The 60,948-nt window shown below is 55.5% G+C and overlaps 4 protein-coding genes across 15 annotated transcripts; 2 read left to right on the top strand and 2 right to left on the bottom strand.

Annotated features, from left to right (window-relative positions):
• Window positions 1-585: 585 nt before the first annotated feature.
• On the top strand, window positions 586-12,579 carry LOC122393279 (solute carrier organic anion transporter family member 4A1-like). Of its 2 annotated transcripts, none has more exons than XM_043389172.1 (14): window positions 586-736; window positions 2,446-2,501; window positions 2,955-3,063; window positions 3,428-3,632; window positions 4,307-4,556; window positions 4,667-4,779; window positions 5,478-5,700; window positions 6,091-6,256; window positions 6,746-6,941; window positions 8,949-9,117; window positions 9,831-9,994; window positions 10,484-10,666; window positions 11,488-11,609; window positions 11,963-12,579. In XM_043389172.1, the coding sequence occupies exons 1-14, from the start codon at window positions 700-702 to the stop codon at window positions 12,052-12,054; spliced, it is 2,085 nt and encodes a 694-aa protein (XP_043245107.1). In that variant the 5' UTR covers window positions 586-699; the 3' UTR covers window positions 12,055-12,579. The 2 variants fall into 2 exon arrangements, with proteins under 2 accessions (XP_043245107.1, XP_043245106.1); XM_043389171.1 differs by having other exon boundaries at window positions 593-736; window positions 11,488-11,627.
• A 2,968-nt stretch (window positions 12,580-15,547) lies between these two features.
• On the bottom strand, window positions 15,548-26,377 carry LOC122393269 (translation initiation factor IF-2-like). The gene is made up of 3 exons (XM_043389148.1): window positions 26,200-26,377; window positions 18,396-18,567; window positions 15,548-18,061 (listed from the first exon to the last, which is right to left on the bottom strand). The coding sequence occupies exons 2-3, from the start codon at window positions 18,510-18,512 to the stop codon at window positions 17,237-17,239; spliced, it is 942 nt and encodes a 313-aa protein (XP_043245083.1). The 5' UTR covers window positions 18,513-18,567; window positions 26,200-26,377; the 3' UTR covers window positions 15,548-17,236.
• Window positions 26,378-27,798: 1,421 nt separating this feature from the next.
• LOC122393277 (endoplasmic reticulum transmembrane helix translocase-like) lies at window positions 27,799-44,982 on the bottom strand. Of its 4 annotated transcripts, none has more exons than XM_043389158.1 (22): window positions 44,373-44,949; window positions 42,958-43,128; window positions 42,483-42,589; window positions 41,227-41,337; window positions 40,671-40,788; window positions 38,103-38,250; window positions 37,634-37,786; window positions 37,027-37,209; window positions 36,563-36,700; window positions 36,195-36,315; window positions 35,746-35,900; window positions 35,368-35,543; window positions 34,905-35,141; window positions 34,312-34,714; window positions 33,360-33,538; window positions 32,925-33,051; window positions 32,376-32,572; window positions 32,020-32,162; window positions 31,712-31,823; window positions 30,828-30,971; window positions 28,504-28,645; window positions 27,799-28,461 (listed from the first exon to the last, which is right to left on the bottom strand). In XM_043389158.1, exons 1-21 carry the CDS (start codon window positions 44,634-44,636, stop codon window positions 28,529-28,531), a joined length of 3,504 nt encoding a protein of 1,167 aa, XP_043245093.1. In that variant the 5' UTR covers window positions 44,637-44,949; the 3' UTR covers window positions 27,799-28,461; window positions 28,504-28,528. The 4 variants fall into 4 exon arrangements, with proteins under 4 accessions (XP_043245093.1, XP_043245094.1, XP_043245095.1 ...); XM_043389159.1 differs by having other exon boundaries at window positions 27,799-28,470; window positions 28,513-28,645; XM_043389160.1 differs by having other exon boundaries at window positions 27,799-28,645; window positions 44,373-44,982.
• Window positions 44,983-45,218: 236 nt separating this feature from the next.
• Window positions 45,219-56,734, top strand: LOC122393278 (activating signal cointegrator 1-like). 8 transcript variants are annotated; one of them, XM_043389163.1, is made up of 11 exons: window positions 45,219-45,353; window positions 46,912-47,013; window positions 48,213-48,331; window positions 51,296-51,423; window positions 52,080-52,237; window positions 52,576-52,733; window positions 53,316-53,485; window positions 53,892-54,010; window positions 54,337-54,427; window positions 55,168-55,271; window positions 56,561-56,734. In XM_043389163.1, exons 2-11 carry the CDS (start codon window positions 46,929-46,931, stop codon window positions 56,614-56,616), a joined length of 1,188 nt encoding a protein of 395 aa, XP_043245098.1. In that variant the 5' UTR covers window positions 45,219-45,353; window positions 46,912-46,928; the 3' UTR covers window positions 56,617-56,734. The 8 variants fall into 8 exon arrangements, with proteins under 8 accessions (XP_043245098.1, XP_043245101.1, XP_043245099.1 ...); XM_043389166.1 differs by having other exon boundaries at window positions 45,241-45,309; XM_043389164.1 differs by having other exon boundaries at window positions 45,245-45,443.
• Window positions 56,735-60,948: the final 4,214 nt, after the last annotated feature.

Genomic DNA, 60,948 nt, shown 5'->3' with positions numbered 1-60,948 from the left:
CCCCGCCTAAGCAGACTGCTCCCTACCTGCACAGACTGCTCCCCGACATGTGCAAACTTATCAATAACTTTTCCAGCTCACTGGTACTGACCGTTCCAGTCCAGCCCACCAGAACAGACCGTTCCAGCCCACCTGTACTGACCGCTCCAGCTCAACTGCTCAGACCGCTCCACCTCCACAGTTCAGACCGCTCCAGCCCACCTGTACTGACCCTTCCAGCTCACCTACAGACCGCTCCAGCTCAACTGCACAGACCGTTCCAGCTCACCTGCTCAGACCGCTCCAGCTCAGCTGTGAAGTGCCCCTCTCACGCTGAAGCTGCAGTTAGGTGCGCGGGTTGCCCACGTCGTCCAGCCGCGGCCTGGGGGCCGGCTCCGGCTCCGCTGACTCCGGGAGTCGCCGATTTCGCTACGCACGGCACGGCACGGCGCGGCGCGTGTTGCGAAACGGCGCGCCGTGTGTCGAACGGCAGAGGCGCGCCCGTTCCGCCAGCGCGCCGGGCCGCGGTCGGGGCCGGCGGGAAAGTCGCGCCGCGCCGGGCGGGGCGGGGGGGGGGGGGCGGACCGGTATACCGGTGACGCGGGCGGCGGGCGGCAGTCGCCGGCCCGCGGCGCGGCGGTCAGGTGCGGTGTGCTGTCCCGGTGACAGCGCACAGGTGCTCCACGGAACTGAGGCCAGAGCGAGACGGACGGAGACAACATGGCGGCCAACGGCGCACAGAACGGGAACGGCAGAGGTGAGCGGCGCTGCCATGGCCACCGGGAGCCAACCCTGTCACCGAGCCTCACTCCTACCTGTCATCGAGCCTCACTCCTGTCACTGAGCCTCACACCCAGTCCCACCTGTCACCGAGCTTCACTCCCACCTGTCACAGAGCCTCACTCCCATCTGTCACCGAGCTCGCCAGCCAATGAACTCCAACTGTTACCGATCCCTCCGGCCGGCACCGAGCCCCCACCACCCGAAAAGTCGCCGACCCCTTCACTCTGTCCATCATCCGTCCCCAGAACAAACCCATCCGCATCCCCCTGATGCTTTCTCTTCGGGCTGGCGGTTCCCCAGGTCTGACAACCGGTGGATGAGGTCGGGATCTGTAAAATGTAAATCCTCGCCGTGGTGACCGTTTGGGAGGCGGGCGGACTGTCAAAACGGGGCAATCCGGTCCCATCGGGACGGTCTCGCCTCCGCGGCTCACTGTCGGTGTCCCGCACAGCCCAATGTCTACGCCCTGTCCTAACATCCCATAGCTCTACAATGGTCTAAAAATATAGGCTTAAAAAATGTAGGCCTAAATGATAGGCCGAAAGGGCTTGCTCTCAACAAAACAAAAAGAAATTCACCCTGTCTGTGACACGATTCACAGCGCCCATCATATAGCGAAACCCTAAATCAGGGAGTCCGTCCCAGCCGACCACCGCGACCCGTGACAAACCGGGAACAGCCCCTGTGGTGGGGACTGGCGGTACTGGTACGGCATTTTCCGTGTCCGGATAAGGTGGGAAACACGGCACGGCGACCCCGCTGCTGACCTGGGCAGGACGTCGGCGGCTGACAGAAAATGTCCGGCGAATGGTGATAAACGGCCAGTGCTGTGGGTCGAGCATTTTTAATGTTAGGTATGCAGAAAAATCGATTCCGTTAAAACGTCTTTCCGGTGGTTTTTGCCTGGTTGGTTGCCCAGCCGTCGCAGCTTTTTGACCTCAGGTCAGTCAGTTGATTTAAGGTCGAATCTGGTGGGATGAATAATGGCAGATTCGTCCAGGGGTTTTAACTCCGTTTGACAAAAATGAAAGACTTGCCAGCACCGTGCCAGTAAGTTTCGACAACCTTTCGGAATCCGGTTGTCACCTCCCCGGCCTCGATTTCTTCCTCGCGGGCGTCTGATACCTATTCCATCTGGTCGCATCGGTCTGATCCAAGGCCGACACAACATTTTGGTGCATCACCGCAATGCACTGTACCTGCGGTTCAGAAAACCTGCGAACAAATAAAATAAACCGTCTCAGTACAATAGACGTACTTTGGCTTTTTAAACTTGTGTTGAATTATAAACATAACTATGAAATGGTTGGAAACTTAGTGATACGATAAGAGGTTGTATACCTAACAGACCGGGGTCATCTCGTTACGACTGATCGAACGTTGGCCGACCCATATTCCCATCCCCCGCCTTCCCAAAAAAAGACGATACCTTACTATTTATACCGCGACGATACCGCGACTATAGGACCAAGGTCAGGGAAACATCATCTACATCAGCTACCTCGAAGGCTTAGGCGTACCGTATACCTATACCGCTATCTTGGAGAAAAGGAGACGTGAACCACCAGTAGGTATCTGTTCTGGCTCGCATACCTTTCACTGAACATAAGGCGATCTGATTTAGACAAAGATGTTTATGCTCGCCAACGAAGGAATATGCCTAACATGTGTCCTTTCTTTCAGGAGTCAAGTCCATTCTGCCATCTACTGAAGTGCTTTCGCAGAAATTGGCGTACCAGGTGAGGCTCAGCACGGCTGCGGCTGGGTGTGAATTCATGGCTGTGAATTAAAGCCCGCTAATAAAGCCCTATTGGACACTCCTCTCGACTGTGTCATTAGTTAGCTATTCGTCACGTGCCACTGTGCACACAAGTCGCCTGTTTGAGGAGTTCGCGAGACCACCCGGAGCTGAGCGGGCCGGCCGAGCCCAGAGGGTTCTCGGGAGTCGCGCACTCGGCCGCCTCTGTCAACAATGACTCCGCTGACCCGACGACCGGACTGACTGCGGCCGGCCTGTCTCACCGCGCCGGCCCCACTGCCGCGCTGGCGGTGGCTAACACTGGAAATAAATGAGTAAACAGTAAACATGCGTAATTTTATTGGTTTGTGCCTATTATTTGCCTACCAAATGATGTGACAAGACTGTGCGGTGACTTTGGGGATCGTTCTGAGCGCAGCCGTCCCGTCCCCAGGTTCCGGAGGATTCATGCGGATGGCTATGCTTCCGACCCAGTTTTCTGATGAGTTTCCGCTCCCCAAAGATCTACCTGTTTTTCGTGTGCTGTGGCGTCACAATGCAAGGTGAGTTACAGGGATGTCTTGCGAACATCGCAGCGCACAGCGGTGTACCTATAGGTCACGCAACGGGAATGGGTTCATTGAGAGGCGTCGTGGGAACGATTCGGCATCTGCACCAGCTTACTGCTTGCCCGCCCTGAAATCACTTGCAGAATCTGCCCTCTGCTATGGCCAGAGAAAGCGTTAACTTGTAGTTTGTACAAATGTTTCGAAAAAATGTGTATATATTAAGAAGCCGACAGCGCCAATATCCCAAAATGCTGCCTCAGACCCCTATAACTAGAAGTCTGACTCGACTCTGCGGCCGCGAGCCTATGCGCTCGGGGCCCACCGTTGACCGGCGCCCCTAATCTCTGCGTCTGTGCAGGTTTCATCATCAACGGTCTGATCAACGTGAGCATCACGTCTCTGGAGCGGCGCTTCAGCTTGACGTCGGCGCAGGCGGGCCTGATCGCGGGCACGTACGACATCGCGGCCACCCTGTGCTCGGTACCGATCGCGTACGCCGGCGGGCGCGCGGCCGCCAGCAAACCGCGCTGGATCGGCATCGGACTCATCGTCATGGGCATCGGGTGGGTGCTGGCCACCGCCTCTGGGTGCTGAGTGGGTGCTGGCCACCGACTCTGAGTGCTGGGTGGGTGCTGGTCACCGCCTCTGGGTGCTGAGTGCTGACCACCACCTCTGGGTGCTGGGTGGGTGGGCAGGTGGGTGATAAGTGGATGGTGGCTGGGCGTTGGATTGTGTGCACAGGATATGAACATTCGCTACGCTATTGACGGAACCCATATATTACGTCAATTTTATGTGTCCTGCCTGGCCCTGACCGTGCGCGCTGACTCGAGAGTACCCGCCCGTGAACCCTCTCTGTGTACCCTGACCTGATTGGTGTAACTGTAATCCGCCCATGTACCTAGCGAGTGTACTCTGTATGTGTACCATGACCTGACCACTGTACTCCGCCCGTGTACCCAGACCATTCACCCCGCCCTGACTGGTACGCCCCCGGCCGGCAGCTCGCTGGTGTTCAGCCTGCCGCAGTTTACCCCGCCCTGACCGGTACGCCCCCGGCCGGCAGCTCGCTGGTGTTCAGCCTGCCGCACTTTACCCCGACCTGACCGGTTCGCCCCCGGCCGGCAGCCTGCCGCAGTTTACCCCGCCCTGACCGGTACGCCCCCGGCCGGCAGCTCGCTGGTGTTCAGCCTGCCGCAGTTTACCCCGCCCTGACCGGTGCTCCCCCGGCCGGCAGCTCGCTGGTGTTTAGCCTGCCGCACTTTTTCACGCCCGAGTACCTGGTGCTGACGCAGCCGTCCGAGTCGGCCTGCGGCGCCGGCGCCGACTCGTGTGACGCCGAGGCCGGGGCGGGAGGCGGCGGCGACGTGTCGCGCTTCCTGTACGTGTTCCTGCTGGCCCAGGTGCTGCACGGGCTGGGCGCCGCGCCGCTCTGGTCACTCGGGGTCGCCTACATCGACGCCAACGTCAAAAAGAAACTCGTCTCGGTGAGTGGAATCCTTTCGAAAACTAACTCGGGAAGCACATACCGCTGTCTTTTGCGGGCCATTTCGTTGTCAGCCTATGCTCACCTCTACCGCTGTGTGTTGCCCGCCAGGTGTTCCTGGGCGTGTACTACACCATGGCTCTGGTGGGCCCGGCCATCGGCTACCTGGGCGGATCGACGCTGCTCAACATCCACACAGACTTTGTCACCGTCGACGCCCGCAGGTCAGTCGGTCACACGGGTCTCGGGTCAGACGGGTCGGTTAGTCGGGTCAGACGGTGTCATGGGTCGGTTCAGTCGGTCAGACGGGTCGGTTAGTCGGTCAGACGGGTCGGTCAGTCGGTCAGACGGGTCGGTCAGTCGGGTCAGACGGTGTCGTGGGTCGGGTCAGTTGTTCAGACGGGTCGGGTCAGACGAGTCGGTGTCACGGGTCGGTCAGTCGGTCAGACGGGTCGGGTCGGTCAGTCAGTTGTCTTGTTAGCTGGTCTTGTTGGCCAGTTTTTTTTGTCAGTTGGGACTAGGTATACAACTCGCACGGTCTTTCGGGAGTTTTGTTTATTTTTGCCGTCTAGTTTTTGCGAGTAACAACGCGTCCTATCATGCGCACGCGTATTTGTGTACTGTACGTGTTTGTGGGGTCCGATAGGGTCCGTTTCAAAAGTGCCTGCTAGGACGCCCGACTGGAGCAGCCGACAAGGTGAAGGTGAATTACCGTTAGCCTAGTGCCGCTGATACGAGCCGGTGCCGGAAACAGACACGGCGCCTGCTGCTTATCACGCGCAGTGTAAATTGGTTCGAATATGTGTCGTCCCCGGGTGGCCTTGCAAGCAGGCTGCTCTACTCCCCTTCTATGTTTGACAGTGCGCTGCACTCCTGCCTCCCGCCCGGGTTTAACAGTGCGCCCTCTCCCGCTGTCCCTCAGTATGGGGCTGAGCCCCGGCAGCGAGGGCTGGGTGGGCGCCTGGTGGCTGGGCTTCTTCATCGCCTCGTTCGTCACGTGGCTGGCGGCGCTGCCGGTTCTGGCGTTCCCGCGCGTGCTGCCCCAGTCCCGGGACCTGGACTCGGGGGACACGGAGACGCACGGAGGCCGGGACGCCCAGCAGCTGGAGAAGCTGGAGAACAAGCTGGCAGAGGGCCGCGCCAAGGTCAGTCGACGGCGCCGGGCGGGCTGCCGGGCGGGCTAAGGTCAGTCGACGGCGCCGGGCGGTCACTGGGCGGGCCAAGGTCAGTCGACGGCGCCGGGCGGTCACTGGGCGGTCACTGGGCGGGCTATGGTCAGTCGACGGCGCCGGGCGGGCTGCCGGGCGGCCACTGGGCGCGCCAAGGTCAGTCGACGGCGCCGGGTGGGTCACTAGTCGGCTGCTATTCACCCGCTCCGTGCACGAGCAGACGGCGCTGGTTATGCCTGCCGTCGTACTCGGTTACCTCTACGTGCCGTGGTACCTATCGGTAGTGATTCGTATTCATGGGATATGCAAACTGACGGCTGTAGCGCCTCTGATGGCGGCGTGACGGTGTGCGGTGTGCCCGGGCAGGACCTGCCGGCGGCCATCTGGGGCTGCCTCACCAACCCCACCTTCCTGTGTATCTCGCTGGCGGGCGCCACCGACGGCGCCGTCATGGCCGGCATGTCCACCTTCATGCCCAAGTTCATCCAGAACCAGTTCGGCCTGCCCGCCAGCCAGTCGGGCCTCTACACAGGTGAGCGGGCACAGTGCAGCCTCCACCCATGGATGGCGCGGACAGGCAGTGCCGCGTCCGGCGTGCCGATGGTCAATTTACTGTATTATTAACACACTCCTGTCCGGTGTTCGCTTGAACCGTCTCGGCCCGCGGTCGTTTTTGCTCATTCCGTCGTAGGCCCGCCCTCCGTCAGGGACTCACGGCTGTCCGTGACTCCATGACCGGCTGATCAGCTGCTCCGCGTTGTGTCGTCCCCCTGACGGACTCACTGCCGCCCGTGTCTGTCCACGAGCAGCTGCCCCAGCTGCCCCTCCCTCACGGCCGCCCGTGTCTGTCCACGAGCGGCCGCCCCGCCGTGCGCCCTCCCTCACGGCCGTCCGTGTCCCCCCCCCCCCCCACGAGCAGCCGCCTCGCCGTGTGCCGTCCCCCTCCCGCACTGCCGCCCGCGTCCCCCCACGAGCAGCCGCCCCGCCGTGCGCCCTCCCTCACGGCCGTCCGTGTCCCCAGGCGCGGCGGCGCTGGTCGGCGGCGCCTCGGGAACCGTGGTCGGCGGCTACCTGGTGAAGCGACTCCAGCTCCGACTCACCGGCATCCTCAAGTTCATCGCCATCTTCTCGTTTCTGTCCTTTCTCTCGACGTTCGTGTTCTTGGCGAGCTGCCCGAACGTTCCGTTCGCGGGAGTCAACACGCCCTACCGGAACCGGTGAGTGGACGGCAGGAGCGGCTCTCCCTCCTCTGCTGCTGATCCTGTACCGAGCCCCTGACAAGGAAAAGGTGACGAGGGCGTTGATAGGTACCTTGTGATAATGTGACTGTACCTTATAATTGGCTGAGTAGACATGCATGAGTGATGTTGTACCATCCCAAGTTACCGCATATTAAGTATGCGGTAATTAGGTATTAGGTATACCTCATCATCCCGGGTTAAAGAGCGTCATTTTTTATTATACCATGCATTCCCGGTTTATACCGCACCATACCGTGTTTTACCGCGCTATTCTGTGTTATAACACACCATTCCGTGTCATAACACATCATCCCGGTTTGTAACCCGCCTTTACGAACTATACCGTGCTATACAGCAGCCGGCTCACACCGCGCCGTCCCGTGCTGTATCGTACTGGCGCGCTCACCTGTGCTGTACAGAGCGGCACGTCCTGTGTCGTGCGGCTCGGCCACCCCTTCCGTTTGTAGCCGCACTGCCTCTCCGTCAGCTGGCGTCCTATGAGCGGCAGGGAAGGCGGCACTTAACACTGTACCGGATGTATGTAGTTTCCAGCGCCTCCCCTTCCCCTGCCCAGCTCCCTATCACACCAGAGGTCGTTTCTATCCAACCAACCCCCCCCCCCTCGCTGCCTACCACACTAGAGTGGAGCGTGCACCCCCCCCCCCCCACCAGCCGGCCCCCACTCCAGCTGCCTACCTCACTCGAGTGGAGCGCCCCCCCCCCCCCCCCACCCTCAGACGGCCTGGCCAAGGTCGTCACTGACATCGAGTGCCCCGTCACGAATCGCCGCGGGGTTCACTGTAACTTTATACCGCCCGGGGTTCACTGTGACAACCTCCTATACGGCCTTGGTGACAACAGTCCCAGTTCACTGTAGCGTACCGTTCGGGTTTTACCGTGGCGTACTGTCCCGGGTTCACTGTGAAGTGTGTCGAACCGTTCAATGTGTCAAACTGCCCTGAGCTAACTGTGTTCGGGGTTCACTGTGAAGTGTGTAGAACTGTCTAGGGTTTACTGTGTCGTACTGTCTGTGGTTCACTGTGTCGTACTGTGTTTGACTCGCTGTGTCGTACCGCGCCGGGTTCACTATAGGACTGTGTGTGGCTCGCCGTGTCGTACCGTGTGTGGTTCACTGTGTCGTACTGTCCCCGGTTCATTGTGTCGTACCTCGCCGGAGGCTGCCCGGGATGACTGGCAGGTCGGCGCGTGCATGCACAGCCGGGATGGCGCGTCCCCACAGCTGGGCGCGGACGGTGGCGTGCTACCAGGCTCCAGCTGCCGCTCATTGCTGTATCTGTGCGCCGTGCTGAGCCGACCCGGGGCGGCAGAGGCCGCCTCTGACCCGTGAAATCAGCCAGCAATGTGCGGCGGCGCGCAGTCAGGCACCAACCGTTCCAGACCCACTCATTCAGCTCCGACTGCTAACAACTGCCTTCCGTCCGCCCGCCGGCTCTAATGGCGCTGTTGACGGAGTTCAAGGCCGGCTCCATTTCACCGCGCTGGAACTCGCGGCAGGGAAGAGTAAAAACCGGCAGAGCCAGGCACTATCATTTCGATTCGACCAAGTGCTTTGTTAAATTGGTGTTGGATGAATGGCACGTTTTAGCAGCGCCATAGTAGTCCAATGGTAGTCTGTCCAGTGTCTGCTGCTCTGGCTGACGCCCGGTGTCTGCTGTCCTGTGTGCTGTCCTGTGTGCTGTCCTGCTCGTTATCCATAATGCATTTAAACGTGTTCTGTATAAGTTATCACTGGGTGGTGTCATGCTACCATGATGACCCGCCGTGTATTTGTATTTGTATTTACATTAAAGAGCAATCCACATTCCAAATGTTTGGCGATCACTGCTCAGAATCCGAATCCGAGCCGCCCGCTGACCCGCACCCGTGCCGCCCGCTAACCCGCTGACCGCCCCGTGCCGCCCGCTGACCCGCTGACCGCCCCGTGCCGCCCGCTGACCCTCCGTTCGCTCCTCTGGCCGCCAGCTCCGCCGACAGCGAGTCGTGGCTGCTGGCCGACAGCGCGGCGCGCCTGCAGGACGCGTGTAATAGCGGCTGCGGCTGCGGCTCGGGCCGCTTCGAGCCCATCTGCGGCCCGGACGGCATCACCTACTTCTCGGCGTGTCACGCCGGCTGCTCGGCGCCAGGAGCCACGGTCAGTGACACGGACACGGGCACGACACTGACACAGCTGACACTAACACTGACACGGCTGTGACACTGATACTGACACGGTCAGTGACACGACACTGACAGTGATGACACGGCTGTGACACTGTCACTGACTTGGTCAGTGACACGTTGATCAGAATTATCCTGTCTGCGCTCGATGCCTGCTCTCCTGCCTACTGTCCCGTCTGCAGTTCTCCTAACTCTTCTGTCTGACGCCCGGTCGGTCCGCTGTCCTGTCGCCCTGTGTGTACCGTCCTGTCTGACGCCCGGTGTCCGCTGTCCTGTCTGACGCCCGGTGTCCGCTGTCCTGTCTAACGCCCGGTGTCCGCTGTCCCGTCTGACGCCCGGTCGGTCCGCTGCCCTGTCTGACGCCCGGTGTCCGGGCTGTCCTGTCTGACGCCCTGTGTCCGCTGTCCTGTCTGACGCCCGATGTCTGCTGTTCCGTCTGTCGACCGGTGTCCGGGCTGTTCTGTCTGACGCCCGGTGTCCGCTGTCCTGTCTGAGGCCCGGTGTGTCCGCTGTCCCGTCTGACGCCCTGTGTGTGCTGTCCTGTCTGACGCCCGGTCGGTCCGCTGTCCTGTCTGACGCCCGGTGTGTGTCCGCTGTCCTGTCTGACGCCCGGTGTGTGTCCGCTGTCCTGTCTGACGCCCGGTGTGTCCGCTGTCCTGTCTGACGCCCTGTGTGTGCCGTCGGCAGAGCGGCGTCGACTGCCGCTGTATGGACGACTCGGCCGAGGGCCTGTCGGCGCCGGACCGGTGCGCCGGCGCCTGTCCCTACCTGGCGCTGATCGTCATCACGCAGAGCGTGGCCGCCTTCTGTACATTCGTCGGTACGTCGCCCAGCTCCACGGCCATCTTCAGGTGGGTGTCACTGCCGGCGGCGGCCGGGCCGTGACTGGGATATCTGGCACCAGCTGCCGCTGAACCGTGGGGCGCAGCACCGGACCGTCCAGCGGCGCCGCCCGCCGTGGCGCGTCGCCCTGTGAACTGACCTCGGCCGGTATGTGGCGCAAGCAAACACCACCCTCGGTGTGGAGGAGCGGCGACTCCATAGTTCAGCCGAGCGCCGATGTGCGATATTAATGTGCATTGATTTGGCTCGCAACTCAAACAATATGAACCGCAGGTCAGCTCGAACTGTACCCAGAAGAGCCCCGAACTTGGAACCCAGAAACGCCGTAGTACTGAAATCATGCGAGTTAACGCAAGCCTGCCCCATCCCAGATATTAGCGGACGATGTGAATAGTCCAGACCGTTTAGATAACGGGATCATGCATGCCCACGCCTCTGATCTCACAAAGCGTCCCATCCGACCCGCCCTGCCCTGACCCGACCTGACGGTGCGGCAGGTCGGTGGCGCCCCGGCAGCGGCCGCTGGCCATGGGCATCTCCACCACAGTACTAAGAATCGTCGGCACCATCCCCGGTCCGATCATATTCGGCGCGCTCATCGACCGCTCGTGCCAGCTGTGGGGTAGCCCGTGCAGCGGGCCCAGCCACTGCCTGGTCTACGACAACTGGTGGATGAGCAGGTAATTACCCCAGCCACAGGTAATTACCCCAGCCACTGCCTGGTCTACGACAACTGGTGGATGAGCAGGTAATTACCCCAGCCACAGGTAATTACCCCATCCACTGCCTGGTCTACGACAACTGGTGGATGAGCAGGTAATTACCCCGGCAACAGGTTCCACTGCCTGGTCTACGACAACTGGTGGATGAGCAGGTAATTACCCCGGCAACAGGTAATTACCCCAGCCATTGCCTGGTCTACGACAACTGGTGGATGAGCAGGTAATTACCCCAATTACCCCATCCACTGCCTGGTCTACGACAACTGGTGGATGAGCAGGTAATTACCCCGGCAACAGGTAATTACCCCAGCCACAGGTAATTACCCCAGCCACTGCCTGGTCTACGACAACTGGTGGATGAGCAGGTAATTACCCCAATTACCCCAGCCACTGCCTGGTCTACGACAACTGGTGGATGAGCAGGTAATTACCCGGCCACTGCCTGGTCTACGACAACCGGTGGATGAGCAGGTAATTACCCCAATTACCCCAGTCACTGCCTGGTCTACGACAACTGGTGGATGAGCAGGTAATCGCCCCAGCCGCTGCCTTATCAAATAGGTCACTTTTCCTCAATAGGCTTCCATCGTTGTTGTTCTTTACTTCGACGTGCATGTACGTACGTGTACAATCACTTCTTTACTTTCATGTTCGTCTAATGCCTGGGACCATTTGGCGACGCAGGCGGAGGCCAGGCGATGTTTGGGTGGGAGATTGCAGGTACGGCAGTGACCCGGTGTTGGCGGGCCCGTTTCACCGCCCGGCGGCTTCTTCGCCAGGTACCTGATGGGCGCCACGCTGATGTGGAAGTTTTCCTCGTTCATCTTCTACAACCTGGCGTGGATCTTCTATAAGCCGCCAGAGGGCAGCGAGGAGTACCCGGTGGCCACCGTCGACCAAGGTTCGCCCGCTGGTATAGGTACTTACCATGCTAGATAAATGTCAAAACCTAATTTTATGCCAGGGCGCGCTCCCTGTCGCCATGAAAATGATAGTAAAGTAATGGATGAGCCATGGGCTCGGATTTCGGAGCAAGGGAAGAGTCATGGGCTCAGGGCTTGTAGCAAACTTCTGTGTTTTGGCAATGTCACCGAGCCTCTGCATGTCTGCTGTCCGTTCGGGCAGGTATGCCCTAATTACCCTGAGTTATATATTATCAAAGCCGCCGGTGCTCGCTCCACCTGGCTGACGTGCTGACTGCTGCCCCCCCCCCCATTGACACTGTGCTGACCCCCCATTTCCACCCCTCGCCAGCCGGCCGACCAGTGGGCTCCAGCGAGGCAGAGAAGGATTTCACCAGTCGGCCCGAGGGCGGACTGGAGAACCCCGCCTTCGTCGAGTCGTAGCTGCGCGGGGCAGAACCACAGACCGGCCGCTGACCAAACGAGCGGCCCCGTGTGCCACCTCAGTGACCTGCCACCTGGACAAACGGTACCGGGGGTCAGTCAGCTGAGCAGTCTTCCTGCGTGTGCTGCCATCTCTACAGTCGATCCGTCCAGTTCTTCCATATCACCGCCCGTCGTCGCCGCTCTATGCGCCGGTGACTGTATGTCTGTGTGTCTGTGTGCGTGCCGTGTTCGAGCCGCTCGCAGTGACGGCTCGGAGCACCCGAGTGTCCATCGGTGACAGGGTGGGTCGGCACCCGTTTTACCCGCTGATTGCGTTCACTGCACCGAGTGTCATGTTCAGCGCGTTTAATCAGTTGCACTTCTTTTCAGTAGGACTGGTCACAGGGTCCTTTTGCTCAGTTAATTCCCCTAGTGTGCGGTCCGTTTCTGTCGTCATTTCGAGCCTGTGAACGACTACGCTGGGTTTGTCAGTTGTCACCGATGGCTGCAGGACACTTCGACATAATTATTGTGATGCATGATGAATGTGGCAAGCAAGTTTATGTGTGTGATAATTGTGTCATGAAATCTTCTTTTACTCGCATATTATTGTGTAACTGAAATAATGCAATCCATAACGTCCGAAAATCTCACAAGACCCCTGAGGTCACGTCACTTTCTTCATCCGGCGTTCAGGGACGATAATTATAACAGCACTTACAGCATAAAATGTCAGGGACGATTCGAACGTGACTTTTGTCACTCCACAAATCAGGGTTTGATGCATTCCATTCCATCCATGTAATGCCTCTTTTTATGTTACGCTTTCTGAGTTCGCACTATTTTATTCCGATATATGTACACGTTGGTTTGTGTTCAGCCCCACTAAAGTAATACTGCTGGGGTGGAGTGGTGAAATATTGGCGGGATATAATTGTGATCATGTTTGTGATTGTGAATGTGGTAATACCGAGAGATCGGTGACCGTTGTACCGTGTGTTCCCAGGATACCTGTAGGTGTTAACGGCCAGTGAGCACATTCTGTGTCTTAACTAGCTTTTGCAGCCGATGGACGAGCACGCATCTCTGATGCACCTGTATTTTTGCGATCATTTCCAGTTTGGATGAACACTAACATTGTAATGTTATAAGCGAGAAGTACCTTAACATGCATTCGTATATTTTGGTGATGACAATGTTTTACATCCCATAAATAAACGTGTCGGAGACATTAGAGGTTGCGTGTTCTGGGTTGTCAAATGTGCCAGACTAATCTGACACACATTTTATACACTAATTCGCATGATAAAGTGGCAGCAAGTGAGCGAGGAGGCATTTGACATGAACCCAAAGTGTTTTCCTGAAATGGCACAGAACAGTAGCGTCTGTTTAGGTAAAGCGAGTTGTCAACCGTGCACAAGCACAAAACATCCTGTGGCGCGGATATGCTGAGGTGACGCCTGTAGAGACCTGTGCCGCAGCAGTCAGCACACATCAATTCCATTGTCCCTTGAAGGCACTGCCGCTGCAGACTAGCTGTTGATTCCTGTGAACATACTGTGCCGCATTACATAATGGCTCTAATCATTTTCCAGAGATGGCGCTAGCAGTAAACGCCCGGAAGCGTAAGATACTGTGCCGCATCACACATTCATTCCAATTGCCGTCCAGAGATGGCGCTAGTAGTTGACGCCTGTAAGCATAGAGATACTGTGCCGCATTACACACCAGCTCCTTTGATTGTCAAGAGATGGCGCTAGTAGTTCGCCCCTTTCAAAAGCATATGCTGTGCCGCATTACACATTCGTTTCAGTTACTGTCCAGAGATGGCGCTAGCGGTAAACGCCTGTGAAAGCTCAGATACTGTGCCGCGTTACACATTCACTCCGATTTCAGTCCAGAGATGTCGCTAGTAGTTAACGCCTGTGAGCGCACAGATACTGTGCCGCGTTACACATGCACTTCAATAGCTGTTCTGAGATGGCGCTAGTGGTCAGCACCTCAACATCCCATGATCATCCTAGTGGGCTGAGCTGATCCAGAGCCATCCTGCCGGCTCACCGGCGCTCACAGGGTTCCATCCACGGACGGCCGAAGATGGAACACCTACACCTGCGGTTCAGGTGGCAGGCCGGACCAAGGCTATATAGCCGGTCGGACACTGGCCATTCGTTGGACGGTGCCGCTGCACCACCCCTAGGCCTCATCTCCGACCGGCGACTGATACCGGTCGGTGTGTCTCTGCAGCTCTGTCCCCGTTTGGCCGGGCGGCGTGCCCAAGTGGTGCGGTTTCAGGGTCTCGGGACCTAGGGTGATGCACGGCCGGTGCTGCCAGCCGCTGGTCGCGGTGCCAGGCTCTAGTTGCGCCCTCTGCCGCCGGTGGCGCGGGGCTGGCACCGGCAGCCGCTCGCCGGCACCGGCAGCCGCCCCGTCCCGTGTGTGACGCGCCGCCGCCGCCGCCGGAGCCGCGCTCGGTGCTCCGACTCCGCGGGAGGCCGGTCTCGGTCGCCCGCCGAGCTGTCTGGGCTGTCTGGGCGCCGCCACCTGCCGAGCAGCCGCCACCTGGGCTGGGGCCCGCTCGACAGGCAGATATCGAACGAGATTCGACGATTCAGCTTTCAACAATACCGGTATATCTTCAAATAGTACCTGGCTGGTGCTATATAGGTACTCATTATTATCGTAAATGGAAGTGGTGATAACGTTAAAAAATCTTAAGTAGCAGAATGTCAAGACTGTCAAAAGATAGGTAATTGCCTGGTTTGTTCGAACATTTAGGAGCCAAACTGCTTTATCCGGCACTCAATGCCATACGTGAGGACATTGTTCGGTCGGTGACAATGGGTGGGTGTATCCGCGTCTGTCCGCACTGCTGCGCCACATTGCACCCATGGCTGGCGCGCCGCCGCACCGCCCCGCTGAGCTCCTTTCTGCGGGCCACTCACAGCCGGAGTCACGGTTGAGGGATCCGGCCGGCCGATTGCGCCGAACACGCGAGGCGGCGGCGGCTCTGGGCGGGTGCACCCCCGGCCCAGAATGGCAGGGTGCTGCTGGTCAGTGTAGTCAGTAGCGTCACATGCACTGTCACACTGGTCAGCGGCGGTCACCAGCGTCACATACATCAGTCACATGGTGAGTGGCAGTGACCAGCGTCACATGCACTGACACACTGGTCAGCGGCGGTCAGCAGTACAGAACTCACTGTCACACCGGCTTCGTCCCTCTCCATTGTTTTTTGCATGCTTATCATTATGCCGAGCACTGAGAAAAAATCACACATTTGATGCATGTTTACCTACATTATATGGATATATGGAGTGCGATATTCATGTATTCGGCTTATAGGTTGCTGTGCGATGTAAAAGGTATATCTGCTGCCCATAAATTGACAAGGAGAGCGGCGCCTTCCGAAGGAATTTAAAGTGCTGCCCCGAGTCTTCATATAGTCTGCAGAAAATAGATCACAGATGTTCGGCAAAACAGGTTGATGCGAACGCCACTGGAAAGGCGATTGCAAAGTGAAAATTATTGTATTGATCGTGTTGCTTTGCACGGTACAAAACGGAAGACCGGCTGCAGCAGCCTGGCGGTTCTGCCGCGGCCGCTGCGACGGGCAGCCATCTAAGGCACTGTATCGCCACTCGTGTCAGCAGTCTCAGGCTTCTCTCATCTGGTCTCTTTACCAATATCTCCTCAGCCATCATAGCGAGCTATACACCTACACTACTTGTCCGGCTAACTAAAGAACAGTGGCAACGTAACGGCAGTCGGCAGCGACACACGGCACCGCCGAACCGACGGCGACATGGCTTTGGTAACCTTTTTATAAAGCAGGATATCACTGGTCAGTAGTGCAGCTCAATGAGCACGGTCATTGTAGCATAATATCAGCCTACCCATTAAAGATCAATAATGTTAATAAAATCCAAGGCATCAGATTCACAAGGCACCTTTCACTAGAAATGCCGCTACTTCCATTTGTAACAAAATTTTGAAATCGATGAATCTTCTTCAATACGTGTCTGAAGAAACCACAGACGCGTAAGCGTTGAACGATGTGGCGGATCTGCCTCTAAAAATAGCAGGGCTGACACTGGGACAATCAATCTCCGAAAACGAGCACTGGACGACGTGCAGCCGAAAACTACCGTCCACTGATGTGCCGCTGCTCAGAGACGGCGGAACGCCGGCCACAGCAGACTGCACGGCAGCCGTTCCATCCCTGTAGTGCAGCTCTGTCGCTCCAGGCTCAGAGGCCAGAGCGGCACTGCCGTTCCGAGTGGAATCCCAGAGACGGCGGCACCAGTACGGGTAGAATCCCAGAGCCGACGGCACCTGTACGGGTAGAATCCCAGAGACGGCGGCACCAGTACGGGTAGAATCCCAGAGCCGACGGCACCTGTACGGGTAGAATCCCAGAGACGGCGGCACCAGTACGGGTAGAATCCCAGAGCCGACGGCACCTGTACGGGTAGAATCCCAGAGACGGCGGCACCTGAACGGGTAGAATCCCAGAGCCGACGGCACCTGTACGGGTAGAATCCCAGAGACGGCGGCACCTGAACGGGTAGAATCCCAGAGCCGGCGGCACCTAAACGGGTAGAATCCCAGAGACGGCGGCACCAGTACGGGTAGAATCCCACAGCCGGTGGCACCACTACGGGTAGAATCCCAGAGCGGGCGGCACCAGTGCGGTTCGCTGCCGCAGCTCGGAGAAAGTCGGAGCCAAACGGCCTGAGACGGTCGACTTCGGACCCTCGGCAGCGCACACTTCACCGCTCATGTCACAGTGGGTGCCCGCGAGAAAAATGGCTTATATGACACAGTTAGCGGGGTGCAACTCTAACTTGGCCGAAATACTGCTGAGGTTTTTAATAATTCTTTGGTAACACATCGCCACATTATCTTCACATCCAGCGTCGCTATACATATGCAGATGTAATCGGAAACACACTGGGAGATAAAAGACTGTTTACCACACAAACATAAGCTCTGAGTTAGCCTCGCAAGGCAGCACTGCATGTCTGCTGGATCAAACGGCTCCCCAAGGGAGTGCGGATACCTTCCTCTGTCCTATCACAACAGCGCATAGCACATCATAGCACACCAATCCATTGTGACTTAGACTTGCTGAGAGAGCTCCGTCAGAGAGTCCGGGTCTCCTGAGTGCTGGCCAGGCCGCACAGTGGTCCCGGCGACCTCACAGCAGGGCGCAGAGCCGTCGTCTGGGCGTCCCCTCCACCTCTCCCCCCGTCAGGCGCAGCACGGGCGACTGGCGACCGTCACCGGCAGACTGATCAGTCCGCGTCTGAGTCTGATCAGCCAACTGACCAGTCACACCAGTCCCATCAATCCCACCCTCCGCCGTCTGCTCAGTCCCATCAGTCCCGTCAGTCACATTCCCCGCCGGCGCCCCGTCCTGCACTGACTCCCCGTCACCCGCCGCCGGCGCCGCCGGGAGGCGCTCCGACTGTTCCTGCCTCGCCCCCGCCTCCCCGGCTCGGGAGCCATCGCCGTCCTCCGAGCCCTCGAGGCCACTCCGACTGGCTTCAGACAGCCGACTAGAGCGGTCCCAGGCCCCGGGGCCGCCCTCAGACAGCCGGCTGGAGCGGTCCGAGGCCCCAGGACCGCCCTGACTGGCCTCAGACAGCCGACTGGCGCGGTCCGAGGCCCCGGGACCGCTCCGACTGGCCTCAGACAGCCGACTGGCGCGGTCCGAGGCGGGCCCGGTCCGGCCGGCGCGCTCGGCGATGCTGGTGAGCGGGCGGTGGGCGCCGCGCGCCCCCAGGCTGCGGCCCACCACGTCGCTGAAGAAGAGCGCCGGGTCGATGGTGGGGTCGCGGCCCCAGGCGAAGCTGGTCGAGTCAGCCTCCACGGGCGGACAGGAGACGGTGCGCTGCTGGGCCGGCGACGGCCGGCGCCGAGGCGGCCCGCGGGCGCGCTGCTTGGTCAGGCCGGGCAGCTGTGGCGGCGCCACCGGCGGCAGCTCCAGCTCCGGTTCGGACGGAGTCTGGGCAGGAGTCGCCTGCAGACGCGGGACCACCGCGCCGTTAGATCAACTACACTCGACTACAGAGCTGCGTGCCAGTCACTAAAACTACACAGACAATAGGCGAGTAAAACATGCGCTTATCTAAATAACTAACAGTGACGACAGGTCTATAAGAACAGCCTCAAAATAATGAAGTATAGAACTTAGAAAAAAACCTCAGGAGGGTAGGAGGAGGAGAGAGAGAAAGAGAGAGAGAGGCGCAGAAAGAGAGAGAGAGAGAGAGAGAGAGAGAGAGAGAGAGAGAGAGAGAGAGAGAGAGAGAGAGGGAGAGAGAGAGCGCGATCTTCCTGTGATTTCCTGTACTCACATCTGCGGGTTTTTGTTTGCGTGGCTCGCCGGCAGCTGACGGGTCGGCGCTCTTCCTGCGCTTTCTGCCGACGGCGGCCTGGACGGAGGAGCGCAGCCGGCGCACCCACTCGTTCATGGCCACGCCGCGGCGCCGGTTGGCGCTGACGAGCCCTAACGAAGACCGATGGACGCTGCGGGGTACAGAGGCCACGTCACTGCACGGCGCAGACGGGGCACACTCGCCGCGGGAGCGACCAGCCGCGGGCGTACTGCTACTGCAGACAGCCCAGGCGGCGAGACGCGGCCGCTGACTGCGGCTGTGTCCGAGCGTGGGCTGAAAATGTGACTCGGGAATAACTATGTCTGAGTACTGATGCACCCGATTCTGTGAACGTCTACATATATCAGTGCCAGTGTCTGTGAAGTGTGACTGCGGCTACGGATGCACTCGTGACACCGTGTGTGTCCAGTGTCCGTACCTACATGAGGGGGCCGGGCCGTCTGCTGTCGGAGGGTACGGACCAGCTCGATTGGCGGCGGCCCCTCCCCTCCCTCCGCCCCATCGCCAGTGCTGAGTCACGGGCATTCCACGAGCAGGAGTCGGAGTCTGTGAGTCACACGGCTGACGACGGTGCAGCGACAGCCAAGTAGTCACATTTCCAGTGCCAGCCCCGTCCCCTCGCTGTCTTCCTCCCCTTCCCTTCCCCCTCTCTCCCCTTCTCTCTTCTCTCCTTCCAACTTTTCTCTCGATAGCTCTCTATCCCTCTTTACCTCCTTTGTTTCATTATTGCAATAGATGGTGATAACAGGGCCTTGGTGATAACTTTTACATATAGCTCACGACCATCGTACTGACATCGGAGGGTGGCAGGCAGCCAAACGCGAGCCAGCAGCGGCGCTTTGTTTGGCACCTGCCGCACTGAGACCCCACCGCGGCGGGGTCAGATTCAGCGGTACACACTGACTGCACCCCAGATCAGCCACGAGTCGGTGCCCACTACCGCACCGGATCGACTTTTTACGAACACCGGACAAATAACGAAACCAACACTGACGGACCAACAGCGAAATCAGCGCGGCAGGTGAACAGGCGCCAGAAGATATACGCACACGGTTATGGCTTAGGAATTGCTTATGCTGTGCCGGCTTATGTCTCGTCCAATGCACTTTGGCATATGTATATTTACGAGTACGAACCTCTTTATTTAGTATCCAGCTGGTGGTTTTGGACGTTCCCGCTATTCAGAACAGGTGGACCCGTGCATTTTTAGCATTGCGGTTCCGCACATACTCGTACGCTCAACTTTGTCATTTGTATACTTTTCATTGTCTCATTAACACAACGATTAATTGGCCATTTCATCCAGCCCTTTGTTCAAAGTGAGTCAGTCATCGACCATCGTTGACCGGGTAATGTGACCGGTCTCAGGTCGCGCACCAGCTGCCTCAGGGCATGGCGGAGACCCACCGGGCAGCAGTGCCGACTGAGGGTCCCGAACAGCAGTGCCGACCGTCAGAGAGACCGCCGGGGGTCGGCCGGGGAAGCGGGCCTCGTCCCGCCGCCGTCCCTGCAGACAGCGGCGGCGGCGGCGCGGATAGCCGTAGTCGGCCCTATCTGAGCAGGACGTCCGGCCGCCGGCAGCGGAATGCCCTCTGTGCGCACCGCTGAGTCAGTCAACTGCCCGACACGGCCGGAAGGTCGAGATTCACCTCAAACATGGAAATCTCACTCGGCATGTGGAAGGACAAACGTCATATTTCGGAAAAATAGACATTTCCCAAGTTCACATGTTGATGTTCGAGCTTCTACGGCAGAGTGACGAAACTTTTCCCCTGCTGTCACTGATTGCGCCTTGAAACAAGACTAACTGCGTGCATTTTGCATTTCCTCCCTCAAATATTGTGTTGCGTTATCCTTGAAAGGTGGCAACGTCAGGTTTGTTGCGCTTTGACAGCTTCGACTGTTGAATCATGAATGAGGAGAGTTCAATACGAAAGTTGTGGCCAGAGGACCTAGAAGGCAAAAAGTTGAGCAACAGACACCTGCAGCGCCTCTTGTCGGTAGAAAACTTAGGTGTTCAGGGCTCACAAAAGTAAACAAAAGATGCTTAGCACGTTAATGTAGGTACTCCATCTCCTGACTTATTAGTTTTCCGGATGGGAGAAGGCGGATACAAGCGCCCTCACCGTTTGTTTTGGCCTTATTGAGCTAGACCTCGCGGAAGAAAGGACGATTGTGTGTGCCATTAAACAACGCAGAGACTGATACCCGATTTCAAGGTTTCAGGTCAACCTTTCGGTCAGGTCAAGTGCCCCAGGGCATGGTTACGGTTTTTGGTAGATAACTTCCCCTAAATGGGTTCCAGGGCTTTGATTTTGGCATCAACGTGCTCTTCCTGCTCAGCCGCGTGGGATTATCCTACTTTTTGTTTGGGTGAGGTTAACGTAAAATGTTAACCGCGGGTCAAGGTCAGGTCAGAACCACTCAGGTCATGAAGCTAGTTGAGGGACGTCACAATGTACACCATTTGATTCGGCAGGCCTTCCCGAGTCCATTAGTGACTTCCCCGACTCGCTAGTTCAATTCTCTCGGGAGTTATTGACGCAAAACTCTATGACGACATGAAGGAATGACGTCACACAAGGCAAACGATGACCGAAATATTCATAAAAACACACACAAACACACAGTTGAAAAAATAACACTTTACCTATATTTAGTTTAAAGGCGGCTGTCATTGCTCGCTCTATTCGTCTCGCTAGTCTTGCAGCACCGATCATCTCTGTCAGCCGCGCCGATCCATACGTTGCCGCATGTTCTAATGTCAGCCCCCCCCCCCCCCGGGCCGATCGTCCTGCAGTGCTGACGGCTGCGCACCGCGAGGTCGGGGCGCCCGACCTCGGCGCGGCGGCCTCCGTGGGGGCCCGGCATTCCAGGTCAGTCCGGGGTATTTTCGGAAACGGTGCGCGGTCCGCGAGCACCAACTCTCAGCGCAACCGTGGCGGAACACCAAGCTAGAACCTGTCCTCTCTCGGCCCTCCCGCCATCCGCGGTTTCACATCCAATGTGGACCGGCTGCTTCGACACATCGCCAGGCGATATTTAAGACGAGATTGAGAACCATAACGTTCATCCCCCAGCAGAGCGGTAAGGGTTGTTTCCGTCCCAGCCGTCTTTCGCGATTGCTTGGCATACAGTGGCGATAGAGAGCTGAAAGTATAGGCATGCCAGATTTTGGATAAACTAGTCATCTTGTGACACCAAACGAACTTTGAAATCAAGCAGGTCACTGACCCATGACGTCACACTTATAGTTCTGTACGTCCGAAGAATATATGTAGCAGTTTCGCGACGCCTTCAGTCTCAGGGCCATGTTTCACGACAGGACTTTTCTGTTGCTACCAGGCATTGGCGCTCGGTTCCCATGGAAACGTAAGCATTAGCAGAATTGCAATTTTTACGTTTCCATACAAACCCAGCGCCAATGCCTGGTAGCGTCTTGCGCTGAACAGGGCCAAGGACATCTTCCAAGGAAGATGAAACTTACAAGAAGTAAGTTTCTAAACCCCCACAGCTTGTATTTCTCGTATAGCTATTTACATAAGCGTCACCTGAGGTCAGCTTGGCCACGTGACGTGATAAAAAAGTGGGGGGAAATCTCGACATTATTCATCGAGATAGTTTTTTAGCGAGATAGCCTTTTCAGCACCGTTTCTTGTTGGTCGGTAAGCGGCCCAAGAGTCGAGCAACAGAGGGGAATGCAAACGTTCGCCTTATGTTAAAAACGGAACGGACCGCCGCGCCGCCCTGGTGATTTAAGGTGTACCTACCCTTTCGATTGAATCGTTCCATAGCACAAAACATCACCTTTACGATGGTCAATTGGTCAGCATATGCAGAGCTGACATTGGATAGACCTGGTATCCGATGTCGCTGGGTGACCGGACCGGCCAAGCGGGCCCGGCGGCGGCGGAGGCTGAAAACCGACACCGCAGTCAGCTCGCCCGCTGCCGCTGCGCCAGCTCACCGCACCGCGCCCGGCAGACGGCGCTGCCGCCGGACCACGGCTGGAGGTGGATTGTCGGCAACCGCTGGAGCACTGTATAGGACACAGTGGTGGATAGCCTCAACCATCGTCCATCGCACCGCGGCGCAGTGGCCGCGACCGGCACATTACCGGCAGCGCCACGGTAAAGTGTGCCGACGGCGCACCGAGCCACCGACAGCGTGCCCGGCCGTCTCCTCGGCCACGCGCCGCCGGTGGAGCGAGCAGACACGGACAGGCGCCGGTACAGCACCGCTGAGCGGGCTGGCAGCCGTCTCTGGACGGGTGCCCAGTAAAACAGTACCTAGGTACCGCTTTTGGCGAGCGCCCAGTAACACATGGCAGTGCAGCGAGTACCGCGTTTGGTGAGCACGTTCCCCATGAGCCGACTCAGCCTGGCGCAGACTGCCGACGTCGGCGTGGGAGGGGAGCCGGCGGCACCGCTGGCTCCACGACCAGCAGCTGTGGCAGCTGTGGCAGAGGTGCAGTCAGCTGCGGCAGCTGTGGAGAGCTGCAGTCAGCTCCGGCAGCTGTGGGGAGCTGCAGTCAGCTCCGGCAGCTGTGGACCTGGGGGAGTTGCAGTCGGCTCCGGCAGCTGTGGACCTGGGGGAGTTGCAGTCGGCTCCGGCAGCTGTGGGGGAGCTGCAGTCAGGTCCGGCAGCTGTGGGAGAGCTGCAGTCAGCTCCGGCAGCTGTGGGAGAGCTGCAGTCAGCTCCGGCAGCTGTGGACCTGGGAGAGCTGCAGTCAGCTCCGGCAGCTGTGGACCTGGGGGAGTTGCAGTCGGCTCCGGCAGCTGTGGACCTGGGGGAGTTGCAGTCGGCTCCGGCAGCTGTGGGGGAGCTGCAGTCAGGTCCGGCAGTCGGCCAGGCGTGTCCTGCGGTGCTGCCGGGCGGCCCGGCCCGCCAGCCAGCCGTGAAACCCTGCCTGACTGAACGACTGCCACACACCAGTCGACTGGTGTGAACCGGCGGCCAGCCGGCCGAAACAAACGGCACAGAGCGGTGCGAGCGAGAGCGAGAGCGAGAGAGAGAGAGAGGAGGGGAGGAAGAGGCCAGGTCAGTGAGGATGGAGCAGGCCACCCTACACCACAGCAGATAGAAGTTGACACCTGAAGGGACTCAGTGGCTCGTGGGGAATGCACGGCACCATGCCACCGGTCAGACGCACGCACCGCCTCTGTCAGGCGGCGACATACAGCGAGATGTGGGCTGCCGGGGGTGGGCCGCCCTCAGCTTCCTCCGGACACCGACAACGGTGCATGGACACTGGCAGAGGACCGACGGCACCGAACACCCCATTAAAGACTGTCGGCAGAGATGGCCGATACTGTGACTGAGGCCTGACCCGATACGGGCAGAGTGCGGTGAATAGGGCCATGCGACATCATCCGCCTTCCGGAAACCCAAGGCCCTATATACCGTAAAGTGGGGCTATTTGAGACAGTGGGGCTATTTGAGACAGTAAGGTAATGGTATAGTAAAATCGCTGTAAAATGAAAACCGTTTGATGCTTTTTCGTCATTTTTGCTTAAGCTGATGTGGAATTGAACAATGAATGCTCTGAATAACCTTTTTGAAAATTTCGAAAAGTTCTGAAAGAAATTTGCAATAAAATACGAAATACAGAAAAACGCACAATTTAAGTTGCTCGAAAAGGACCCCTACCTGCAGCTTAAAAAAGTTGAAGTTTTAACAGCTTCGCCACTGTATCTATCGCTACTACCTTTTTGCTTATAGGTTAAGCACATTTTTCATGAAAATATTATATATTGTTAACGGTACTGCCGATTGCGTAACCCATTGTCTCAGAATCCCGATGATGCCCACCTGGTCAAACCTCAACGGATATGCCAAATAGCTGATGATAACGGTGATGCGATACACCCGAGAAGACTTACCGCCATCTACCTGAAGTGCATCGAACGTTCGACATAAGCAACACCGGTGAATCGGTCGTGGTCATAAACGTGCAGTGGGTTCATGGTAGGTACTTTTAGCAGCAAGCAATATTTACATGTTCGTAGTGTAACATATTAACCCTTTAGCTGGTGACCAAACTAGTAATTCTGATGAATATGTGCTTAAAATGTGCTTCATCAGTCACTGACTCATTCGACAATCAACATATGTCTACCTTGGTTGACCAAAAAACACCATCGAATGTTACTTAACACATGAACGTACTGTTAGGTGAGCCTATCCAAGTACTTGATGTGATAGGGTAACCGGCCAATTGATACGGCATGCAGCGATCGAGGAAAATCGGCATAAAATCAAAACCGTTTAACATTTTTCTGTTATTTCTTCGCATGGAGATGTACAATGGAACAAACAATCATGCAGACCATTCACTCAAATGTTTTGGGAAACCTTTTGCCTTGTTTGATTCATTACAGTGTGCTTCATAAGGTAGCGAGACTGTCTCAAATAGCCCCACCGACTTTCGGTATATCTGTTTTCACGTCACCGGGGCTATATACAAAAACTTACTTTCAAAATTTTACTGTCGATGACTTTAAAATAGTCCTTGATGATCATCCTGTCAGTTTGAAAGCTATGGGTCACATCATATTATGATAGCCTTAGCATATAGTGATGCAATTTTATACCCTACCGAAATGAAGTGTCCTACGAAAAAGGAAAAGATTGAATATAAAGGTCATATAACAGTCTTTGAAAAAAAAAACAATTTTTGCCAAAATAATCAAAGTTCAATTTCCAAATGCATGGCGTTTAAAAAATTATCTCTAGCGTGACCGATTTTCTTTAATTTCCTTGCAACTAAAACTGTCTCAAATAGCCCCACCCTATGGGGCTATTTGAGACAGGCTTTAACATAAAAAATAACCTCAGTCATTATTACTAGCTGAACCAAAATACACCTATATGAAAGAGCTCACAGAGAACTACATTTTTGCAATTTACATGCTATAAGAAATATGAGCCGTCTTAAAGGGAGAGGCCAAAAACTGTAAAATCCGTTTCAAATAGCCCCACTTTACGGTACCCCGGAAACCTATACGGACGTCAGGGTTATACTCTGTGCCGAGGAGCACTATTGCACTTTATCCAGTAGTGCATTTGTTCTCAAGTCGTGCCTGGGCGGACTGACGGTTGCTGTTCATGTGACCTGACTGTCAAAATGTTGCATACGTTCAATGTGCGTGGGCGATTTCTGCAGCTGATGAGCGGAAATGGTGCCACACCAGACGCGATCGGACGCGATGGCGTTCGTCCCCGAGTCCGGCTGAGTCGCATCCCCCGCTCAGGGCTGATGTTTGGCCAATGTGCAGTTTCACGGTCGGTGTGTATAGGAATTGAGACATAGACCCAGTCACCTCCTGCCCCCATCTACTCCGCTGCCACGCCCTTCCCACGGAGGGAATTGTACCTAATTGGTGCTGTCAGAGGGCCTTGGGTCCGGCGCGGAGGCCGGAGGGGAGGGGGCCACGAAAAGTTACTCCTTAGGTCAGTCACCGACGTCACAGGTCAGGTCATATCGGTACCCATCAATATTGAGCAGTTTTTTAATGCCGGAAAATATTCAGAATTACAGAAAACCGATTCGAGTTGATCGTCTACGAATGACATAATTTCGGCAAACCACAGGTTGTGTCCGAATATACCTATTACCTATTAGGATAACTCCTGGGGGAGAATTGAATGCAATACTTCAGCGTACTCGCTATTTCCGAAGAAAAAAAATGTGCTGATTACCTACTGGTTCTGTAAACGTTCAGCGGGCGCCGTGCCGATGCAGGCCAGCTGTAGTACTCACCAGTCGTGGGTTCCTCCGTCACTGAGTCAGCTCAGCCTCTCAGAACATCACCGCCACTCGCTCCAGCCACCACGGCACGGCTGCACCACCCCACCCCACGCCACGCCGCTCCCGAGTCGCCACTGGAGCCGCGCGCCCGTGCCGCCCCCGACTGCCGGCGCCGGCGCGCGCAGTGTGCACCCACGTGCCTGAACGAGGCGGGAAGTGGCAGAGCGGCGGCCGGCGAGCAGTCAGCAGCTGCACCGCCCGCCCCCGGCGCTCCGGGGGGAGGGGGGGGGGGGGGCTGACGGAGCCGACGTGACCTCAGCCGGCCCAGATGGGGCCACTCAGCGACTTTGATTCCAACGGCACCACCGGCCACCCTGTCGCTTCCGAGTCGGAACATATTGATATTACCGAATACCGTATTCAAGGAGTCGGAATAGATCCAGTATGTAACGCCATCGGATCCAAATATGACCGCTTATTTCTAAAGGGTGTAGTTATTTGAGGCGTAAAACACACCCTGATGTTAAAATACCTACCACGAAAATTATAAAATCGGCCGTTGCAAGGGGGTCTCAGCCAATTTCGCCATGGTAGGGAAGGGGGGGGGGGGTATTTGGCCAGGGCCTAACCCATTATCTCGAAAACCGAGTAGAGGAAGCGGAAAAAACAATACATAGCTCGCTAAAGATCTTCAAAATTCTGAAGGTCGTTTTTAGGTCGGGTCATCGCTGGGGTCACTGCAGGTCACCAAGGGTAAAATTATGACGAAATTTTCAGACTTATTCTTTTTCACAAATCGTAAACGTCACGTAAACGTCAGGATAAACGCTGGAAGTCATAACATGTCAATATGTAGGACACATACGTATTATTACGTGGGCACGAATAGCCCACAATGTTGACAACAAGCCATTGTCATCTGCACGAATGCGACGTACTATATTTTTTATTGGCTCGTGCCTTATCGAGCCTCGTCTGTCAAGGATACTTGCTTCGGGAAAATAAATCACAGCAGCATGTCACATTTCGCGCTTAGATCCCCTCCCTGACGTATTAGTTTTGCCTCTTATCAACTCATCACTGGGGAGTGTCTAAGCAGTATAGGTAGTGTACACTTATTGCACAGATAGTGAATTGGAAAAATGATGCCTTTATCCGCGCACACTGCACAGGGTAACTCGTAACTCGGCCAAATTCACCCTGGTGGGGGAGATAGGAAAGACGTCCCATTATGAGGCTGACCGCACTCACAGCCAACTTCGCCATGGTGGGGGTGGGGAATGGGAGGGGACAAGGACTCCGCCACGGTTTTTGGTTGGGGGGGGGGGGGCGGTCTGTCCTTCACGCATAGCTCTCTCAATTGGCCCCTAGGCCACAAAAAGGCGAACGGTGTATGAATTATGAAAGGTTGTCTCCCCCAGCGCTGACGAATATTTGCTATAGCTCCACGATAGCTCCATTGAGTCCACGGAATCCCTAGAGGAGCGGCAAAATCGAGAGAAGGCCGGCCTAAAAGCGCAACGTTGAAGTGTAAGCGTCGCACGGACGACCCCAAATAGCGTACTTCTATCCACCACTGTTCGCCTTTCCTTGCGTTGACTGCCAGTTTGACTTAGTGATGGTTATATTATTGACATCGACATACTCCCGTTGCAGTGCACAAATCTCTCAGCAGTGACAGCGGCAAGCGCCGCCCGCGACTGTCGCAACCCACAGAAGCGCGATCAACACCGCTCACCCACACCCCATCCAATTCCAATTCCATTCCACACACCTAAATAGCCCACACCAATAGCGGCAGCGGCCTGCCCGATGGCGGACCCGCGGCTCCCCGAGGGGACACGCCACGCCGTCCCCGAGGGCCGAGGGGACAGTCCCGGCCTTCTGGGTCCCCACGGGGGTAGTACCGCCCCCCTGGGTTCCCACGGGGGTAGTACCGGCCCCCTGGGTCGCCACGGGGGTAGTACCGGCCCCCTGGGTCCCCGAGGGGGCAGTACCCAGTCCCCCTGGGTCCCCGAGGGGGCAGTAACCAGTCCCCCGGGTCCCCGAGCGGACGGCCCCGCGGGCCCAGGGACATTGATCACCGGCTCGATCACGGTCTCCGCCGCCCGCGGCACTGCCCGAGCCGTTCGGGAGCAGCCAGCAGTCGGGCGGCCCGGCTCAGCTGACCACGAGCCCACTAGGGACGGTCCCTGACGGCTCGGCGGGCAGCGGGGACTGGCGCCGCGGGCGGGCGGGCGCGCCGACCGGTCGCCGCCGGGGGCCGGCTGTGACCTAGTGGGAGCGGAGACTGCCGCCGCCGGGGCCGGCTGTGACCCACTGGGACCTAGCTGGTCGGCAGTCAGGTGCGCAGCTCGCGTCGCAGGCGCGCCTGTCCGAACAGGAAGCGGACGACGCGGTCGGCGATGTAGGAGAGCACGATATCGGCCATCAGCACCTGCACCAGCACCGTCCGGAACTGCCGGAACGGGGGGGGGGGGGTCAGTCAGTGGGACAGGGTCAGTTAGTGGCCAATGGGACGGGAGAGGGGGCGTGTGAGACAGTGCAATGGGGTCAATCAGTGCCAGTGGGACAGGGCCCTGAACTGCGAATACCCAGGGGGACAGGGTCAGTCTGTGGCACGGCAGACACGATCATCAAGTGTTACAGACAGGCCGCGCCCTTCCCGTTCTCTCCCCCGTGACGGCGCGTTAGTCAGAGCTGCGTCCCCAGTGTGACGGCGCGTTGGTCAGAGCTGCGTCCCCAGTGCACAGTGGGGATTTTTCCGATCTAGCACGTATTTATTCGTAGAGGGCAAACCAAAATTAGAATTGTAGCCAGATTGTGCACAGATGGTGGCTGGTGTGTCCTGGTGAGAATTTTACCTGTAAATGTGCATAATCAACAGAGTATAGGGGGTTCATCTGGACCCCCCGCTCAGCCGTTTGGCCCCTGATCAAGCTAGAGCTTCGCGGAAAAGTCAAGCGTGCTGCCTATGACGAAATGAGGCCGAATATATCCAATTTCAAAGTCCAAGGTCATAAGCTGACTTTCCAAGTCAGTTTAATGACCCAACTAAAGTTGGGAAATCGAGACCTCTTGAAACTTCGCAAAGTTAGGGTGTTACGGGGTATTTTGGGGTGCTGATCACGAATTTCATGTTAGTTTTGATCACAGACGATGTCTTTATGCATTTAGGCCAGGTCGGGTCAGGTCAGGTTAGATCAACTAGTAGGCGTCCTGCCGGCCATACATAGAAGTGTCACCTACTACTGATAGCTTCGTAACATGGAACGAAGGCACCAGAACTACTTCGTAAATATTCAAATGGCTGCTAAAATCGAAATCAGCACCAAAAACTACCCTAGAAACAAGTGAAACTTGAAAAAAAGAAACAAGGTCATCAAAAGGTCAATGACCTTGACTTGACCTTCACGTGACCTTGACACCCACCATTATGCATGGCACCAACATCATTTCTCATATTTGAACGTTTAAAACCACAAAAAGACTGGAAACCGCGGATAATGTGAGCTGGCATACGCCGAATCGCGATTCCGGCCAAACATGGTCTCGAGAAATATGCCACAGGTCAAAGGTCAGTTGGGTCAGAGTCATGAAATTTTAAGGTTAGATGTAAAATTGATGATCTCGAGGGCACCGAAAGTTTCGGCGCGATTGGCCGCTTTTTGCGCGAGTAATTTGCGGAAAACCATGGGGTTTTATCCGACCCTTTCCCCCTCCCCCTCCCCACAAGTGCGATGGTTCATAAGGTTACGGTATGTATAATTTACGCTTGTCATCCTATTCCTAATGAATGTGTCTCAGAAAATATGCATCATGTAAATCACGAAGTAAAATTATTCGCCTATGTCCGGAACATACCTATATCGTGCTGTTTGCCCTAGCGCTCCTCAAGTGGGGTGTTAAGATACTCTAATGTGAATATTCCGTGTTCAGGCAAGTTTCGGCAGCCAAACTAGGCGTTGTCTTGTGCAGGAGAAAGTGGCGAATTCGATAGGATATATTTCGGAGTGGAAAAGTGTGGAGAACATTGTTGATTTCCTACATTTATTTAGAATACCATTCCTTCAATATGGTGTCTGTAAGGGTTTTTTGTAAAGGGCATTTTTGTGACCTTAGTAAGGTTGTGGCATACTTTCTGTTTGCCATTCCATTCCTAATAAAGGTGCCTTTCAGACGATATGCAACTTTAAGACCTCGCAAGATTAAAACCAACAGGACAGGACAATGAAATTGAGCTATACTTTCGGGCCTTGCTGAGCCCATTGAGTAATCACGCATGAGTGTGAACTTTGGGCGCATTTTTCCTAGTTTTGCTGTGGACATACAGATAAAACAATGCCATATATGAAAAATTCAGACATTTCTTAGCCCCACTGACACAAAAAATAAGCAAAAATCCAAAAAGATTTTTTGAATTAATAGGCGCTAGATCGGAAAAATCCCCACTGTGCAGTGTGTCGGCGCGTTGGTCAGAGCTGCGTCCCCAGTGTGACGGCGCGTTAGTCAGAGCTGCGTCCCCAGTGTGACGGCGCGTTAGTCACAGCTGCGTCCCCAGTGTGACGGCGCGTTAGTCGGAGCGTCTCCGGTGTGCCGGCGCGCTACTCATGTTTTCCCTGCGCCGGCGCGCTACTCACGTCGTCCGGGAACATGACGACCGAGAACTGCTCGTTGAGGTCGGGCATCACGCAGCTGGCCATGGCGAACACGACGGCCAGCGAGCCGACAATGCTGTACAGCAGCGGCCGGTTCTCCCACAGACTCTCCATGAACGGGTGGCCCTGCGGCGGGGCAGCGCAGACACAGATACACGGCGTCAGCACCTCAGCCGGCCGGGGGGGGGGGGGGGCGAGACACAGCGAGTCATACGCACACAGACACACGGCGTCAGCACCTCGGCCGGCCGCAGAGGGGGGGGGGGGAGACAGTACGCCAGCCACACGCAGACACACGGCGTCAGCACCTCAGCCGGCCCCGGAGGGGGGGGGGGAGAGACAGCCCGTCAGCCACACACAGACACAGACACACGGCGTCAGCACCTCAGCAGTCCGTCAGCCACACACAGACACAGTACGGCGTCAGCACCTCAGCCGGCCGCCGAGGGGCCCAGACACAGCGAGTCATACGCACAGCTACACGCGGTAAGCAACGGAAAGATATCGCAGTTCACGTGTGCGTCAGGAGTGAACTGCATAATTTTTCTCTCCAGAAAAGTTCCTTGAACGCATTTAAGAATGTTTATTTTTTCTGTTCATCGATAACTTCACAGCAATAGCAAAATTTTACATATTTATTTTAGAAAGTCGACTAACCACTTGATTCTTTAGATAATTGACTGCATGGCTGACGAACTGGCCGGCTGTTGAATGACCAGTCCCACTGTCTGACTGACTGGCTGACTGACTCATTGACTGACGTCCTGGCCAACACTGACTGACTGACTGACTGACTGACTGACTGACTGACTGACTGACTGACTGACTGACTGACTGACTGAGATTCCGTCCGCCTTCCCACTCACCCGGTAGTTGATGGCAAACGTGGCCACCTGCAGCGTGATCGAGATGATGTACACGGTCGAGTTGAGAATGTTGGGCTCAAACTCCTTCTCCAGGTCCGGAAAGCCGCTCTCCCTGGCGACAGAGCCCGAAAAACGCGTCACTTACAGTTCCAGACGCCGTCAACAGGCTGGCAGCACAGTCTCACCCCGCACGGTTCAGACAGACACAGGACGCAGTACGGCACGCCGCCCCCGGGCGCAGTGGCCGCCAGCCCGGGTGACCGGCGGTCTCCACACCACACTACAGCCGCTCCCGGCGGCCGACTCACCTGACAGGCATGCGCGCCTTGGCCTCGGAGACGAGGAACACCAGGCAGCCGAAGTGGACGCCGAACTGCAGCAGCACCGTCAGGATCGTGTACACGTTGAAAATGTTGGGCAGCGGCCGCTGAGAGGAGAGCACCTTCAGCGGCTGCCGGAGAGAACAGGTGCCGAGCGTTATAATGGTTGGACGGATAAATACGTTAGCCAATGCCGGACATTTTCCTACAGTAATTTGCGAACGTTAACTATCAAACTGACGAAAGGTTGACTTGAAACAAAAACTCACACATAACTAACACCGGGAAATGAACAGGGAACTGCCGGCTCACCGTGGACCGTCAGGTGGCAGCTGTCGGCTCACCTTGGAGCGGGAGATGAAGAGGAAGCTGCCGGCCAGCAGGATGCCCTGCAGCGTGGCCTGGCCGTCAGAAAACTTGACGCCGTCCAGGTAGAGCACCGACTGCGAGAAGGCCAGGATGAGCGCGTTCAGCGCCAGGATCTTGAACATCTGCAGCGTGGTGACCAGCGTGCAGCGGCCCTGCTTGATGATGTGGCACACTGGAACGGACGGCGGGACCGTGAGCACGCGGACACACACCACACAACCCACCAGCACAGAGGCATCAGCGTGCAGCGGCCCTGCTCGATGATGTGGCACACTGGAACGGACGGCAGGGCCGTGAGCGGAACCGACACGCACCACAAGGTGATACACTAACACAGGTCCGCCCAAACACAGTCGAGACACCCACCAAGTGATAATACACCAACACCGGTCCGTCCACATGACAGCAGACACGCACTGGGTGGGGGTCACGCACCAGGCCAAGAATCCCACGCAGAGTGGTCCTGTCCCCGCCCACCGAGCCGGCCAGCTGCAGACAGACAGATCGGGATCTGTGCGACTCACCGCTGTTGATGGAGGAGAGCTTGGAGGTGAAGGGCGCCGCGATGGAGGCGTCGCCGAGCTTCACCACCTGGGCACCCTCCTCCTCCTCCAACTCCTTCAGCATCGTCTGCAGCTGCTGCAGCCGCTCCTAAAGAACACGGACGGACAGTGACTGTCAGTGGCAGCACGACCGCTACCGAGGGACGCAGGGACAGGCCCGTGGAGGGCCACCAGTGTAGAGAGCTGACCAGGGTTAGCTGCCAGTGTTGAATATAAAGGATACATGATGCAATAAACCGTAAACACCAAGAAGAGTTGAATCGTACTCATTGCTAAAAATTCGGAGTCAAAAAGGTTCCCGCTGGTCCGAGCTGATCAACCTCTAGCCCCCATCTCAAGTGTTCCCGCTGGCCTGTCTGCCGGCGCTGATCAGCCGGCAGCAGTTGTAGCCCCCACCTGGCGGGCGTTGGTGGGCCGGTCGGGCCGCGCGCGCTCGTTTCGGCGGCCCAGTTTTCCGCGCGCCACCATCTGATCGAGCCGGTCGCGCGGCGAGCTGGCGTCCTCGCGCGCCGCCGCCGGCTCCCGGCGCCGCTTACTCGGCAGCCGCTCCGGCGCGTTGGCCAGGATGGCCACACCTGCAGCGGAGCGGGCGCGCGGTCAGTCTCAGGGGCCGGCGCGGCGGGTCCACAGTGAGTGCGCGCCGGTACAGGGCGACCGGCACACTCAGTATACAACATCCAGAGCTTATTCCATGCATGGAGGCTCTCTTCAGCCCCGATGGGTAGATCTCCGCCACCAGGGGACACAGTCCTATCCCTCTGCACACCACCCGTCCCCAGGGGGACAACCCCTACCTTAAACGACAGAACCCGTCCTTAGAACCTTAAGCCTGAAAGAGACTCTTTCCGCAGTCAGGAAATCGCATGCGAGAGCCTATTCAAATACATGGAACTTGCGCCGCGCCCGGGGTCGGGTCGCAGCGCCGGCGCCCCCGACCTCCCCCGTGTCTCGCCCCGTGCCGCCACTCCTAGCCTCTGAGAGCGTGTGTGTGTGAGCGGTGAAGCTGGCCCTGCGAGTGCCTACTCTCCCATTGCCGATTTACGTTCATTGGTTTTATCACGTGACGAAAGGCAGTAATAGCCGCAAGTATATTGCGGATGTCCTTAATACAGTATGAGATGAGATGAGATGAGAAACTTGGAAGCGCGCTCGCATCAATCGCACGCACCTCCCGCAAGCGATTGATGCGAGAAGAATTACAATGTATTTGAATAGGCTCTCGCATGCGATTTCCTGAACGCGGAAAGAGTCTGCTTCAGCCTTTAGAGGTGTTCCAAGTCTGCAGAGGGTAAGGCCTCCTACCCCGCAGGCGCGGCCCTAGTGCCGGCAGCTGGTCTCGCGCACGTACCGACATGCGCGTGTTTGAGCGCGCCCACGTCATTGGTGCCGTCGCCGCACATCAGCGTGACGAAGCCGAGCTGTTTGAGCGTGGTGATGACCAGCTCCTTCTGTTTGGGCGCCACGCGCGCAAACACGCGCACGTGCGGCAGCACGGTCTGCAGCAGGCGCTCGGAGCGCTGCTGCAGCAAGGTGACGCCCTCGCCGGTGACGCACAGGTCGTGCTGGGCCAGCAGCTCGGCCCACGAGGTCGGCTCCAGCGGCCGCCACACCGTCTCGTCGATGCTGCGCCAGCCCCAGTCGTCGCCGCCGCGCCTGCTGAGGATCAGCATGGTGCGTCCGCCCGACGAGAAGCGCAGCTCCTTGGCCACGTGGCACGCCGTCAGCGGGTTGTCGCCCGTGATCATCGCCACCTGTCCGGCACGAGCGCGCGTTTCAGACGGGGGATCGCTGTGGCAAGAACACAATTGCACAGCTATGGACGACTCGAAAGAAACACACTTTTAATGAAATGAGCTGACGCCAGGCTGGGCGATGGACAGTCCTATTGCAGACTCGAGGAGACAAGGAGGCCCCAGTGGCCGTCTGGGTGAGTTATCTCACCTGGTGCGAGGCAGCCAGGATCTCGCGGATCACGGCGCGCGAGTCGGCCTTCAGCGGACAGGAGATGATGACGAACCCGGCGAACTCGAGCTCGGCCTCGATGGTGTCCCGGGTCAGCTCCTTGACCTGCTGGTGGCTGAGACGGCCCAGATCCCGGCGACCCAGCGCCAGCACGCGCGCGCCCCGCCGCGACATCTTCAGGTAGGTGGCGTCGTAGTCGTCCGGGGCGTCCACAAACTGACGGTGGGGACACGGGGAGGTGGACGTCAGGTCGGGGCACACAGAGGACCCGGGCTGTGCAGCGGGACGGCGACACCGGCGGGTAACACGCCGCGGGCATCGAACGCTGCGAGCGACAGTGGCGGGCGGTGACCGAGCCCGTCTGCCCCGGGGGCCCGTCCGACTGTCACAGGGGCCTGTCCGACTGTCCCCGGACCCATCCCGGGGTCCCAGCTGCCCTCACCATCGGTTTGAGGGTCTCCGGCGCGCCCTTGACCGTGGCCAGGTAATGGGTCTCGGACGTGCCCGGCTCCGTGAACCCGGCCAGTACGGACATCCTCTTCAGCGCCGACGAAAAGTGGTACCGGTGGAAGATCTTCAGGCCCGGCATCTTACCCTTCTTGGGGATCACGGCGTCTCCTGTTGACGGCAGCGGGACGGTGTCGGCACAGCGCCGGCAGACACTGATTCCTGCTACAGCTGACCTCACAAAATTCAATCAAACCTATTAATGTCATATTAATGAGTTGGTTTTACACCTGACCCCTGATCACTGAGCAATGCCCGCCGCCCGTCACCCAGCCCGTCTACTGCCCAGCGCCCGGCCGGCGGCGGTGCGCACCCTTGGTCAGACTCCAGTCGACAGCCGTCAGCGTGGCCTTCTCCAGAGGGTCGCCGACCAGGCCGTCGTCGAGCTGCGCCAGCGAGTGGCACGAGGCCAGCACCTGGACCGTCTCCGGCGGCGCCTCGGCGATCTCACACATCTCCGGACGCTCCCTGGCGGCACGGAGCACTCAATGGTGAGCGTGCGACACTGACGTCATCCCTGACGGCAGGCAGCACTCAGAGGGGAGTGTGCGGCACTCACCTCCATGGCGGCAGGGAGCACTCACACTAATCAGTAATCACAGATGTCGGCGATACACGCCAGCTATTGGTGTCAGTGAGAGCGGGGCCCCGGCGCGGGACCGGCAGGAGGGCGATGGTCCCGGGTCCGGCCCAGAAGGGAGGACGGGCACACGGGGAGTTGACGCACCAGCCACAGTGTTCATACACGGATAGGCGACGCACCTGAGTCCGGCGACGCCCTCGACGATCAGGTTGTCGCTGGTCAGCGTGCCGGTCTTGTCGAAACAGCAGATCTCCACCTTGCCGGCGAACGGGATCCGGAACGGTTCCGTGCAGTACACGTCTGGCGGTAACGGGCGGGGCGGGTCAGGGCGGGAGGGAATACTGTCAGAGCGGAATCCGGAACGGCTCCGTGCAGTACACGTCTGACGGTAACGGGCGGGGGCGGGTTAGAGCGGGCGGCAGGAGCGGGTAACGGGCGGGAGGGAGGGACGAGTCAGAACGGAGAGGCAAGTGCGGCGCAGTCACAGAGCTGCAGTCTGTCCCAAGAGCGGTGATTTGATACGGTAGGGGGTGGGCGGCGGACTTACAGAGTTTGATGAGCGACACCAGCGAGCTGTTGACGGCCAGCGACAGCTCGATGGGCAGCTCGGGCGGCACCACCGACGTCAGGATCAGCGTGCACTCCAGAAACAGCTTGTACCGGCTGCGGCTCGGGTCCTTGGTGCCTGTCACAGCGGAGGCGGCGTCGAGTGGGTACTGAGCACACCACTTCTCTCCCGAGTGGGGTAAATCCGGCCTACAGACTCTCCACGTCCCTAGCTCCACCCCACTCCTCTCATAAGCGGCTGCACAAAGTATCAATTTCCCGTGCTCACAGTGTGGGCATTATGATCAATCCGAATAGTCCCGAGTAGGAGTTATAAAGCCAATACCGCAGTCTCAGTAGAGGAGTACCGCCCAACTTGGTCATATGTCGATCGATACAGTAGAATGACCGCAGTATTTGTCTAACGCCAGGACGGCGGGGTCGGCCCACTAGGCAGTAATTTACCTTCGATCCAGACGTAGCTGGCGGCGGCGACGGCGAACACCAGCAGGAAGAGGATGAAGCCGAACGTCTCCAGGTTGTTGGCCGTCACCCGCTTCACGCCGTACATGATGGTGCGCAGCAGACGGCCCTGAGACGTCGAGAAGCCCGTGCGCAGCACGTACGCCAGACAGCCGTTGTCCGACGCTGCCGGCGGGAACCCGCGTTAGAGACACAGTATGTACGCCAGACAGCCGTTGTCGGAGGCTGCCGACAGGGCGCCGCGTCAGACACAGCACGACGTATTCCAGACAGCCGTCCGCCCGTCAGAGACACAGCACAGAGACACAGCACGTGCGCCAGACAGCCGTTGTCGGACGATGCCGGCGGGGCGGCGCGTCAGTCACAGCCGGCGCCCACCACAGCCGGCGGACAGTGCTGGATGGGGGAAGGACACCTATCCCGCCTCGCCAGCTGGTCTGGGAAGGATCGGACGGCCAGGGTGACGTGCTGGCGTCGCCGGCTGCCCAGCTCTCCGACACCTACCTAACCAGCCGCCTACCTCTGACGTGGACAGGAGGTAACAGCTAGTGTGGAAGCGTCACCGGCCTCCTGCCTCTCCGCCACCTACCTCTGAGCGTGGACGTGGTCTTTGGCGGCGTGGTGTGCTGCACGACGCGCGTGCCGCCGAACAGCACGTGCAGCCTGGCCTCTGAGTCCATGTCGAGCAGCTGAGCCGGCTCGCCGTCCTCGATTGGCTCCTTCATCTGCGGCACCGACTCGCCTGGCGAAACCGGCCAGAGGGCGGAGCGGTCAGAGAGGCCGGACGGAGCGGCGAGACAGAGCGGTCAGACAGCGGCCATATCAAACAGACAGAGGACAGAGAGGTAAGAGCCGCCGGTCAGAGCGGTCAGACGGAGTGGTCAGATCGACTTCCGCGCCCGGCTGGGTCAAATGATTTTTATGCTCGAAATGGACAAAGGCAGCCAAAAGCTCACAGGGACATCCAGTCACAAACGAATGAGCAGACAAACATACATTCATATCTAAAACATACAGATATGGATAAATGTCCGCGGCCGGTCGCCACTGCCACTGACCGGTCAGCATGCTCTCGTCTACGATGCACGGTCCGCGGAGCAGCAGCAGGTCACAGGGCACCACGTGCTCCGAGCGCGTCACCGACACGATGTCACCGGGAATCAGCTGGTCCGAGGGCAGCGGACGCCAGCGGCGGCCCCGGTACACCTGCACGCAGACGGTCACCGTTATAAGTGCGTACCGTACAATATATGTGTCCAAAGACATATGGGTATTGAAAATGACACGACTTTAATCGTTACCCATACAAGCGTCTAATGATATATCAATATACGACCCGTAGAATCGAACTTGTGACACACCATGCGGTAGGAAGGGCATAGGCGTCGCAGAGCTCGACTTTTTCTTATTAATTTATTCATTTGGCGACTTTACAACGCTATCAATCGACGCCCACGGCAATATCTCTTGCAAACCACAGCAGTAGAAAGAGGTCAGCCTCGACGCAGCTAGCACATGGGTATTGAAACAAACGTTCATGATCGCTACCTACACAAGTGACTGATAGCTGCTGTTGGCGGGGTTGCCTTAAACCGCGCCCTGCTGGGGGTCCTGGATTTCCACGCCCTGCTGGGGGGGGGGGGGGTGTTTGAACACCCCCCCCCTTGTAACTCGGCTCCTGGGCCACGTAGCGATACGCGGAAGGCGGCGTTCGAAAGAGCGCAAAAAATAATGACGAAATCACTTCGGTCAATTTTTTGGTCAGGTCAAAGGTCAGGTCACCAGAGGTCATTGAAGGCAAAATTTCGCCGATTTCCAGGTCGAATGTCGAAAATTTCCAAGAAGCCAACGCATAACTCGGGAACCAATAGAGCTACAGCGCCGCGGAAAAGCGCATTCGATAGCCCTATTAACGCCCTTTCTGAGCAATTCTCTCAGATTTGACCTAACGTCAACGGTTTTGCCTGCAGGGGGCAAAAACTGCAAAAATAACCGATTTTTTCGAAAACAGTTTTTCTGCAATAACTTTTGACCCAAGCCTTGTACGAGCTTACTTTTACCGGCATCGTGTTCCTCTCGTCAAGACGCATCGAATGAACAATAACTTGACCTTGAAAGGTCAACTTGAAAATTTGACCTCAGGTCAAGGTCATGACCTGACCGGAAAGGGTCATGTTGCATATCAGTCGATCCGTATCGTCGAGCTGAACACATCTAAGGAGTTTTCATCGCGCTAGCATGCCTCTATCAAAAGTTATTTGCGAAAAACTGTTAGATACCATTCGTGACCTAAGATGACCTCAGGGCATAAACAAGGGTCACGGACACCATTTTCAAGTTCAGTGTGTCTAAACCACTTGTAATTCGGTGTTTGGGAGTGTTTATAATGTCTTTCATCCAAAAAAGGCGCATTTCAATTTTCTCCCATTGACTTATAATGGGGAGGTCGCAAAATTGACCTGACCTTGGGTCATCGATATCAAAATTCTGAGATATACATTTTGTACATGCTATTGCTCTTAGCAATCGCTGAAAGTTTCAAAGCGATCGGTCACTCGGTGTAGCTATGACAGACATTGAAAGTTTTTATGAGGTGAGGTCACTTCAAGTGACCTGGTGACCTGACCTTGAATGACCTTGGTCTGAAATTTTCACAACATGTGTAGAATTGATGTATGATAAGGTGTACCAAAAACGGCGGAGCTCCGCGCCACCGTTTTTGAGATATTCGCGAAAAACCACAAGGGGGGGTGTTCAAACACCCCCCCCCCCCAGCAGGGCGCGGGTTAATATCCTATGGAACTAGACGTGATCGATAACATGGAGCTTGGGACAAGATTATACCGTTGGAAACACTGTGTTATCGGTGAAAGGTACTTGAGACGAACATTGCTGAGCGTCGGCTCGCAGACCACGCACAGCTGGTAGTGTGTGCCGTGGCGCGACTCAAGCACGCGTCAGACTGCCCTATACTCCCCCTTCCCCCCCCCCCCACCCGGGAACAGTCAGAGGCCGGGCGCGACTCTAGTAGACTGCCCGCCACTCCCCACACCGGGGACAGTCAGAGGCCGGGGCGCGACTCCAGCACGCTCAGACTGCCCGCCACTCCCCACACCGGGAACAGTCAGAGGCCGGGCGCGACTCCAGCACACTCAGACTGCCCGCCACTCCCCACATCGGGAACAGTCAGAGGCCGCTCATGGCCCAGTCCCCGAGTCGCCGCTGTTATTGTCCGACGTACTGTGATTCAGTTAAGGTCTACCAGAAGCTAATTCTATGACATTACTTTTGTGCAGGGAAAGCCAAAACGAGTCGAACGCTTCTTGAATAGCTGTATCTACCCAATCCAATCTATCCATTTATCCATCTATCCAATCCAATCTTGGATCTAGTTAATGAATGCAAAGGTCGCTGGACCACAAAGACAAACGATTTAGAACAAGACGTGTGAGAAGTTTATGATTCTGGGACGAGTTAAAAACCTTAGTTTTTTTAAAAGCAAACCCCAAGTTAAAGTCTAGCCAGCATAACCGTAGGCCGGCCCGACCATCCCAGCCTGAGCCCCAGTATGGTGTACGCTGTATCGGGCTGGTCTGAGCAGCCGAGCCGGCTGTCGGCCGACCCACCTGAATGGTGTACGGCTTGTTGCCCATGTTTCTGATCTCGGACATGTTCCTGAGCTGCTGCTGCACCAGCGTGCACTCGAACATCACCAGCATCATCAAAGTGAATATCGAGTAGTACCTGAAAAACACACACCGGCCCCAGCGTGAAAACCGAGTAACGCCGGGAATACACGGGGATCCAAACGTCAATATCGAGTAGTAGTGAAAAACACGGACCAGGCGGCGGATGTCGGGTAGCACCGGGAAACAGTAATAGGTACTCGACAGCCACAGAAGTGATCGCATAGAACGAGTAGTAGTCGATTTGTGACGCTACCGACAGCAGCATTATCGCTGCTATCGATTATCGTATATCGATTATCGACAGCACTCATGCAGCAGCAACGGACAATGCAGTCGGTCCAATGACACGTGTTGCTTGATGGCGTCGTTTCTACTAAAAATAAACGTCAAAATACCCCCCCCCCCCGGCCCCCCCCCCACACACACACTAAGCACAGTAATGACAGCAGCAAGGATGGGTTTTCATGAATTAACTACTCTATCAAATACTGACCAGTATTCGTCCATACACCAGAGCGCGACGCAAAAGACCTGGAACACGAAGAACGGCGCGGCCGCCCTCTCCTTGAACAGTTCAGCGAACTCGGGCACGTCCAGGTCCAGCCTGTCGGGCACACCCAGCGTCAGTAGTCAGTATACAGCGTCAGTATATCGGGCACACCCAGCGTCAGTATATCGAGCACAAGTTCAGTGTATCGGCACATCCAGTGTCAGTATATCGTCAGTATACAGCGTCAGTATATCGGGCACGTCCAGGTCCAGCCTGTCGGGCACACCCAGCATCAGTATATCGGGCACACCCAGCGTCAGTATATCGGGCACAGTGTCAGTGTATCGGGCACGTCTAGATCCAGCCTGTCGGGCACACCCGGCGTCAGTATATCGGGCACACCCGGCGTCAGTATATCGGGCACACCCAGCGTCAGTATATCGGGCACACCCAGCGTCAGTATATCGGGCACCAACCAGCGTCAGTATATCGGGCACATCGGGGCCCGACGAGTGCACGATGTGTGACCCGCGATGTTATTTAGGCCAAGCGATAAAGAGCTGCCTAAGGCCCAGGAAGACACCGCCGCCGTCTACTTTCGTCGCGGTAAGCTACGGTTTATAACTGTATCGGCGAACTGGGCCCGGACAGAGAATCATCGGTCTGCGGCATCACTGATCACACTGCACACAACAACATCCGTCTAGCGGGAACCCGATCCTGGAGCCAGCTGGTCAACCACTACGACATAATTTGTATGACAAAAATACTTTGAAAGCAGCAGCTAACCTGAATGGTTTACCTAATATTTATCGTTCCCGTTTCGCGTAAGCCGTTATTATAAGGTTAACTGTCGCTGAACTGGACAGTGGCGACCAAAGCAAAGCACCTTATCAATGCGCGGATGACTGGTATCCGATACCAGCACCCTTGTCCGCTACTTCGCTACTGCACTACTCGGGGTCCTGTGTCGTTGCCGAACAGCCGTTAGCGGACTCACATTCCGTCAATTTCGTTTTTTTGCCAAAAGACGGACAGCAGCCCACCTGGGCAGCCACAACCAGCGCACCTGAAGCCAGCGGTAGCATGAGGGCCAGTGCCCCAGTCGGCCATCGCCGATCCGCGCCGCCACCGCAGTGCCGGACCGCCGACCTTATCAGCCGTGCGATGGTTCGATGAGCATCTTAATGAAGTGATGATAAGCCATAGTGGACGGCAAGGTATTTAGGTCCAATCGTGCATAAAAGAATGTGACTCACAGGTTTGTTCCGTACGTGAACTCGGCCTTCTTGAGCTCCTCTTCATCTTCATACCCTCGCCACGAGTTGTAGAAGCCCAAAGAATGGTTGACCGGAAACTCCAGGCCCTGTGGATGGCAGATAGGGCAGCTGATACATGTAAAGAGCCTGACAGGAGCTCCAGGAGTGAGACAGACTTGTGGACGTGGACCAAAACGCAATGCCAATGCAACCAACTTGATGCAGTCTCACTGATTTAACTTCATGAGTGGTGCCAACAGATGTACACCAGTGGTCCAGTCAATTGACAGGGCTGGAAAATGGTTCCCCATCAGCAAGTAGGTAGATAAGAACCTGAACCTTTTCTGGTGGCATTTGTTAGCTTAGTACCATTTCAAGTTATCCAATCTTACCATGTAAGCCTGACTAAAACAATCTTAATTTTCAAGCACCCTGCTTTGGCATCAATGGCTTCTTGGTAATATGTTCTACTAACCCTGAACTGCTTCTTGTCATCATCCCAGAAGTACTTGGCCTTCTGGAACCTGAACCAGATGACCTCTGCTCCACTGCTGTCCTTGCCATGGTGCAGTCGGATCAGCTCTGAGGAGCCATTATTTGGGGTCGGCACAACCTTGATATAAGAGGCCTGTGATGGCCGCTGAACCTGTGAGAACATACTGACTCTTAGGAAAAACTTGCAAATTTTACCTTATAGAGTGGCCACATCAGAAAGCTCATGCTGCACTTTGCATTTCAGAGAAGTAAATCCCATATCAATAGATATGTCAAAGATTAGGTTTCATCAGAAAATGCCTTGGAATTTTGCATCAGAAATTTACTGTTCAGTCTGTCCTGTCTTAACCCTATTAGTGGCAGGGGGGGGGTTGTTTTTATCCACCCCTCAGGTTTTTCGGGAATATCTCCGAAACCGCTGAAGCTACGATGCTGAAATTTTCTGACTTTTCCTAAAACTAAATTGGGCACATTCCCTGAAAATTTCAAGTTCATAACTTTACCAGGGGCGGCTCCAGAGCACTGGGAATTGGGGGTCCTATTCGTGAAGCGAGTCATTTGGGCGAAGATCACGATGCTGCACCAGTTTTACGAACAGTGAATGAAAGGTATCATGTGATAACATATACAAAGTTATTGTGCATCCTCTTTTGACACGTTTTTGCTATAATAGGCGGATCCAGGCGTCCAAAAAGGGGGGTTATTTTTTACCTCCCAACATAGGTGCCCTGACACCGCCTATGCATGACCAATACAATTTTAGTCGTTCTCTCATAAGAAAATTGTAACATAACAAGACCATTGCCACCCTTTTTAGAAACAGTACCAACAAAAACCTTATTTACTATACTTTTTGTGTACCCCCAATCTCAATGATCTGTATCCGCCTATGATTTTTGAAAATGCATATTTTTAGGATCCATGTGAATTCCTGGTTCATTCTCTATCGAACGGCAAAAGTTGCGTTAAGATTGGTTCAGAAACCTGGCCGTGATAAACAGTCTAAAATGTATCTGCAATTTGCCCGTTTTTACCCCCCTCTACCCCCCTATTGACATTTTTTAATTTTATTTTTTTTTAGAAATGTAGATCTCGTTGAGCCAAATCGAATGCCGTTTGAATTTTGAAAATCGGCCGGTTAGATCTTGAGATATCAAGGGGGGGTCGTAAACAGCCCCCCCTGCCACTAATATGGGGTAGCCAGGAGCCTGCCACTAATAGGGTTAAATCATAAATGCAAAAGGCAGCCAATCATCAGGAATCTAAAGCTAAAATCTCAGTCAAAATATTCAGAATGATAAACATAACTGGCTAAGTTGTTCATGGTACAGGCTGAGACATTTACACAACTTCCTTCAATGTAACTGGAAATTTGAAAGAATTAATTGAGCTTACCGCTGATGTAGTTAGAAGAACTCTGACAGACACTGACCACAAGCAAAATAAGCTTGTGAGAATCTGGATAAAGCCTATCACAGCTATGCCAACCAATCCCATCTCAAAATGTTCTTCATAGCCTTGAACAAATAGCCATATGTACAGCCACACCAAATAGAGTGTGATAAATGGCAGCATATAGCCATGAAATATCAATGGACGAACATTGTGATACGACAATGACTGTATGAGATCATCGAGGGCCTTAGTCTTGCAGCCCATTTTGCTATCTTGAACCAGTCTTTTCACAATCCAAGCCAATACATTATGTCTTTCTGCACTCACTAAAAACTCATCAAAACTTCTCTTAGAGTAGCTTGGAAACGGTTTAACTAGAAGATTGATGTCTGTAATGTGCAGCCTTCACGTAAGCTTGAGATCACGTTTCCGCTAGCTTCTGTGGGCTCGATCGACACCCGTGGCGTTACTCAGTTATGCCGTTGTGCTATTATATGTTTTTAACTGCTGTTTTGACTAATTTCAATGAGTGAAAATCGTCCACAGACACGGACTTCTTGGATCTAAAAGTGTCCACGCAGCCGGCATATTCCGCCGGTCATCATGACTCTGTTCATTAGCAGTTCATCAGGAAGACTAATGACTGACGTCATGGGACTTTTGATGACAAGTGACATCATCGGTCATACAATGATCTGCTATCATTGGACAACTTTAGTTTGATGACGTCATAACTTCTGCTTTCTGCGCATAGAAGCTACTAGTAGCAGCATATGCTTTAAAACTGAGCATTGCGAAGTCTACTCCGAGGATACGGCCGCTAAATAAAATTATGGATGACACAATCTTGGATAACACTCAGCGTGTGTGTATGCCAGTGTATGCGATTGCCGTCAGATGTGTGATGTGTTGCAATTTGTTGTTCTCGCTTTTTTACGTGAGTTGAACCAGTTGAACCGTCTCAACCAAATTCAATTCAAGGTTTGTTATTTTGTTGTTATCCAACGGTATAAGACATTTGTTGATCATAATGGCCCGAGCAGGTCAGGGTGCTACAAGGTGAAGGTCAAGGTGAGGTGGGGGAACTCGGATACTGATCAAAAAGAGAAAATGACCAAAACAAACCTACAACCTACAACCTTCAAACCTACCCTACAACCTACAAACCTGCAGCGCCTCTTCTTGGTTGGAAAACCTTCATGTGACGTATGCTCTACTAATGCCGAATGATTCAGGACAAGAAATGGAATATCCTTGCCTAGGGTGATTTTTTGGGCAGTAAAAGCCCCTGAATTGTGCTAATCTCAGCTAAAGGTACACTGGTCATTGCTATTTCAGTTCAAAACTGTATGTTGAAAGTGAAATATTTCCTTTAGTAAGATTGATATAGTCTACCAAGCAATGCTAAATAAATATTTAATCCCAAAGTAATATTCATTACAAAAATAATTTATCATACCTACCTGCCACCCAGCCATGCCTAGCCTGGTTCAGGTCACGAGTGGTAATTGTGGTGATGTTCCATGTGTGTGGTTTCTAAATAGGCCCTATAATTCTGGATTGTATACCACATAGGTATAGATAGTGGCACATTCTAGCCTGACCCTCTCAGCAGCTTCCAGATGGCTCATTATAGGACAATGTGTGCGTCTGACAGGTAAATGGACAACTGATCCAGAGCCAGTAAAACTGAACCAGTGATAACTGAACCACTAGACAACTGAACTGGTGACAACCAGTGGAGATTAGGTTAGATTAGGTTGATTATTGTTTTAGATTTACTGTGATGTGTCTGCAATTGAAAGGCCAGTGTGTGCAAGGGTTGACTTAATTACTGGTTCAGCTGTTCAATGGTTCAGTTGTCATTGGCTCAATTTTCACTGTTTCAGTTGTCCAGTGGCTCAATTTTCACTGGTTCAGTTGTCCACTGGCTCAATTTTCACTGGTTCATTTGTCTACTGGCTCAGTCATCACTGGTTCAGTTGTTCACTGATTCAGTTGTCCACTGGTTCAGTTGTCCACTGGTTCAGCTGTCCACTGGTTCAGTTGTCGACTGTTTCAGTTGTCTACTGGTTTATTTGTCACTGGTTCAGTTGTCACTGGCTCAGTCATCACTGGTTCAGTTGTCACTGGCTTAGTTGTCCACTGGTTCAGTTGTCTGCTTGTTCAGTTGTCTTCTGGTTCAGTTGTCCACTGGTTTAGTTTTCATGAAATTGTCTGAGCAATAAAACAGAGTGAATAGAACTCTGTAACTGTTTTTTTCGTATTGTGAAATGACCAATGCCAAATTGGGTCCCATTTCTGTCAGTTATTTTGCCAGCATGCTGCAGGTCTTCTATATATAGAAGTTCATTGCTGGGGTTATTTGGTCTCTCATTGGTAAACTGCACAGACCACCTGATATTACAAATGAGAAGCCAAGAAAACCAGCAGACCGCTAGCTTGCTGATAAAAAACAGTGACAGATCAGCACCCATGTCATCCATTTGGCCAGAGGACCCTCTGATTTAGCAATTTAATGTTTTCCTTTTGCTTCTAGGACTAAGCACAGCAACGATGCAAAAGAGCAGTGGAAGAAGGAAAAAGCAAGTAAATGTGTTTTCTCCAGAAGGTGCTGATATAGCATCCATGAAGCTTCCTGGTAAGATTCTGTGAAATTGATAACTACGCTATTTGATACTGTTAATTCCACTGGCTTTTTTAGCTCCTTTACTAGCGTTTTAACCCTCGCATGTGTAGGGGGTCGGATGCCCCCCATGGTTTTTCGCGAATAACTCGCGCAAAAAGCGGCCGATCGCGACGAAACTTTCAGTACCCTCGAGTTGATCAATTTTACACCTACTCTGAAAGTTTCATGACCCTGACCCAAGTGACCTTTGACCTGTGACCTATTTCACGAGGCCATGTTTGGCCGGAATCGCGATTCGGCGTATGTCGGCTCGCATTAGCCGCGCGTTTGCAAGCTTTTCGTGGTTTCAAACGTTCAAACATGTGATTCGATGTTGCTCCCATGCATTAGGGTGGATGTCAAGGTCACCTGAAGGTCAGGTCAGGTCATTGACTTTTGGTGACCTCGGTTCACTTTTCGAGTTTTACATGTTTCTAGGCTAGTTTTTGGAGATGAATTCGAATTTAGAAACCATTTGAACGTTTACGAAGTAGTTTTGGTGCTTTCGTAACATGTTACGAAGCTGTCAGAGGCGGTTGACACCTACTACGAATACCCTTCACGACCCCTACTGGTTGACCTGACTTGACCTGACCCGACCTAGTCTAAATGCTTAAAGACATCATCTGATCAAAACTAACATGATATTCGTGATCAGCACCCCGAAAAACCCTATAGCAGCCACACTCTACGACTTTCTAACAGGTCCCGATTTTCCCGACTTTTGGTTCATTGACGACCTGGAAGGTCAACCAATGACCTAGGACCTTAAAATTAGGTATCATCGGCTTCGTCTCGTGACGAGCAACACGTTCGTTTTTTCCGCGAAGCTCTAGCTCTATCAGGGGCCAAACGGCAAGGGGGGCCACGTTAGAAGCTGGCAAACGCCGCACACATGCGAGGGTTAAATCTGTCATATTGTGGTGCAGGGACTATTTTTGAAAATTTGAGTTTTCTCTCAACAAAAAAAAAAGACATTCCATACCGACTGAATAGTGTATTGGCGGCTCGCAAACCTCGTGCAGATATGCAGCTCGCTGACCTGTCACTGACGCTGCAGTACATGAACGATTGGATGGGTGTCTGTGTACGGTGTGCGCCATATGCTGCTGGTGTACGGGGACCGGGTGCTGTCCCCACTAACCGTCCTCGCGCGGGCGCTCCGTCCGCAGGCCGGCACAGGTGCGACTGCCAGGCGGCCAAGCACCCGCTGGTGACCAACTGCCTGAGCTGCGGCCGGATAGTGTGCGAACAGGAGGGCGCCGGGCCCTGTCTGTTTTGCGGCGCGATGGTGAGCAGCCGGCCGACGCCGCGGACCACCACCACGTCCGGTACCGCGGACCACATACCACAGCCGGTACCGCGGACCACATACCACGGCCGGTACCACGGACCACATACCACGGCCGGTACCGCGGACCACACTCCACAGTCCACAGCCGGTACCGCGGACCACATACCACAGCCGGTACCAGGGACCACATACCACGGCCGGTACCGCGGACCACATACCACAGCCGGTACCGCGGACCACACTCCACGGCCGGTACCGCGGACCACATACCACAGCCGGCACCGCGGACCAACATATCACAGCCGGTACCGCGGACCACATACCACGGCCGGCGCCACGGACCACATACCACGGCCGGTACCGCGGACCACACTCCACGGCCGGTACCGCGGACCACATACCACAGCCGGCACCGCGGACCAACATATCACAGCCGGTACCGCGGACCACATACCACGGCCGGCGCCACGGACCACATACCACGGCCGGTACCGCGGACCACATACCACGGCCGGCGCCACGGACCACACCCCACAGCCGGTACCGCGGACCACATACCACGGCAGACGTCCTCGATACACCCGAACGAAACGGAACGAAATACACAATAGTTTCATAATGTTACCATTTTTGCGACAGTGTAGTGTTATTGGATATGAAGGTGATGGTCAAAGTATGCATACTATGTATTTACCTAGCGAATAGCTGCGATAGATATCTTTGTTATGCATTTTACTAATGTTGCGACTACGAGGAACATGACTGCATATTTCCCTCAATGACAATGTTTTTATGTGCTGTCTATCTGCGGGTCCGTTTATCTGCCAGGCTGTCTCTACCGGTCCATCTAAAATGCGCATTGCGCCGCTGTTGGTGTCTCTGTGCCGGTCCATTTGAGTTGTGCCGCTGTGCTGTTGATGCCGGTCCATCTGAGGTGCGCCGCTGTGTTGTTCGTATCTCTGTGCCGGTCTACCTATTATCTGAGGTGCGCCGCTGTTCGTATCTCTGTGCCGGTCCATCTGAGGTGCGCCGCTGTTCGTATATCTGTGCCGGTCCATCTGAGGTGCGCCGCTGTGCTGTTGGTGTCTCTGTGCCGGTCTATCTAAGGTGCGCCGCTGTTGGTGTCTCTGTGCCGGTCCATCTGAGGTGCGCCGCTGTTCGTGTCTCTGTGCCGGTCCATCCGAGGTGCGCCGCTGTGCTGTTCGTATCTCTGTGCCGGTCCATCTGAGGTGCGCCGCTGTTCGTGTCTCTGTGCCGGTCCACCTGAGGTGCGCCGCTGTGCTGTTCGTGTCTCTGTGCCGGTCCATCTGAGGTGCGCCGCTGTTCGTATCTCTGTGCCGGTCCATCCGAGGTGCGCCGCTGTTCGTATCTCTGTGCCGGTCCATCTGAGGTGCGCCGCTGTTCGTGTCTCTGTGCCGGTCCACCTGAGGTGCGCCGCTGTGCTGTTCGTATCTCTGTGCCGGTCCATCTGAGGTGCGCCGCTGTTCGTATCTCTGTGCCGGTCCATCCGAGGTGCGCCGCTGTGCTGTTCGTATCTCTGTGCCGGTCCATCTGAGGTGCGCCGCTGTTCGTGTCTCTGTGCCGGTCCACCTGAGGTGCGCCGCTGTTCGTGTCTCTGTGCCGGTCCACCTGAGGTGCGCCGCTGTTCGTGTCTCTGTGCCGTTCCATCTGAGGTGCGCCGCTGTTGGTGTCTCTGTGCCGGTCTATCTAACTAAGGTGCGCCGCTGTTGGTGTCTCTGTGCCGGTCCATCTGAGGTGCGCCGCTGTTCGTGTCTCTGTGCCGGTCCATCCGAGGTGCGCCGCTGTGCTGTTCGTATCTCTGTGCCGGTCCATCTGAGGTGCGCCGCTGTTCGTGTCTCTGTGCCGGTCCACCTGAGGTGCGCCGCTGTGCTGTTCGTGTCTCTGTGCCGGTCCATCTGAGGTGCGCCGCTGTTCGTATCTCTGTGCCGGTCCATCCGAGGTGCGCCGCTGTTCGTATCTCTGTGCCGGTCTATCTGAGGTGCGCCGCTGTTCGTGTCTCTGTGCCGGTCCACCTGAGGTGCGCCGCTGTGCTGTTCGTATCTCTGTGCCGGTCCATCTGAGGTGCGCCGCTGTTCGTATCTCTGTGCCGGTCCATCCGAGGTGCGCCGCTGTGCTGTTCGTATCTCTGTGCCGGTCCATCTGAGGTGCGCCGCTGTTCGTGTCTCTGTGCCGGTCCACCTGAGGTGCGCCGCTGTTCGTATCTCTGTGCCAGTCCATCTGAGGTGCGCCGCTGTTCGTATCTCTGTGCCGGTCCATCTGAGGTGCGCCGCTGTTCGTGTCTCTGTGTCGGTCCATCTGAGGCACGCCGCTGTGCTGTTCGTATCTCTGTGCCGGTCCATCTGAGGTGCGCCGCTGTTCGTGTCTCTATGCCGGTCCATCCGAGGTGCGCATTGCGCCGCTGTTCGTATCTCTGTGCCGGTCCATCTGAGGTGCGCCGCTGTGCTGTTCGTGTCTCTGTGCCGGTCCACCTGAGGTGCGCCGCTGTTCGTGTCTCTGTGCCGGTCCACCTGAGGTGCGCCGCTGTTCGTGTCTCTGTGCCGGTCCACCTGAGGTGCGCCGCTGTTCGTGTCTCTGTGCCGTTCCATCTGAGGTGCGCCGCTGTTCGTGTCTCTGTGCCGGTCCACCTGAGGTGCGCCGCTGTTCGTATCTCTGTGCCAGTCCATCTGAGGTGCGCCGCTGTTCGTATCTCTGTGCCGGTCCATCTGAGGTGCGCCGCTGTTCGTGTCTCTGTGTCGGTCCATCTGAGGCACGCCGCTGTGCTGTTCGTATCTCTGTGCCGGTCCATCTGAGGTGCGCCGCTGTTCGTGTCTCTATGCCGGTCCATCCGAGGTGCGCATTGCGCCGCTGTTCGTAACTCTGTGCCGGTCCATCTGAGGTGCGCTACTGCAGCTGTTCGTGTCTCTGTGCCGGTCCATCTGAGGCGCCCCTCGCCGTTCCCAGGTGGGCTCCGAGTCTGGACCGCCGGGCCGGGCCGCGGCGGGCGGCGGGCGGACGCAGCCGGGGAGTGACGCCGCTCTGCGCCGGGCCACCGAACACAAAGACAAGCTGCTGGAGCGGGACAAAGACGGGTAAAGGCCGCCTATAGACGCCCGCACATAGAGCTGAACCCACGCATCACTCACTATTCACTGTGATTATGTGAGGCGTCCTTCCTGGAGTGTTGTGTTACCTACCTCCAGTTTCAGCCCGCCCTTCCTCTGTAGATGCTGTCGACATGAGCTGAAATCCCCAGGAGGTGAACACAGTCAGTCGGTGTCAGATTGTAGTACAATGCAGTACGTTTTGGAGCGGCTGCCACTGCCACAGGCTGCTGGCCGCTAAAGGTTGGCTAGTACCGTATCGGCAGGCACCGTTTGTGCCGGTCGGCGCGGCGACATTAATTGTGTTCTCTGTCGGCCATTACCTCTCAGTACCATGGGCGTTGATTTCCGCCGGGTTGGGATGCCCGAGCTCTCCAAAGTCCCCGCCGGCTCGGCCGGCTTGGCTTTGGAGCCCCAACAGACGGCGTGGGTCAAGGTCACCGCTAGGGCGGCGGTGGATTTGCTGCGCCGGGACACCCCAATTCGGCGAAAATCGACACCCATGCTCAGTACCGTTTTTGTCGGTCGGCGCGGTGACGATATGGTGCTCTCTGTGCCGTCCAGGACACAGCTCAGTGTCGTTTGTGTCGGTGATTTGTTGTGTCGGCGCGGTGACGATATCGTGCTCTCCGTCTGCCGTCCAGGACGCAGCGGGCGTCTATCATCGACGACGAGCGCGACTACTTCCAGACGGGCTCCAGCTGGCTGAGCGGCCGGCAGCGGCAAGCCGTCGAGCGCTACCGGCAGCAGCTGCGCCACCAGGCCGACCAGCGACGGCGCACGCTCACACTCGACTTCGCCGGTAGGCAGACGGCGCCCGGCACGGGTGGACGCGGCCGAGCAAAGCCGTGCCATTCAGAGCACATCAGTTTGACACAGCCAAACAAAGGACGTGTTCTAAATGATATGGTGAATTGGAGCAGCGCCCATCGTGTTGTTTATATACTGCATGCTGAACGAAGCTCCTGTTGTACGCTGTAGCTGTCGTGGACCAGCAGCTGGGAGGGAGGAAGCGTTGCTTCTATGAAAGTCTGCGATCGCTCCCCCAGTGACGCCCCTCTGCCCCCCCCCCCCCGGTAACAGGTCGCTGGGTGACGGCCCGGTGATTCCCCCAGTGACGCCCCTCTGCCCCGTTAACAGGTCGCCAGATGACGGCCCAGGAGGTGGAGGTGGCCGCCGACCCGGCGCACATCACGGAACTGATCCGCGAGCTGGCCACGGACGAGCTGCGCCGACCGGCCGCCGACCCGCCGGCCGACGGCGCCGGGCGGTCCGCCGAGCCGGCGTTCCGGCCGGAGGTGAGCCGCTGACCCGACTCCACCCCAGGTCTCACCAGACCCAGCCTCCACCCGTCCTGACCCGCCCGGACCCACCGTCCTGACCCCGCCCCGGCTCCCACCCGACCGGACCCCTCGCCTGCTCCCTCCCGTCCTGACCCGTCCTGGGAGGTCACGTTATGTAAGTTCAGGGAACTAAACTTTGTCACGGGTTCTGAATCTACTCTTTCTCCGATAAAAGACGAATAGAGTTACAGGAACAGTGTAATATGTAGGTTATCTCTACGATGTGTACGGCATCTGGGTTGTGACCGGCCGCTGTGCCCGCCCGCAACACCAGGGAGGCTGACGTGGACCGGCCAGTGTCTATCTGACTGGGCCGGTGCGCTGACCGGTCGCTGTGCCCGCTGGCCGTATCAGGTGGATCCGCGCTGGGAGGTGGGGCGGTGCTGACAGTCCTCTGTGTCCGCCGGCAGTACCAGGTGGACCCGCGCCGCGAGGCTGACGTCAGTGTCTGTCTGTGACCGATTGGTGTCTGGCTGTGTTTGTCTGTCTGTCTGCTGCTGGGACGGTGCGCTGACCGTCCTCTGTGCCCCCTCGCAGTACCAGGTGGACCCGCGCCGCGAGGCCGACGTGGACCGGCTGTTCCGCCAGCGGCCCGACTCCCAGCTGCGGCGCGTACAGGACGCCGACCTACAGCTGCTCTCCGACGACGGCATGTGCCTCAGCATGCACCAGCCCTGGGCGTCGCTTCTCGTCGCCGGCATCAAAATGTGAGCCCGCCTCGCCCGTGCCTGGGTCACCAGTCCCCTGTCCGGGGGGCGCGCTGTTGTTATTCTGAGAACCGTAGCCCCTAGAAGTGTGAAACTCACTGACATCTGTTGCTTTTGCGTATTTTTGGACCCTTATGACGGTCGTGGACCGTTTCCTGCGCTGGGTCGCCACTCTGTCCCCAGAGAGCCGCCAGCCTCCAATGTGAGCTTGGAACTGGCACGCGACAAACGTGTTCTGTTAAACCCGTGGGAAGTGGTTGGCCAGGTCAGATCGTACCAATGAATCTCACACTCGTACAGCTGACCTGACGGTGCACTGATTCGACTGAGGGACCTGCGCCCTCCCGTCCTGCCGCGACTGACTGCGATGTTCAGTGTCCCTGACCTGACCGGGCGGTGTCGGCAGCCACGAGGGTCGCACGTGGTACACGCCCTACCGCGGCCGGCTGTGGATCGCCGCTGCCGCCAAGGTGCCCACGCCGCAGGAGATCAAACAGGTGGAGGACACCTATCGGGTCATGGCAGGTGAGCGGCCGACGGGCGGCCGACGCGGGGACGGCCGGTGGGGGCCGCGAAACAGACGGCGGGGGGGGGGTGAGGGCTGCTGCGGGACACTGCCAGACAGGGCTGAGGCAGGGCCGCAGGACAGACGGAAGGCCGCTGGGACAGACAGGCAGGAGACCAGATACATTGAACAAACGGCGTCTTACTGTGTTATAAAGTCGGCAGTACCTACTACGTACCAGCCAAGACTGGAATTATAACTTTCTTAACCAGAAGTATTACATACAATGCCATTTAGCACCGATGTCGCCCTGCCGTTTCCTGACATATTGTGCTGCGTTTGTCAGGAAGGGAGCTGTCGTTTCCCGAGTTTTACCCGTCCGGCTGCCTGCTGGGCAGGGTGAACGTCCTCAACTGCCTGCCACAGGAGGTGTACAGGTGAGCAGGGGCGGATGGCTGTACACCTTCTGCCGCAGGAGGTGTACAGGTGAGGAGGCGCGGGTGGTCGGCACGTGACACCACGCTCCGGGACGCAGTGCGTGCGACGGCAGTCTGACCGTGCTATCTGTACACGGCGGCTACTGAATGGTGGCGTGGCGGTCAGCTGTCGGTTTTGGGCCGGCATCAAGTAACATTACATTTTTCCGGCGCCCCCGAAGAGACGGGCGGCCTTGCGCTGACCCTGCCGACAGCCCCTCGCCTTGCGCTCACCCGCACTAGTGCCGGCTGGCGCTGCCCCTCGCCCGGTCGACGTTTGACGACAGCCCCTCGCCCTGCTGACAGCTGCCCTGACCCGGCTCCCGCCCCTACCGACAGCTGGCCTCACTCGGCTCCCGCCCCTGCTGACAGCTGTCCTCACCCGGCTCCCGCCCTGCCGACAGCTGCTCTCTCCCATCGTCCGCCCCTACTGACAGCTGCCCTGACCCGACTCCCACCCCTGCTGACAGCTGCCCTCTGACAGCTGCCCTCACCCAGCGTCCGCCCCTACTGACAGCTGCCCTGACCCGGCTCCCGCCCCTACTGACAGCTGCCCTCACCCGGCTCCCGCCCTACTGACATCTGCCCCTGACCCGGCTCCCGCCCCATCTGACAGCTGCCCTCACCCGGCTCCCGCCCCATCTGACAGCTGGCCTCACCCGGCTCACGCCCTGCTGACGGCAGCCTCTCTGGCCCCTCAGGGAACAGTTTCCGGAGGGCGAGAGCGACAGCCCGTACGTGCTCATCTGCAGCGAGCCCGAGCAGCTGGTCGTCAAGTTTCCCATGAAAGGACAGCACAAAATCTGTGAGTGCTGGCAGAATCGCCGCCGTCGACCAGCGGCACGAACCTGTTCATTCATCGAACTACTGGGACAAAATGCTACGATGGTGACTTAACGATTTAGCCAGGGAAAGCGAGCATGAACAGTACCCGGGGTTCCCCAAAAAGCAGACGTATTCAAAATTCATATATTGTGAAAACAATAAACCCGATAAATATAAAAGTCACACCAAACGATAGTGTATTCACTGTTATTTTGTGGTATGGTACTAATGACCGATTTGCATGCTCGGTGCCGTCCGTGCAGCACATTTTCCATAAGACTACCAAAGCGTCCCAGTCACAAAGACGGACGCTGCGTCACTTGTGCCACCTCCTCGCGGCAGAGCTCCGGTCGCATGTCCCGAACTTAGCTCACTTAGCTGATTTGCCCAGCTGATTGCTGGTTTTCTTACTCGGTGCACTTATATCTTCAGAATCCCCCAAATAATTAATATAAGGGTGTTGAGTTCCGGATAATGCCCGGGCCATGGGCTCACCTCCAGCCGGGAGGACAGCCGCTGCCCGAAGCGCGTCGCAGCCAGTCACGGGCTGCGACGGCCGTTTGAACGGTGGCTCGGTCCTGCTGAATCCACTGGCTCTCTATCAGCCGGACATCACCTCCCAGGTTCTCCTTTAGCGCCGTCCAAAACCTGATCTGTAACAGCACTGCTATCTACCGCTGGGCCTTCATCGTATCACTCCCGTCCTTCTTATTCTCAAACCAAAATGATCCGAATCTCGTAGCCTCCCAGGACGTGTCCCCTGGGTTCACCGTAGACCACTAATTCTCGCCTCTTTATAGGCTTGTGACGCTTTCTCTTATTGAAAATGGCCATATGAGCCCAAACTACAATTATTAGTGGTGCTTTTTACGAGTTTGAAACCTCTCCAAATTTCTTGTCGGCCACCACAACATATTTCCGTCTTGAAGTACAAATGTAGTAGCTTGACTGTATGCCTTTTTTACATGGCTACATAGTCCGAAGTAAGTTTAACTAGCATTAAACAAAATAGCATCGCAATGGCTTTCCGTTGATCAAATAATTGTATTGATGTTATAACTTGAAGACATTTTAGAGAATTAAAAAAAGAGCGTTCGTCTGTTCGGTAACTCCCGGTACCTACTTCACTGCAGTAGTTGTGTAACGTGAACTGCGCCTTTCCTCGCCTCCAGCTCCGACTCTGAGACCGACCGTAGTCGGCAGCTGTAGTAACTCGAGACCGACAGGCCTAGTCTGGTGCTTGTTATAACACGGCTCCTTTTTTTTCAGATAAAATGGACGCCAACATTCACAAGGCGGCGAAGAAGATGCTAACAGCGGCGTGAGCGGGCCAAGCAGAGACAGTGCTTGTATTTATATGTGATATGCTCCAGGGCAGCGATCGTGCTTCGTCGTTGAGTTCCTTGGTGACTGTGCTTGCCTCAATACGAGATCCTGAAACTACCGATTGGTTTGCTTGCTTCGTGGCGACGATTAAGAATGTTGCAGACCTTATCATCGTAAAACAAAAAGGCAAGGGGGAGGCACAAAACGCCGATTCTAACTCAGCATTTAGGCCACCTACCATCGTATTTGGCCACACCAGGTTATCTCGGAAAATAGAAAGCTAGAAAGACGCGGAAAAGACAATAGATAGCTCGCTATAATATTCAGAATCATCAAGGTCATTTTTCGATCGGGTGACGAGGGTTCGATGAGGTCACTGGAAGTCACAGAAGATAAAATATCACGAATTTCCCCCCCCCCCCCATTTGGAGATTTTTTCTTCACAAAAGGGCGCGGGAACTAATACAGCTACAGCACGGTGGAAAAGCGCAGTCGATAGCTGTTTCAAAGCTGGGGCATTCCACGATAGATCGTACCACTTTTTTCCAATTTGACACCCTCATCTCTCGGAATTTGACGAAAATTGGTCTCAGGGGTAATCAGGGGCTCTGAATCTACCTGTAACAATTTCAGGCTTATCAGATAAGTATTTTTTGAGTTATGGCGTATAACATTTTTTGGATCTTGCTTTGCAGCGCTAAGTTTGGCGGGCTGTAACTCTAAGACGGATTATTCAAATGCCAAATGTTAGATAACATTGAACTTGCAATGAAACAGAGATTAATATGTATTTTTGAAATTTCGAAAAATACGCTTTTTTTGATATATGACATATCGAGTTTTCTTTCATTTGTATTTTTTAGACTTTGGGACCAAATTTTTTTGAATTTTTATTTCTTTAAAAAGATATTTAGCTCATTGTTAAGAAGTGTGCAAAAAATTAGGAAGGTGTTCTTTCTATAAATGTATTTATTTTACGTCACGATAACGGTTTCGAATAGTGATTTTGGGAGGGGAGCTTACAAATGGCGTGGTAAAGCTGCCTAGTGACATCACGGGTTACTGAAATTTCAATTGAAGTCTTAGTCATCTGAAAAAATGAAAAGAGGGTTCATCCAACCCTCTTTCCTATAAGCGCGAGAGTGAAAAAGGCTGTTTGGTTCTGACATTGTTTTGGACGCCAATGACTATAGCTGTCCGAGATAAAAGTTACAAGACGCATACATGGTGTCCTCCAGAGGTCTCACAACTTATATATCTGGGAATTTTTGAAGGTCACATGAGTCACGTGACATCACTGTTATAAGTCAATGGGGAAATATAGAATATGTTATTTTGGCGCCGATAATGATCTAAAACTATCTCACGTACATGGTATCGTGATTTCATGCACTCCTTGCAAAGTCCAATGTTTCACTTTTGCATTGTTAACCTTGCGTGACGTCATTTATGACGTCACTAGGGTCGTACGAGTTTTTCGTCAATAACTCCCGATCAAATTGAGCTAGAGAGTCGGGAAAGCCACCAATAGACTCGGGAAGACCTTCCGAATCGAATGATATGCCATATGATACCCTTTGCCCAGCTTCGTGACCTGAGGGGCTCTGACCTGACCTTGACCCGAGGTCAACTACTTAAGTTGACCTCACCCTAACAAAAAGCATACCATTCGACGCACCTGAGCTAGGCGAACACAATGATGCCAAAATCGCGGCTCTGCGGCCATTTTTTGCGAAGTTATTCACTAAAAACCGAACCCGTAACTTCAGTCACTTGACCTGACCTCAGACGCTACCGGTTAACCTGAGACCTTAAAATTGGGTACCAATCGCTGCGACTTGTAACGGCACACACGTTCGTTTTTTTCCGCGAGGCTCTACCGCTATTAGAAGCAAAACGGCGTGCTGGGGTCGTATCAACCCCTCCTTTCTAATTTTTTGCATGTCGATTTGCAATGACATGAATTTTATTTTGAAAAAATAAAAATGTGAAAAATTTTGGTCCCAAAAGTCATTAGAGGCAAATGAAAAAAGATTAAGGTTTTTGTTCAGCAATCAAAATTTTTCTTTATAATTTTTAGAAAGTAATATCAATTTTTGGTTCATCGCAAGCTTAGTGTTGTTTCCCGTTTGTTGGTTGCATAACCCGTTCTTGAGTTATAGGCCATCAAACTCACCGTTACAAACCGAAGTTAAAAAAATGTAATGCAATATAACTCAAAAAGTTTTGATCTTAGAAGTCTGATATTTTGCCAGGCGTCTTTGGGGCCCATGATTACCCCTAGGAGTTAGGACCGATTTTCATTAAAATCTGAGAGATGAGGGTGACGGGCCTGGTACGATCTATCGTGGAATGCCCCAGCTGTTTCTGCGTACCTACCGAGTAACTATTGTCCTCGGATTTCAACTGTAGGGTCAACGGTTTAGCCTCCAGAGAGCAAAAACTCAATATTAGTGACGGTGAAGCGAAGCTCGTTTTTCTGCAATAACTATTCATACCGAACCCGTATAAGGTATGTTAATTTTGCCGGCATCGCGTTTCTTTCGTCGAGACGCATCGGGGTTGACGGTTGGGAATTGGGATTCCAGAGAACAAAAACTTACGCAAGCAATAAGCATCCGTTTCACCAGCATCGTTTCGCTCGTCCAGACGGGTCGAACAAATTTTATGATTCTTATCTATCCAAATTCGGGGGCTGCGCCGCGACCTTTGTCGACCTCTGTAGGTCCAACAGCTAAGAGCGACACCGAATGGTTTGGGATGACCACACCTCGAGGGTTATGCTGTGAGCAAGTTTCCAGTGGATCCGGGGGTCTCGAACCTGTGCTAGATCTGGGCTGAATATCGGACGGCAGGGTGTAGCCAGACATGCATATATGTTTACAGTTTATCACTACAGGCTACCAACGCCTTATGTATAGGTATAGGTACCAGGCTGCTACAGGCCCCGTGTTATGTTCACTGCCGTAGAGGAGATTCTTACATCGTCTACAATTTTCCACAATCCATCCGTCTTATCAAAGCATTGTGAAGGTACCTAATTGAATCTTCATCCGTCTTTTCGCTTCGGTTTCTCGTGATTTCCCACCACGACATTCGTCGCAAGTTGTAAGATCCCTCTCAAGTCTCGTCAGACATGAATGCTTGTGCTTTTTTCTCGCGCACTTGCTGGTCGCCAATTTGTCTGATGTCACCTCGCATTAGCAAGCTGGTGGTTTTTGCTGGCCCGACACTGGTCTAAATAGCAGCGCACTCGGCGATTGATGACCGATGGTGCCGGGCGGCGTGCTCCGCATGGATAAAGTACCTACCCAGTGAGGTGGTGACCGGCGACCCTGGAAGATACGGCGCCCACCACTCGGCGCCGCCTGGTCACCCTGGGGAGGTGGGGACGGCGGTTCTGTGGGTGGGGGATGGGGGGTGACCGTGGGGGACGGTGGGGACCACTGGGGGCGATGGGGGTGATGGCGGGGACGGTGCGGGTGACGGTGGGGGAGGGGTGACCGTGGCGGCGGGGATGGCGGCGAGCTCAGGTCTGACTGTGGTGCGCGCACGCGGAAGTAAAGGCGCCGGTGATAGTAGGTACCGAAATCCACCGTGATCGATTCCGTGCTAGATCCATTTTGATAGACACACGCACACGGAGGTAACCAAATCAGAACAGCTTGCTGCCATCTAACTCATCTACGGTAAGATGCTCGAATTATCCGCACCAGACTTGTCGGCTGTTCTGCCCTGGCCACGATAATGACTCGATACTCAATGGCACATACGAGCTGAAGTGTGGGCAAATGGTTCATAAAAAGTGTGATATTTTCGTGGATCCTCTTTTATTTCGAGGGTGTTGACTGTATGTAGATGCAATTGTTCAAATGGCGTAGCAAGTAGGCAGCAGCACTCACATCTACTTGATCGTTTGTCGTCCCTCCGCTCCTCCAAAACGCGCCTGCCGTTACTCGTTCCGTTGCTCTTCCGCAAAATTGTACAGGAAGTTACTCGACTGATTATCAGTTACATAACAAAACACCAATGGCTGCATGTCACACATTAATGAGGCCATGACAGCGGGCAGCTTACTGAGCCCTCCGATGCAGCAAGCCGCCAACTTAAAAGCTTCGGCGAGTTTAATTGGGGACTCGCTATCTCGGTGGGTTTAGTTAAAGACTCGCTGTCTCTCTGGATTTAGTTAAGGGCTCGCTGTCTCTGTGGGTTTAGTTAAGGGCTCGCTGTCTCTCTGGGTTTAGTTAATGACTGGCTGTCTCTCTGGGTTTAGTTTAAGACTCGCTGTCTCGGTGCGTTTAGATGGCGACTCGCTGCCTCTCTGGGTTACT

Source organism: Amphibalanus amphitrite, unplaced genomic scaffold, assembly GCF_019059575.1.
Source record: "Amphibalanus amphitrite isolate SeventyFive unplaced genomic scaffold, NRLGWU_Aamphi_draft 000527F_arrow, whole genome shotgun sequence".
Lineage (NCBI taxonomy): Eukaryota > Metazoa > Arthropoda > Thecostraca > Balanomorpha > Balanidae > Amphibalanus > Amphibalanus amphitrite.
Note: the sequence above shows the minus strand (reverse complement) of the source record. Positions and strands in the feature narration are given on the sequence as shown.

Bases quoted from the DNA above. Each gene is read 5' to 3' on its own strand.
- LOC122393279 (XM_043389171.1), top strand. From the start codon at position 700: ATGGCGGCCAACGGCGCACAGAACGGGAACGGCAGAG. The intron at 3,633-4,306 runs GTGGGTGCTGGC...CCCGGCCGGCAG, and splicing joins CTCATCGTCATGGGCATCGG to CTCGCTGGTGTTTAGCCTGC. The intron at 9,995-10,483 runs GTGGGTGTCACT...ACGGTGCGGCAG, and splicing joins AGCTCCACGGCCATCTTCAG to GTCGGTGGCGCCCCGGCAGC.
- LOC122393269 (XM_043389148.1), bottom strand. From the start codon at position 18,512: ATGAACGAGTGGGTGCGCCGGCTGCGCTCCTCCGTCCAGGCCGCCGTC. The intron at 18,062-18,395 runs GTGAGTACAGGA...CCGCGTCTGCAG, and splicing joins GCAAACAAAAACCCGCAGAT to GCGACTCCTGCCCAGACTCC.
- LOC122393277 (XM_043389160.1), bottom strand. From the start codon at position 44,636: ATGGGCTGCAAGACTAAGGCCCTCGATGATCTCATACAGTCATTGTCG. The intron at 37,210-37,633 runs GTAGGTGGCGGA...TCCCGCCGGCAG, and splicing joins GACCACGTCCACGCTCAGAG to CGTCGGACAACGGCTGTCTG. The intron at 36,701-37,026 runs GTAAATTACTGC...CCGCTGTGACAG, and splicing joins CAGCTACGTCTGGATCGAAG to GCACCAAGGACCCGAGCCGC.
- LOC122393278 (XM_043389166.1), top strand. From the start codon at position 45,270: ATGTGTGATGTGTTGCAATTTGTTGTTCTCGCTTTTTTAC. The intron at 47,014-48,212 runs GTAAGATTCTGT...CTCCGTCCGCAG, and splicing joins AGCATCCATGAAGCTTCCTG to GCCGGCACAGGTGCGACTGC. The intron at 51,424-52,079 runs GTAAAGGCCGCC...TCTGCCGTCCAG, and splicing joins CTGGAGCGGGACAAAGACGG to GACGCAGCGGGCGTCTATCA.